This window comes from Leiobunum rupestre, chromosome 5 (genome assembly GCF_980474605.1).
Source record: "Leiobunum rupestre chromosome 5, qqLeiRupe1.1.hap1, whole genome shotgun sequence".
Classification (NCBI taxonomy): Eukaryota; Metazoa; Arthropoda; class Arachnida; order Opiliones; family Sclerosomatidae; genus Leiobunum; species Leiobunum rupestre.
Genome location: NC_143388.1, coordinates 27,734,973 through 27,807,026, shown reverse-complemented (window position 1 = coordinate 27,807,026; position 72,054 = coordinate 27,734,973). Strand labels below are relative to the sequence as shown.

The window sequence follows — 72,054 nt, the reverse complement described above, 5'->3', positions numbered from 1 at the left end:
GTTCAATAATCAAGTCGCGCGGCAAAAATAAATAAAATCATGTTTAAAATTTGGAAAGTATAAACTTTAAATATTATAAGAAATCAGTCGTAGTTTAATAAACTGTTCTTATCATTGATAATGAAATAAACTGGTTTCCAAGGATTAATTAGACTTATTTTAAATTTAACTTACTGTTTGTACAGGAAAGTATATTTTTATCGTGAATAGGGTTTTTGGTCTAATCATTCTTTTTTTGTTATACAATAGGTTTTATCTTTCCTTGTAAAATATTTTTGACCATATTACTAAAGAATTTAACATTTCCAAAAGCTAGACAGAAACTTTAGGAAAATAAAACAGAGTTAGTACAGAAACTCTATATATTGCACTAAATACGGCCGAGATTTAATAATAATAATCTGGTAGGCTAAAATCCACCATCTTATGCCCATGTCATCTAGCGACTCTTAATGCCTATAAACATGTGGCCGGGTTACAATACGTAGGAGGATGGTGGCCAGCCCTTCATGCCACGCGAGCCAACAACTCCCTGCACTTACTATTACCGTTATCCTAAACAAGTTTTTATGGAATGGGAAACTGAAGAGCTCGGGGGAAACCCCTTTAACCAGTGGGAAGAGAACCAGCAAACGCAACGCAGAAGCATGGAGGAAGAGAGAGGAGGCTTTATGAATAACCTTTTTACCCCGGGAGCTTGATTCCAACTCCCACAGGGTTGGAGAGTGGGGGCGGACAAAAAAGGGGAACAGCACCCGTGGGTTTTCGTGTCGTCTCACGCGTTCCCTATTTGGCGCCCTCTTTTAGTGTTTAGGCGTACTCGGTGTAATTTCACAACGGGCAACAATTTCAACAAAAATAGAGGGAGCCAACTAGAGAACGCGCAGCCAGTTCGTGAGAGTTGACGCGTGCTGATCCCCTTATTTGTCAGCCCCCACTCCCCTACCCTGTGGGAGTTGGCATCAAGCTCCCTGGGTAAAAAGGTTATGCATAAAGCCTCCTCTCTCTTACTCCATGGCAGAAGGTAATGTTTCGAGTTTTTCACCCAATACCATAAGCTGGGATCGAACCCAGCTCAACTTGTTGTGAGGCGAAAGTGCTAACCACTCCTCCACCCCACTGAGATTGTGTGGTAATACAAGTGGGAACCCAAGTGGGAGCCCGTTTATCAACAAGATACCAATGACCATTTGCAATATGAAAATCTATTGAAAGGTACCCATCCGCATGTGATTGCTATATAGTTTCCTAACCACTCCATTCGTCTTTAAGATAGGTTTTTTTTAGTTAATAGATTTGGATATGTTAAGGCAGAGTATATATAAAATGTGAATGGACAAAGATAACTCGTTGACCTTACTCATATATAGAAAAAACAAGTTGGCAAGCTTTCCAAAATATACCTCTCCTCGGAAGAATTTGCCCTTGGGTGTATTAATTACTGGACACGGTACCCAATGATATTTCGCCATCGAAATTGTCTTCCAAAAAAATTTTATCCCGGTACTATCCCAACCAGTAGATTATTTTTATTTTAATTAAAATATTACATATGTTATTGCATCAAACAAATTCCCATTATCAATAGAACAAAAAATCAACTTTGGAACCCAAATGTTATTATTTTACCAAAGCAACAAAACGAGAAATAGAAAATACAAAATTTTAAATTATTAGAACGCTCTAGAAACGTAAAATAAAAGGGCGAGAAACTATTTTATAGAGAAAAACCAACCCATTGTATTATAAGTCTTAAACAAACAAATTTATATGGAAAAACAATTATTAAAGTGGAAACCAAAACAATAAGTGAAAGCACTAATAAAAACTGCGTGGGCTCATGACGACAACCCAACGAAGTCGATAAAAATTAATGCAAATAAAAAATCGTAGACATGAATTATCCCCCACAATATCAACAAACAAGAAAAATAACCAATAGAAAAATACATAATAATAACCCTACTAAGTAACAAGTTAATTAAAATACTTATAGAAAAAACAAGTTGGCAAGCCAAAATATACCTCTCCTCCTTAGAATTGTCCCTAGTGGTATTAATTTCTCGAGATGACCCTTAAAGATATATCTCCGCAATTCAGAGCTATTAACTAAAAACGTTATCCCGGTTCAATCCCACCCTGTATAAAATTTTAATTTTAATTAAAATAATTGAGACGAAACAACCGAGTTTAATTTATTCAGAATAATATAAATTAAGTAGTTACAACAGCGAGTTAGACGTACTAAAACAATGCACAATTGAATTTAACCCTATTTACATAATAAGTTTATCAGTTAAATATAATACGAAGCAAATTTTAATGAAATAAATATCTACAGAGGGTATTTGTATTTTTCTCGCTTACGAAATACTTGCCGCATCTTTAACGCTCATTTTATTTCAACACTCGCCCTTGATGAAGATACCGTAGAATAGCTATATTCGACATCTGGTAGTGGACGACTCGTAGGCTTCCTGTTGACGTTGTGACACGTACTGCATGAAAAAGACCACTACCGTCCAATTTCCAATATCTCGCACTCCCAGGAAATCAATAACTGCACACAGACACACACACTGACAGACAGACACGGTGATTGTAATAGCCCAATCAAACAACAAGGTAATTCAAATACTTAGAAATCAAGAAAATGTCAACCCATATACCCACGGTAATGAAAATTGTAATAGAAAAACCAAAAACACCTTACCGTTAATAATTCCCGGCTTATAACGCACACAAAAAACCTTAGCTGAATAGTGAAGGCTAAAGAAAATGTATCACACATTTAAAGCCGATAAGAAAACGCGTAAAATAAATTACGAAGTTACGAGTAGAGTAAGGAAAACGAAAAAAGCGCGTTGTACACCACTTGAAACGGTATTCATAAATGACCCTTAACGGTTCAAAAGTACCGATAGACAAAAAATTAACTAAGTGGACCACCCACGATTTCGAACCTTTAACCCTCGTATATCTGCTGATTGCGGTAAAGCAAGATTTGACCTTTAAAATTTCATACTTAAAAAAATGTGGGGGGATAATTCATGTCTACGATTTTTTATTTGCATTGATTTTTATCGGCTTCGTTGGGTTTTCATCATGAGCCCACGCAGTTTTTATTGGTGCTTTCACTTATAGTTTCATTTTATCATAAAAGATAAGAAACCAATTGCTTAGAAAAAGGAACAATAGAAACTGCACATTTGCTCGTTTTTCGACGTTTTGGAGGCCCATTCTGACGGTCAATTACTCTGATACGGTTCAATTTAGGAAAATGTTTCTTAGGACCTTTTTCCCTCCTTGTTACACACAAAACACGCCTGTAAATATGTGCCAGTCTTCTTTGAAACACCCTGTATATTTAACTGTAAATATTAATTAAAACGCTGTAAATGGGTCATCGTTTAAGGGTTCCCTCTTTTTAGACGAACTCTAGTCTCAAGCAGAAAATAACTAGTCTAAGATTTAAAACCTTAAAATTGTTAACTCTTTTTCTTTACAAAATTTACTAAAAGTGTATAAAACTAGAGTATTTCGCAGATATTTTACGCTGCAGAGCCGATCGAAAATAGTTAGAAAAGTAGCTAAGACTAGATTTCAATGAACTTTAATTAATTAAAAAACATAACGTCGAAATTGTTTTTTTTAATATCTTTTAAATACATGTAAATCTACAAATAGTTTTCTTTCAGTATTATTTCGAATTTTTCGATGTAGTGTTTGATAAATATGACCTGAATGAAATCAGTGAGTTCGGCCGAAACCAATTCAAAATAAATTGTTTTTAATGTGTTATTTGATAGAAGACTATAGCCATGCTTAACAAATAAATAATGTCCGAGATAAAAGTGGTTCTGTCCAAATGAGTGATACCAACACAGATCAAGCGCATTTCGACACTTTTTAAACAATCGCGTAATTTGATCAGAGTGTCGCGTTGTCTCTTCCGGATAGTTGGCTCGCTGATAGCTAAAGTGATTGCTGAAATGGTATCGCACTTGCTCATTTGGGCTTTCTGAGAAACTTCCGCGATGCAGAACAACATAAGAGTGGCCACCATTGCGCTGGCCACCGACACTGAAAACTGAGAAGTATCGTACCACAAAGCGAACGAAAATACAGGCAAAGCCAAACTAATTTGAACAGAGGAGCCGCATATTAACACGTAATACATTTGTTTTTCTTTAAATATTCTAAATTGTTTTACGCAATTTAGTAAATTTAATTTTAAGAGCGCCAAATTTGGCTCGGATTCATTTAAAATGATTTCCGTCGTTCGGTTTAACATATGCGCAATATTCACCTTATTTTCATACTGTTTTATAAAAATAATAAGATTCGAATATATTATTATGGAAATTAAATGTTGGATCATCATAGCAGAAAACATCATAAATTTTTTCAATTTTAATTTCGTGTCGACGTTAAAATTAAACGTTAACTCGAAAAACGTGTCAGAAATAGACTCAAGACCTAGTACGGTATATGTAACGAAAATACAATATGCAACAAAAAAGACACCCGTTAAGATGATCATAAGAATATTCCAATTATATGACGATTTCAACGAAGATGTATTGAGTATTTCTCTAGTATTACTTCCAATCAAATTTATTCGAATGGATAATAAGGTGGAAATTAACGCTAAACTTATTTGAATGTAATAAACAATGTCGAAAATGTTGGTTTTTAATGAAAAATTGCGTTTTCTGAAGTTGTAAATAGTTTCTAGTATAATATTAATTACGCATATTGATAAAGCAAAATACTTGTAGCACAAACACAGACTGCGACACTTTTTTCCATTCATCGGTGATTTTAGTTAAGTTTCAGATCAATGCGTAAGATTTTATTGAAGAACTGTAAAATAAATTTTAATTTAAGATTAAGTATCAGCTAAGAGTAGAAAATATAAGCCATATGAACTAGTCAACGAAGTACTTCAAATTAAGTCATGCTTTAAGGTGTAGAAATTACATCAATTAAACGCCATAAGTAAAATCGAAATTAATAATAACAAAAATAATAATCAGCAAGGCACCACATTAGGCCCAAGTCATCTTGCGTCTTTTAATGCCGTTAAACAGATGGCCGGGTTTCAACGCGATAGGAGGGTGGTTGCATTTACTCTAGCATAACACCTTAATACTTGCTGAGTTCAAGTCGTTGGATATAAAAGGTGGCAGACACGGACAGTGCAATTTTAATATTAATTGAATGTTTATTATTCCCGAAGAATGGGAGTATGTAAAACGATGGCATTCGGAACGAATTGAATAATATTTTTTCTTTTCGAAATAGTTCATTTTAAACATAAACTCAATTAAACACTTTACACCGTACTCAGAAATTTACATAAAATTGTATTTTGCGTCGTGTAGTTAAATACAAAAGCATAACATGTTCTATCACATTAATTCTATTTAGAGTTGTAAGTCGAAAAATTACCGAGGCCTTTTTTCTTAAATAAAAAGGTTTTAATTAAATGTTTAGCCTGATACTGTTTGCAAATAAAAATTTCGCGGTATTTTCACCACATTTTATCGAATCCAAAAGTAAAACTAAACCTTTGGACTAGTTTAGAATAAAAACATTTATATATATATTTTTAGTAAGTTATTTCTTTTGCGGAAATTTTTCCGCATTTAATTCTTCCCGAAAATTACCAAATCTAATTCTATTAATTCCTATCCACGAAATTTTTACAATAAACGTATTGTCCAGAATCACAATATTCCATAAAAAAAATCCTTTAATTTTATTTAGGCGTCTATATTGAATCCTCTCAACATAAATAGAATTATTAAAAAAATAATTTACCCATCCGTTCCTTTACGCAATAACGAAACGTTTAACGGTACTGATCCTGTGTATAGCGAGGGTCTGCTTGCTCTCCAAATTCACTCAGTCCCGCTTTCTTCAACTACTTAATCCGTAATGGAAACAATAGTTTCTAAAAGGCAGTTTGATGCAGTCTTTGAAGTTACGAAGTTTCCGTGGACGTAAAACTTTATTGATCATAAGAACAATGTCTATGGGTGGTGCCCGATCAACAGAGACCGAAAAACGTGGTACCTATTCAGAAAATCTATAATGATCGATAATATATCAGCCATTGTCTAATTCAGTGATGCCAAAATTGGAAATCTTTACTAAATGGCGGTCCGAACTTTCAAAATGGCACTCGAGATTGAATTTTTATAATGAGAGGGTAAGAAAAGTATGAAATTGTGAAAATTTGACTAAATTTAGTTAAGGTTCCTAAATTGGGGAGGCTCCGATTCATGTTAAAATAATTATTTAGCTAAATGATTAGCTTAGTCCGTTATCTTGAACTTTTATAATAAGAAATCTAACGTAATGAAATATTAATAGAAATTAAGCTAAATACAACTTTAATTACGTACTAAAATTTTATTTAAAAACATAATAAAATTTCTTAAAAACTAGTTTCGCGTCTCTTCAGGCCATCAGGTCTAAATTCTCGAGCTAATCCTGAGCTTCCAATTTCGTCTCCGTCACGTGTTTCTTGGGGTCAGCAATGAAATTGCCCGGACCGTCGTCTCTATTTAAAGCTTGTTGTTGTTTTTACGTTTTTTTAAAATTGCTATTGATTCGCGTGCATTAAGTTTTATGTAGTTATTTACCGTTGCAATATTTTTTACATTATTAAAATTAATTAAATGATCGGGGTTGTTGTAAACGTTTTCAGCTAAAGCTGAAGAATAATGTTTTTTTTAACGTCATTTTTATGTTCGTTGATACGGTATTTGAGATTGCATTTTGTTTGTCCGATGTATAATAAGTTACATGAGCATGATATCTGATAAATGCCATATTTATTTTCTACGATAATTTTGTCTTTTAAAGAACCAATTAAGTTCTGAATTTTATTGACTGCTTTAAAGACAGGTTCGATATTTGCCTGGCTGAACACGTTTCCAATTGCCTCCGATACTTTTGGGAAAAAATGGGATAACTAACAGATTTTTTGAGTTGAACTCTCTAGCCACTTTCGTTTTGGATAATATCTTGTTACGGGTGGTGATACGATCAATACCGCGGTTGAGAATGTTGGATTTTAACCCTCTATCTGCCGCTATTGATCTTATCATACAAAGTTCTTGTTTAAGGGTTACTTCCTCTGAACACACTAACGATGCGCGGCTAACATAAGAGTGGAATACCGTTAAGTTTTGTGGCATGGTATGACAAGAGTCCCTGTGTGGTGGCATCACGACAGAAAATGGTTTTCTAAATACTCTTGAATAGTGTTGTTATTTCCTACTTCCACGGTAAATTGAATATGTGGGTCAAGTTTATGTAGGTAATCTATAAATGGCGTGATGTTGGAGATTGAGTGTCGCCAGAGGGCTAGGATATCATCTACATATCGTTTCCAAAAGTTTATCCTAAAAGGAGAATTTAAAAGGGCTATAGTTTCACAGAAGTGGTGACCGGGGACTACCCATGGCTAAACCAGTTTTTTGTGTATACTACTTTTTGTTGACGGTAAAAAACGGGTTGATTACACAAAACTCAACTAAGGAGATTAAGTCTACTATTTTAATAATTCCGGTGTTGTTATTTGAAAGTTTATAGTTTTTTTAACTTAAAGAATAATAATAATAATCAGCTAGGATAATACCCGAGGCACCACCTTAGGCCTAAGTCATCAAGCGACTTTTAAAGCCTTTAATTCAGGTGGCCAGGTTACAATGCTTTGATAGCCTAAAATAATAAGGGGCCCAAGTATGATAAATATAACTGAAAGCAAATTTTGTTCTCTATTAAGTTTAAAAGGATTGAAGATGATTAGTATATTGTAAGTGACCCGAATATAGAAATATAAGTTAATTACGGATCTCAGTGCTAGCAGCTGTATATAATTTCTAATCAGTAAGGATAGGGCTAAGATTTATGGTAAGAATCCAATTATAGGTGGTATCACCCCTAGTCTTAGTATCAATAAATATAGTAGGAGTCTTGAGTCTTGACCCCTTTTTAAGTAGTAAAGTTTTGTTAATTTGATAAAATTGCTAACACGATTGCGTTGATTAAAAAATAAACTATAAAGATTTTAGGTAAATTTTGAAAGCAACAAGAAGCCAAGCTAAGTGAAAAATGGACGAAAAAGCTAGAATATTTGTGAAGGTTTGATTAAACCCACTTAAGGTCCCAAACGTTAGTGATTGTACAATATAAAATAAAAGATCTTTCTTGGGTATTAAAGTAATTAATAGCAAAGGGGTTAATTTTTGTCATGTTAGGATTATGAATATAATTAATCAATCTACTCTCTCTAAAAGAGTAGGTACCAAAAAATGTAGGGTGGGGGGGGGGGCAGCTCCTATTTTGGCCATTAAAGCAAGAAGCGTGAGTGGTGAATAGGAATAAATGTATTTATATTTGTATTGATCTGTATGACGTTATTATTTTTTTGAGGAAAACTAGTAATTAAATTAAATTTCGTCCTTTTAAGGTAAACCAAATTTCATAAAAGATTCGACTGTGTCTCAGGAAGATGATGATATGGCTAAAATATTGATGGACATATCATCCAGCTTCCCTCATCATACCAATTAACCTTCCTTACCAGTCCACACCAAACCTCTCTTCAAGTGCAGTTCCGAAAAAAAGAGAAAAACTTGAATAAACGTGCAATCTAAGAAACTCAAGGGAAGCGAATACAACGCAGATCTTAACCATTTAAAACATTTAGAAAAAATGGCCAAGACGGCATTGGATAAAAACGACCCTTACTCCGTCGTAATTACGTCGGATTCAGAAAGTATATCTGATTAAAATTCAATCGTAATCTTATTATTTTTAGGGGTATATTGTTACATGGATGTTGACATCGAACATTGAAAAGCATTACCTTAAAGTATAAAACCCAGTTAGAAATGTATTTTAATCTCAATCTTGCCATATTTCTTTGAGAAATATTGCTAAACGAATGATTCTTCTTTTTAAACGTGTAATATAAGCTGATTGATCTGCATATTTTAAAGTGTTATTGAGGATAAGGGTATCATGAGTGGTACATGGATGCTGACATAGTACAATTGAAAAGTATAATCTTAAGTATAAAACCTCGTTACAAAATTTTTCCAGCTTCATTTCCGAATAGTCTTCATCGTGTTTTCGTGCGACGTTTTTTACGAAAGGCTTTGCGCGAAATTGTACTCTAAATCAACATATTCGCGAAGTTCCCGAAGTAAATAAACATTATTGCGAGGTATGTGGTCTTTTGTTTGCCCGCCAGGATCGCCTTTTAAGACATTTCCGTCTTCACGAGCTCCGCACCAACATAACCAGTTAAGCCACATCTATAACAAAAACAAACCTTATCCCGTCTTATCAAAAGGAGTCTACAGATCTGTCTATTAAGCAGCGTTCAGACTATGTGAAAATATTACGTTAGCATCGATCGTGTCGTTTCGGTTTTGTTGGTCGCGTCGGTTCGTTCATTTCACTTTTCAGAAAGGAACCAACCTTGCACGGAGATTAACATAAAAGGTGATTGTTCATCCAATCAGAGCTCAGTAATAACGGCGGAAAAATTGAAATAATTTTTATCCACCTCTGATTGGTTATCGTATTTCGATGGTTCTAAAGGTCCCCACTACCTAGAGTCAGCGCTGATGAGGCATAAGGTTAATTGTCTGCTATGAACTTTTTGAGCTTTAAACCGAGACGCCATCTACGCAGTCCGCAGCGAATTGAAAAAATGTAAACGACACGCGCGAAAATTTGAAGTCTCTGTTGAGAAGTCTGAACGGTGTAAGAAATCGAAAGAACCGACACGATCGATGCAAACGTCATATTTTCACATAGTCTGAACGCTGCTTAAGAGAACCTACGGATATTTTTCAAGGAAACCTTGAAGAACTACAGGTTCTGAGGAACGTCCTAGTGAGTTCTCGGTATACGCCAAAGTCATGTTCACGGACTTTGATTTATTAATTGTCAATATTAAGCTGAGATTATTGAAATATTTGATAAAACAACTAAGCAATAAGAACAGGTTAAAATGGTACGTTTTTATTAGCGCTCGATATTTACGGAAATTAAGCAATGGTGAAGAAAAGTAAGCGCTTCCTTATTTCCGAAGCAGAAATCAAACTACTTTAACCCCCGATGAAATACAAATGCAAATTGATACATGTCTAGAACAAATATCTAAGGCAATGAAAATGTTAAAAGATATCGGGTGAATGTCCACCGGATTCTCTATTTTGAAGCTGTCTAAATTAAGCATGTATATGAGTTTCATTACGACTTTAAAAAGAAAACCTACAAAGAAAATGGGCGACTCCTATTCACTGTTACCGACAGCCTAACTTACGACAATCAAACGTAGGACGTATTTGCGGATTTCAGGATAAATTCCAATCTATTCGACTTCTTAACTTCTCCAACTGATCACCCCTATACAGTGATATAAATAAGGCAGTAATCGGAAAAATTAAGAATGAAATGGACGGTATCCCAAATCATGAATTCTGCGGTCTCAGACCTAAAATGTAGTTTCATTTCGAGCAAGGGGGAGAAAAAACACTAAAAGGCATTTGTAAGCGAGTAGTAAATAAACAAAATACGACACTCTAGCTAGCACCTTGGACAATTTCTCAAACGCCAACTACCCTTTGGTTTTTAATATTTATCACAAAAATAGTATAATTTACCAAACTTTATTTAATAGATGTGCTTTGATTTGGAAAACATTAAAATGGGCAAATGAGCATCTTTCGTGATCGTTATCCCTAAAAATTAATATTGGGATATCAAGGACTAATAAATTCCTCCATTATTACCTACATATAATTTGGGGATTACGCTGGTTTTTACAAGAATTTAGTTTCGAATCGTTGATAATTTTAATCAAAGATAAGTTTCGGTTACTTGTACCAAAAAATTTAACTTTCACTTTTCGTCGCATTTATTTTCTTGGTCCAGCCGAAATAGAGAAGTGGCACGAGCACAGACTCCGCGGTAACTATTTTAACTGGAAAAGAAAGTTATATTTCTTACAATAGTTAAAATAATCAATTTTATTTCAACTTTGGGGGAATGACAAAGTTGAGACGATTTTAAAAAAATTTCCAAGAGTGAGCTCATTGCCCCTTAAATAATTATATCAAGCCGGTATATCATTGTTTTCCTAAACCACACTTCTTCCAACGAGATTGAAGCACGTGGTGACGTTATCTTCCCCACTTTCGTTCCGAAGTTGACGCTCGTGAGTCGTCTCAACATAATTATTCTTCCCCGCTGTAAATAAATTCTACCTTGGCAGTATTTCCTTTTGGGCTACAAAAATAATTCCGATAATTTTATTTTGATACGTTTATTTTATCCTAATATCTTCGCAAATTAATAATAACTGGTTTATTTAATTTGAATTGTATTGTTTATTTACATTTCGAAATGTTGAACCTCGGCCTGATTTAAATCCAGTTTCTTCGTGGTCTATTTACCGAACCGGTAAGTCTCTGCTGTGAAAGTGAAACATTAGTTTTTAATCCTCAGTTTCAGAAAAAGAAAGTTTATGGCTATGTTTAACAAACTTAACAGCTTAATAATTAAAAGATATAACTGAAATTTTATTATAACTAATATTTATCAAAAATAAACCTAATCGTACTATTAATAAGTTGGCAAGCCAAAATATACCTCTCCTCGGAAGAATTGTCCCTAGTGGTATTAATTTCTCGAGACGACCCTTAAAGATATTTCCGCACTTCAAAGTTGTTTACTAAAAACTTAATCCCGGTTCAATCCCGCCCGGTATAAAAATTTTATTTCATTTTAAATAATTGAGACGAAACGACCAAATTTAATTTATTCAGAATATCATAAGTTAAGTAGTTACAACAGTGAGTAAGACGTACTATAACAATGCACAATTGAATTAAACCCTTTTTACAGAACAAGTTTATCAGTTAAATATAATACGAAGCAAATTTTAATGAAATAAATATCTACAGAGGGTATTATAACGACCGTTCGCTTTTTGGTTTATAATTTTAACGGAATCGGGCCGATTTTAATTAAACGATAGTTTATCGAAATTTTGTTAAAAGAATTTTCCCTAAGGCCGCGCGATAAATTTACGAGAATAATTTCCCGTCGCCGTTATATCGAAAATTTATTTGATTCGGGATTGCCAGAACTGTAATGTTGTGGGCGAGTGATTAGAAAATAAAATGGCAACCAGAATTATGCAAAATTATAAATGTTTATTTTTATTCAGAATAGTCTATGGAACGTTCTAGATTTAACTTTCATCAATAACCCAACAATATATATCCCTTCTACGTAATTATACAGAACTGGTACTCAAGTGTCTAAGACTAGATTTGTCTTAGTTCATCGTGATTGAAAAATAAACCAAAACACACTTACACTTAAGTAAATATCATAAATTATACTGAGTAATTTTAACTAAATTCAAACTACCTAACTATAAACTCTGTCTTAATTAACAGCTGAGAGCTGTTCGCTACTAATTACTTCCAATCTACTTAATTACCCTCACAGGTTGAATTGATAATTTCAAGGGTATAATTAGGTTATTCCAATTAAAAAAATAATAACAATCAATTTTATCTTACAGCTGACTTGAGTTAGTTCACAATTACTTTAACACTTTCAGTCTTAAACACGCACTGTTCTTACACAAAAGTCCATTCACACACGTTTCAAACGCGAAACACAATTTATCTCTTTTCTTGACCGAAGACCAAACAAACTAATTTAAACCGCAAAGTTACCTCATAACTTTTGACCGACACCAGGACCCCGTCCTGAAGTAGTTCGTCTGACAGCCAAGAACTAAGAAAGACTAAATCTTCTATATTGACGGCAACGGCCTTATATACTGTTATTTTGTGTTTTTTTTACCCGTCGATATTTGACTAAAGTTCGAAAAATTTAAGAGATTATATTTTTTACCCGGTTTGATTGATAGTTCTCCACACGGTGGCGCTATATTATTACTTTGATATAGTTTCCGCGGGAGTTTTGAATAATTATCCTTTTTCTAAGCGATATTAAAAGGTAACAATGAACTACTTTTTGTGTTTTAACGAAATTTTGTTAAGAATTTAACAAAAATTTAAAACAAAACAAAAAACCGTACCAAAGAATAAACAAACAAAGTTCAATAAACAATATATACAGATATTGTATTAATCCATTTAGTAAAAAAACCCGCCTTATCATAATTTTTCCTTTACTTTAATATTTTCCCTAAGGAAGTCAATGGCTCGGCGGTGAACTATCCGCATTGTTTCACGATAAAATTTTACATTAAAATACTAAAATATTTAATTAAATATAAGATTAATATAATCTATAAATATTTAAATAAATATAAGATTAATATAATCTATAAATATTTAAATAAATATAAGATTAATATAATCTATAAATATTTAATTAAATATAAGATTAATATAATTTATAAATATTTAATTAAATATAAGATTAATATAATTTATAAATATTTAATTAAATATAAGATTAATTTAAGTTAGAAATATTTAAAATGATGTCGAATAAATTATAGTACCTAACGTTATAACTTTGTAAAGGACATTCGCCAAAGCTGTTTTTTAGAAAAACACGGTAAGTTAACAAGCGTTGGTGGCTGAGTGGTTAGAGTACATCTCTTGCACGAGGTAGACCCGGGTTCGATTCCCGGCCGGCGCTAAAAAATCGCAAATTGTTACTAAGACGAATACCGTGTACAACTGGTGGAAACCCTGCCATTGGACGTTGAGAGGTTGAATAATACTCGGCACTCGGTCCGTCCCAAAGTTATTAAGAAGAAGTTGGAGAGAAAACGCCCATAGAAACACATCAGACCCAACATCCACAACCTTCATAACACAACCAACATCCACAACCTTCATAACACAACCAACTCCACACCCACAACATTCACAACACAAACTCAACATTCACAACAAACTCAACACCCACAACCATCACAACACGAACTCAACATTTACAACAACATTACAATAACGAAATATCCAATCAAACTGAGTTAAAACTGTCGCGACGGAGACCGTTGACGAAAAAAGACCAACCAAACCCAACCCAACCGCAAAGCAATCCGTTAACGCTAACCGTCACACGGTGGTTTTGCCAACCCTTCGAGAAACTGCGAACGTAGTGAGCCAAGAAACTGCGTACGCAATGATTACCCTTAAATGCGTTCGCAGGCCTGACAGACAGACTGACTGACACGGTGGTTGTATAACCCCTTCTAGGGTAGAAAGTACCCTCGGGGAGGTAAAAATGAGAACAGTTGCAATGAAGATTTGAGCTCTGCGATGTGTTAAGAACGTCGGTATTTGGAAAAATGGCCAACACATCAAATCGATAAAAAAAAAGAATGCTCTACCTGAGGTTCCTAATCTTTTCGTTGCGCCGTTTAAGGCTGGAAAATAAATATTTGAAAATAGATGTTTCGTAATATTGTATTCGTGTTAAATTGATCTATCAAAACAGCGCAGCTGGGGACAGTATGGTCTCTTGATTTCGTAAAGAAAATCATCTAAAATTATATTTTCCCATGAAACAAATCTTAAAATTAAATAGAAACTGATTTTTGTAATAATGTGAATCTGTCACATTTAAGTAACTTGCGAATGGTTCCTAGTAGAGTAATCCTGCCGGTCCCAGGACTTAAACAGTTGAAGCCTCCACCCGGGGGGGGGAGCGGAGCTATGTTCCACTCGTGTGGAGCGGGGTGAAGGCTGTGTGGAGCGGGTTGGAGATTGGGTGGAGTATGATGAAATGGTTGTGGATATGGTTATGCAGTGATTAAAGCAAAGCTATGTGAAGTGTGGAGTTATAGTATAAAGATAGGTGGAAATCAATGTCAAAGCACCATACGAATACGAAGTGTTTCAACCAAGGATCAGAGGAAAAAAAACAAAAATGAGAACTATGTAAGTATACCGGTTTTTGGTTTAGCATTGGTTTTTTTTCATGTTGGAAATTATATTATACAGAATGGCTGCTGAAGTTTTATTCGCCCTATCCTCGGAGAAATTTATCGAGATTACCCCGAAACTGAGCGTACGTCTGGGTCATCAAGATAGTTCTACGGGGATCACTTTAACGGAAGCTCATTTTTGAGAGCTTTATAGACAAAGACAAGATATTTTATCGTTCTTCGAGAAAGCAGACACTCCAGAATCTTCATGGTTTTTACCGACTCCGAGACACAACGGGTTGACCTTAGAACATATTTCAACCTTAAAATTCTAGATATCCGAGAAGTTATTCCAGGATACGGAGAATTGTACGGGAAATTCCTGCCGACGAAAAAGGGGTTCGCTAACCAAGACCCTTATGGATAACTACGACAATGTAACATCGTTTCTTCGTGAAGCAAGACGTGTACACACACAATTGAGCGAGTGTATTCAGGAACAACTTCGTAATAATATACGTAAATGTTGTCACGGTTGTAACGTGGACCACCCGTCTCAAACTCAACACAACTGTTGAGAAGACTGCGACTTACGTGTAGCGATGAACTTTGAAACCGCGATAAGTAACATTGATTATGTTGAAATATATAAAGTGTTTAGTTTAAACACTTTTTTAAGTGAAGAGTTTTATAAAAGTATGTTGGCATTCATAGTTTGTGATGCTAAGAGTCTTTTGGAAATAAAAGAAAATTGATTTATTAAAATGTGTCATTTTTAAAAATTAATTTCAGCTTGCAACACCCTTTCAACGGTCTCGTCGCAGGTGCAACCCAATCGGGAAAATCGTTCTTCATAGCTAATCTTATCAAATTCAACAGTACAAGTACCACCCGGTTTCTTCAACCGGTACAAGTACCACCCGGTTTCTTCAACCGGTACAAGTACCACCCGGTTTCTTCAACCGGTACAAGTACCACCTCGTTTCTTCAACCGGTAAAAGCACCACCCGGTTTCTTCAACCGGTACAAGTACCACCCGGTTTCTTCAACCGGTACAAGTACCACCCGGTTTGTTCAAACGGTACAAGTACCACCCGGTTTTTTTAACCGGTACAAGTACCACCCGGTTTCTTCAACCGGTACAAGTACCACCCGGTTTTTTCAACCGGTACAAGTACCACCCGGTTTTTTCAACCGGTACAAGTACCACCCGGTTTTTTCAACCGGTACAAGTACCACCCGGTTTCTTCAACCGGTACAAGTACCACCCGGTTTCTTCAACCGGTACAAGTACCACCTCGTTTCTTCAACCGGTAAAAGTTCCACCTGGTTTCTGTAACCGGTACAAGTACCACCTGGTTTCTTCAACCGGTACAAGTACCACCCGGTTTCTTCAACCGGTACAAGTACCACCTCGTTTCTTCAACCGGTAAAAATTCCACCTGGTTTCTGTAACCGGTACAAGTAATACCCGGTTTCTTCAACCGGTACAAGTACCACCCGGTTTCTTCAACAGTACAAGTACCACCTGGTTTCTTCAACAGTACAAGTACCACCTGGTTTCTTCAACAGTACAAGTACCACCAGTTTTCTTCAACAGTACAAGTACCACCTAGTTTTTTCAACAGTACAAGTACCACCTGGTTTCTTCAACAGTACAAGTACCACCTAGTTTTTTCAACAGTACAAGTACCACCTGGTTTCTTCAACAGTACAAGTACCACCTGGTTTCTTCAACAGTACAAGTACCACCTGGTTTCTTCAACAGTACAAGTTATCTTTGACTCCAGGCCCTAGGCTATGATAGGGTCTCTAATTTTCTGGTCTGCAGATCTTCAAGACCAGTTCAGCCACTTTAGCGCGACACCTGCTTTATTAATTTGGTGGGTGTTCAGTATTTAAAATTTTAGAAAGTTCTAATGTCTCCAAAGACTTCGTTTTCATAACCCGATATTTAAGGAGAATGTGTCAAAGTACATACATCTTATTTCATTTCTAGCCTTTCTAATTGGAATTTAAGTCTGTTATTTGCTTTGAGCCGAAGAATATTGAATTTAGATCTAGCATTATTACCCGAATTATACGATATAATTGAAATAAATTTAGTCGAGTAATACAGAATTTGGATAATTACATATGTTTTGTTGTTCGTTTAAAATAGCATTATTTCTATTTGATTTGAAAAATATTTTTGATTAATTAATGACGGTAAAATTTGTTCAAAAAGACGATGTTTTCTTTTCTCGAAAATATGTTCAATTTCTTTCTATTACGAACCTATAATCTGTTTGGTTATTTCTAAAAAATAAAATAACAGTTACAAAATAAAATTGCTAAAGCTCTTCGTGGTTTTTCGGGTAAAATATATTTTCGAAAACATAGGCAATGGTAAACTTATTATGTTTAAAAACCCAGTTAGGTTTATATACATAAAAACTTAACCAGCTAAACAATATAAAATTTATTTGAACTAAAATGTCATCGTAGAAACGTGCGAGATATTTATTCGGAAAATTATCTGTAAATTGTCCGATTATTTATAGTTCACTGAATTTTTCGATCGAAATGATCAGAAAACCCCGAGCCCTAAATTCAGTATTGAATCATACACCATCAGTCGAGTTTCACGAAGGGTTACTGGATGTGAAAAGTTTAGATCCGGACGTCAAGAATTTTGTCATTCTAGATGATTTACTATGGGAGATATCTAACAACAAGGATATTACTAATTTGTTTATACGAGCTAGGTCTCATCATAAAAATACGTCAGTCTTCATACTCATGCAAAATTTATATTATCCGGGAAAGGAACATTAAATTTAAACGCGCATAGTGGGTTTATTTTCAAAACACCACGTGCCAAATCGGCGATATTTCATTTGGCCCGACAGATTTCCCCCACTAACAGTAAATACGTCATAGACGCTTTCCATCAAGCCATTGCTAGATACTTTGGGTATTTATGGGTAGATTTGAAACCAACTACGTCAGATGATCACAGACTACGAACCGGACTTATACCAGGAGAGGAAGCTGCGGTTTTTGTCCCAAAATGAAGATAATTCATAGTCATAAGGAGTTTTTAAAATATCTGTCTAAGTGTAATTCATGTCAAAGAACTGCCGCTATCAAGTATGCAAATAATGACGCCATTAAGGCTATTGTTGAGTGTTGTATAAATGTTCTGCGTGGCAATGGGGAACTGTCAGATGATCATAAGAAACGATTGAAGAGACACTGTCAAACTTTGCGGGAAATATCTAAACCGAATACAATCGCAAAACGGAAAAAGATTCTAATACAAAAAGGCGGTTTTCTCCCTTTACTGTTAGCGCCTCTACTATCTATTGTAAGCAGTGCAGCTGGTGCGGCTATAAGTAGAGCTATCAAAAATGGCTGGAAAGATGATTCTAGTTCCCGAGGAAGTTTATCGACGGTTGAATTCTCAACCGAAACTTGACGAAAATTTGGATAAAAAAACGGTTTTAAATAATCAGAATCTTAATCAGTCACAAAAGGTAGAGTTGTATAACCACGTTTTGCAACAAAATATCAACAAAACTAAAAATAAAAAAATCGTTGAGAAGCCGAAAAAGAAGGATTGGTATCCTGAAATTGCCATTGCGATTTCAGATTCTCATCTCAAACCCGTCATTGCATTGTACAAGTGGATTGATAATAATACCAAGATTGAATGGTCTTCTAGCGGCGAACTTATATATGAAGAACGACGAATCGGCGGTTCTAATATTATGGACATTTTACACGAATCTGTTAAAGGACATAGAACCCAACCAAAATACAATACTATTGGGATTGATGAATTTTACGCATTGCTTAAAACTGAAAATGTTCCCAAAACTCTTGTTAAAAATAAATTTCCATTTTCCATCTCCATTGGTAATGTTGTCCCTACTGATAAACTAAATGAATCGGGTAGGGTTCCCCAAACTGAGAAACCGATGACTCGGAAGGCGAATATTATTTTGATTTACCCCAAAGTCCTGAATCTATTTATGGAATTGGATAAAATTGAAATAAATAATATAAACTTATATTGCGTGTCATTTTCTTTCACTTACGTTTTCGACTTCAACATGGAAGGAAGCATCGACCCCTCTCCCACTGGGTTGCTAACCTCTTTATCTGTTTCTTATTTAAAATCACCTAAAGTTATAACGGCGTTTTTAATAATAATTATAATTTTAGTTATTGAGTTATTTGATTTCGCCTACTGGTACAAAGAAGGGAAACTGAACTGTACGATGAATGGATAGGCTTGAAGAAATATACTTTAGTGTAAAGGAAGTTATGGTGGAATACACGGTCTTTATCGGGCTACCAGAGCAAAGGGTCTTAAAGTTTCCACAAATGATGTTCAGGAATTTCTAAAACGACAGGATACGTATTCTTTAAAAAACCGATAAAACATAAATTCAGAAGAAACAAAACAATCGTTTATGGAATAGACGAACAATGGCAACTCGACCTGACAGACCTGCAAGATATTAAACGACATAATAACGGTTTCCGATACCTATTATGTTGTATAGACGTATTTAGCAAATACGCTTTCGCTGTAGCTACCAAGGATAAGAAAGGAACGTCAATACTTAAGGCTTTTAAATCAATCTTGGAATCAGGTCGAAAACCAAAGATTGTACAATCAGACCACGGGAACGAATTCCTTTGCTAGGATGTACAACGATAATTAAAACGTCGAGGTATCAAGTTTTTCGCTACGTATTCGGAGGTGAAATATAGCGTCATAGAGAGATTTCAGCGTACCTTGACCCAGTAGCGTAGCCAGGATTTTGTTTCGGGGGGGGGGGGCACACCATTGAAAAAAAAGTAAAAAAATAAAAATATTTGTACGTACGACCATACGTTTCGGGGGGGCATGTGCCCCTTGTGCCCCCCCCCTCTGGCTACGCCACTGCCTTGATGACTTAGGCCTATGGTGATGCCTTGGGTATTAGCCTAGCTGATTATTATTATTATCTCGCATGTACCGATATTTCACGGAAAAAGACACGTACAGATATATTGACGTATTACCGGATTTATTGGAATCTTACAATAACAACTATCACAAATCTATTAAATGTAAACCCGTTGAAGTGAGAAGTGAAAATTCAAAACAAGTGTGGCAAAATTTATAGGGAAAAGTGAATTTTTCTCCTCCCTTTTGAAATAGGCGACTTGGTTCGAATTAGCAAGAATAAAAAAACCTTCGAAAGGGGGTACAAAGCCAATTATCGAGGATTTGAAATCTTAACCCATTTCGGGTGTGTTCTACAAGGAGGAAATACAGAAAATAGGGAAAGACCTTGAAAACTGTTTATTTAAAATCGAAAAGGTTCTAAGGAAAAGAACAAAACCAGACGGGAGCAAAGAACTACTAGTACGTTGGAAAGGTTACGGTCCAGAGTTTGACTCTTGGGTGCAAGAAATTGTCACATTATGAATTTCTACATTACGTTACCGTCCGAGTCATCCAGGCAGTATTTTAAAAACAATACTATAAGCAAATTTAGAACGTATTTACAAGAAGTAGAAATTATGTTTAATTCAGAGAAAACGGCATGGTATTAGAAGATAAAACTTATTTTATACAAGACGTTTCGAGCCGAGGCTCTTCTTCAGTCGTTCGTTAGTTTTAATTTGATTTAAAATTTTACCACGCGCCATATTCAAGTTCTAATATCACGCGAGCAGAAGGTCAGCGTGTTAAAAAATAAACAAAAGTTTTACTGATTTTAACAATTTACGTGTGTAATAGAATCAATGTAACCGATAAATCCAAAGTATATGTAAGTCAGTGTGAATTATTAAAATATAAATATAAAATAAAATAAAATTTTAAATCACAATATTACCCCAATTAGTTACTTCTTGACATCCTTTATCTAAATTTAAATTACCTAGTTTACGAATATACAATCCTTCATAGAATTTTCTTTTGTACCAATTGGTTTCCCGTTTTAAAATTTTGTAATCATCCCATTTAATAGAGTGGTTTAACGTAGACCAAATATGTTTTGAAATTCCGTTATTCATATCGCCCTTAGCCACGCAGGATTTATGTTCACGTATCCTGTCTAAAATGGAACGTTTTGTTTCACCAATATACGTTTTTCCACATGAGCAAGGGATTTCATAAATAACGCCTCGAATGGCGGAATCTTCTATTTTAGGTTTTAAATGAGAAATTTGATTTTTTAGTATATTAGTGGTTTTTGATACTAAGTTTATTTTATAATTTTTCAAAATACGTTTAAGTTTCTCTGTGGTTTTAGGTATATAGGGTAAAACTAAAACCTCCTCTTTAGGTTTACTTTTCATATCAGAAGGCATGCTGATTAAGTTTCTGTCAAATATGGTTTCTATAAGTGTTTTTGGATAATCTGATTCAATTAACTGATTTTTAATTTTTAATTTATCCGCAATTGGGTTATCAGATATGGATTCAATATGGTATTTTAAACCTTTTACGACTGATGTTTTTACATGGTTGGGGTGGTTTGAATTAAAGTTTAAAAAGGTTTTTGAATGAGTAGGCTTTTGGAATAATGAAAAGGTTAGTTTACCATTAACATTTTTAATAAATAGGTCTAAAAAAGGAATTTCGTGGTTAACTTCTAGTTCAAGAGTGAAGTGAATAGAGTTATGTAAATTATTTAAATCATTGTGAAAAGTCGTTAATGAATCCAAGTCTCCCTTCCATACAAAAAATATATCATCCATAAAACGAAGCCAGCAAGCCAAATGATTTTTGTCCATGTCCGACCCAAAAATGGTATCCTCTAGATTTTCCACGAAGAGATTTGCTATAACCGGTGATAATGGATTCCCCATTGCTAGGCCGTCTTTTTGTTTATAAATTTGGGAATTAAAGTCAAAATAAGTACTATTTAAACATAATTCCGAAAGCTTAAGAATTGTATTGATTTTAAGAGGAGATCTTTGTAATAAATTAGGGTCATTTCTCAATTTAGATTCCAATAATTTAAGGGCTTCATTTATAGGGATACTACCATACATATCGGTTATATCAAAACTCCCTAAGACGTCATTCTGGGATAAGACAGGGCAATGGGATTTTAGTTTTTTAATACAATCTTCAGAGTTTTTTAAACAAGAAATATTGTTTCCAATTAAAGGGGAAATTATATTACATAAAATTTTTCCCGTGTTGTACGTTGGGTTTCCATATGAAGCTACTATAGTTCGTAGTGGGTTATTCGGCTTATGAATTTTGGGTTTTCCATAAATATGAGGGGTCTGAACATTGTCATTATAGAATCTAAATCTCTCCTTTTCCGTAATTTCTTTTGATTTCACCGCTTGATTTATAATAATCCTAAGTTTCCTATCAATGTCCTGAGTACAGTCATAAACAAAATTGAAAGAACAGCTCTCAAATTCTTTAAAGAAAATAAGGACATTATTGTTTTAGAAGCGGATAAGGGTAAAAAAGTAGTTGTTATGGATAGACTTGATTATGTTCACAAGATGGCTGAGTCTTTAGATAAGAACAATTACTTAAAGCTAAAAAATGACTGTACTCAGGACATTGATAGGAAACTTAGGATTATTATAAATCAAGCGGTGAAATCAAAAGAAATTACGGAAAAGGAGAGATTTAGATTCTATAATGACAATGTTCAGACCCCTCATATTTATGGAAAACCCAAAATTCATAAGCCGAATAACCCACTACGAACTATAGTAGCTTCATATGGAAACCCAACGTACAACACGGGAAAAAATTTTATGTAATATAATTTCCCCTTTAATTAGAAACAATATTTCTTGTTTTAAAAAACTCTGAAGATTGTATTAAAAAACTAAAATCCCATTGCCCTGGGATAAGACAGGGCAATGGGATTTTAGTTTTTTAATACAATCTTCAGAGTTTTTTAAAACAAGAAATATTGTTTCCAATTAAAGGGGAAATTATATTACATAAAATTTTTTCCCGTGTTGTACGTTGGGTTTCCATATGAAGCTACTATAGTTCGTAGTGGGTTATTCGGCTTATGAATTTTGGGTTTTCCATAAATATGAGGGGTCTGAACATTGTCATTATAGAATCTAAATCTCTCCTTTTCCGTAATTTCTTTTGATTTCACCGCTTGATTTATAATAATCCTAAGTTTCCTATCAATGTCCTGAGTACAGTCATTTTTTAGCTTTAAGTAATTGTTCTTATCTAAAGACTCAGCCATCTTGTGAACATAATCAAGTCTATCCATAACAACTACTTTTTTACCCTTATCCGCTTCTAAAACAATAATGTCCTTATTTTCTTTAAAGAATTTGAGAGCTGTTCTTTCAATTTTGTTTATGACTGTACTCAGGACATTGATAGGAAACTTAGGATTATTATAAATCAAGCGGTGAAATCAAAAGAAATTACGGAAAAGGAGAGATTTAGATTCTATAATGACAATGTTCAGACCCCTCATATTTATGGAAAACCCAAAATTCATAAGCCGAATAACCCACTACGAACTATAGTAGCTTCATATGGAAACCCAACGTACAACACGGGAAAAATTTTATGTAATATAATTTCCCCTTTAATTGGAAACAATATTTCTTGTTTAAAAAACTCTGAAGATTGTATTAAAAAACTAAAATCCCATTGCCCTGTCTTATCCCAGAATGACGTCTTAGGGAGTTTTGATATAACCGATATGTATGGTAGTATCCCTATAAATGAAGCCCTTAAATTATTGGAATCTAAATTGAGAAATGACCCTAATTTATTACAAAGATCTCCTCTTAAAATCAATACAATTCTTAAGCTTTCGGAATTATGTTTAAATAGTACTTATTTTGACTTTAATTCCCAAATTTATAAACAAAAAGACGGCCTAGCAATGGGGAATCCATTATCACCGGTTATAGCAAATCTCTTCGTGGAAAATCTAGAGGATACCATTTTTGGGTCGGACATGGACAAAAATCATTTGGCTTGCTGGCTTCGTTTTATGGATGATATATTTTTTGTATGGAAGGGAGACTTGGATTCATTAACGACTTTTCACAATGATTTAAATAATTTACATAACTCTATTCACTTCACTCTTGAACTAGAAGTTAACCACGAAATTCCTTTTTTAGACCTATTTATTAAAAATGTTAATGGTAAACTAACCTTTTCATTATTCCAAAAGCCTACTCATTCAAAAACCTTTTTAAACTTTAATTCAAACCACCCCAACCATGTAAAAACATCAGTCGTAAAAGGTTTAAAATACCATATTGAATCCATATCTGATAACCCAATTGCGGATAAATTAAAAATTAAAAATCAGTTAATTGAATCAGATTATCCAAAAACACTTATAGAAACCATATTTGACAGAAACTTAATCAGCATGCCTTCTGATATGAAAAGTAAACCTAAAGAGGAGGTTTTAGTTTTACCCTATATACCTAAAACCACAGAGAAACTTAAACGTATTTTGAAAAATTATAAAATAAACTTAGTATCAAAAACCACTAATATACTAAAAAATCAAATTTCTCATTTAAAACCTAAAATAGAAGATTCCGCCATTCGAGGCGTTATTTATGAAATCCCTTGCTCATGTGGAAAAACGTATATTGGTGAAACAAAACGTTCCATTTTAGACAGGATACGTGAACATAAATCCTGCGTGGCTAAGGGCGATATGAATAACGGAATTTCAAAACATATTTGGTCTACGTTAAACCACTCTATTAAATGGGATGATTACAAAATTTTAAAACGGGAAACCAATTGGTACAAAAGAAAATTCTATGAAGGATTGTATATTCGTAAACTAGGTAATTTAAATTTAGATAAAGGATGTCAAGAAGTAACTAATTGGGGTAATATTGTGATTTAAAATTTTATTTTATTTTATATTTATATTTTAATAATTCACACTGACTTACATATACTTTGGATTTATCGGTTACATTGATTCTATTACACACGTAAATTGTTAAAATCAGTAAAACTTTTGTTTATTTTTTAACACGCTGACCTTCTGCTCGCGTGATATTAGAACTTGAATATGGCGCGTGGTAAAATTTTAAATCAAATTAAAACTAACGAACGACTGAAGAAGAGCCTCGGCTCGAAACGTCTTGTATAAAATAAGTTTTATCTTCTAATACCATGCCGTTTTCTCTGAATTAAACATAATTTCTACTAATATTCACCATGGTAAATAATAAGTTTAATATATATATTTACAAGAATCTATAAGACTCGAGGGAGCTTACGAAGTTTGACTTGCCGAAATCAGTTACCCAAGGACTTGGAATAATGTTAAAGAAGAATGTATAGTTTGAATTTGGAAAACTATGTCTTTACCGGATTCTTTAGAAGAATCAAAGACTAAAATACCTAAGAAACAGAGAAAACACACCGACACAGAAAATTTCAACGACGTAATGGATTTCATTAATGTAGTAATTCCACCAGGATATTACGGAGTTGAGGATTTACTGGAAATCATGACTACTGAGGACGATGGACGAAAAATCAGTTCCAGAGTCAAGATATATTACAATAAACCAAACCGTTGTTGAACTTTATGAAATGAACCAAATTTATTTCCCCCGTGAAATTGCTCTTATATTAGGGTTCACGAGAATGCTAGACTATGATGTTACAATAGTTACCTCAATGACAGCCCCTTTCAGTTGCGATATTGACGCCGGATTACACTCGCTGTTTATTTACTCGGACATAATACAGAGTCGATCGGTTGGTGACTGTGACGTACCACTGTTACGAAATATAAGCATTCAAGGAAAAGACGGTGATACGGTGGAAAAATAATTTTCACGGCCACATTATATGCCTATAGCGAACAATAACTTCCAAACCATAGAAATTAATATAATGAGCGAAATGGGTCAACCAGTACATTTTGAACGAGGAAAGGTTCAGGTGACGCTTCATTTTAGACCACGAAGAACTTGGACTATAAAAGCGATCCGAAAATCACCCTTCGTTTCATTTACGATAAGTGAGTAGAAGGAACAACATGTCTCCACATAACATTGATCGAGTTTCCGTGAACGATTATCAAAACTATTATTTGAATCAAATTGGGCATGGATCAATTCCGGTATATTGAGGAGTAGCCGTTCAAAGAGGGTATGGACTAGGAAGTATTTTGGCTTCGGACGGAAATTTTTAAATGCCGGAGCAAACGTCACATCAAGTGGGGTTTCCCTGAAAGAAGCATTGAAAACGAGGGGGAAAGAAGCAGGGAATGAAACTTTGAAAAGAGCCGCCGAAGAAGTGACGAAACTAATGCTAGGCGCCCACTGGCTCTCCGTTTCGTATCCGTCCTGCATTCCACAGGGCATTGTCTCCGTTACGAGGCAAAGGCTTGTGGAAGGTAGTACGTAGACGATACGAAGAGCAGTGAGCGCTTGGCCTTACTGGGAACGATAAAAGGAAACGTAAAGCTTCAAGAATTATCCGTTCAGTACGATCCTAGAAGAAGAAAAGACGCTCATTACTTCACTCCGACATATTTTCGTAATAATGGCTCTGCAACATCCCAGCTCTCAAAATAGTATTAGCTCGGAACTCGATTTATTTAACGTGCCCTATACTCAGACTGGAATAATTGGAAGTCAATGGGTCGAATATAACCCAACATCGAACGTAAATGAAAATCAAACAATTATCTTTAATATCACCGGAAACTTGGAGACGTACATCGATTGGAAAAACACACTCCTACAAGTTCAAGTGAAGATTGTGAAACATGACGGAACTTCTCCTAATCCCGAAACCACTAGCGGAACAACAAAAACACCCGCGGATAAAATCGCACCCGAAAATTTGTTTTTACACAGTCTCGTTGGAGAAGTTCACGTATCATTAGGTGACAGATCAGTTACCTCATGCGCTCAACAGTATCCTTACAAGAGTATGATCCAGACACTTTTGACATTCGGAGGACCTGCAAAAGAAAGTTTCTTAACGGCTTCGCTATTCTACAAGGATCAAGCTGGTAAATTTGACGAGTATTTTGATAACGATGGATTCAAGAAACGAGCTAAATTTGCGCAAGAAGGCGTTATGGACACGATTGGGGTTGTTCACGCGGACATTTGTCCACAAAATCGTTTTATTCCTAACTTGATGGACGTTAACTTCAAATTTATCAAAAGTCCCAACGAATTTTGTATTCATTCTGATGGTACTAAATGCAAAGTGGTTTTAAACCACGCCTCGTTATTCGTCAGGAAAGTCAGGTTAACCCCAGAAATTATAATATCTCACGCCAAAACTTTGGAAATGGCCACTATGAAATTTCCCATTACAAGAACCGAGTGCAATTCTTTTTCTATATCGGCTGGTAACAAAATATGTGTAAAGGACAACTTATTTAGCGGACAATTACCGAATAAAGTGGTTATTGGATTCGTAGACCAGAATGCGTTTTTGGGAGATTACCAAATGTCTCCTTTCAACTTTAAAAATTTATCGTTAAGTCAAATCGCTTTATACGTTGATGGATCAAGTATACCCCATAAACCGCTAAACCCAAATTTCAAGGATAATTTGTATATACGATCTTATGCCAACCTCTTTCTACAAACTGGGCAATGGAATATAGACGAAGGAAATTTCATGGGAAGAGACGAATTAACCTGACACCCGATCTAAACGGAAGTTCAGCTGAAAGTTTTAACCTTATAAAGAATGGTAGTGTTCGTCTCGAATTAATTTTCGGGGAATCGCTTCCGTCGACAGTTAGTGTTATTTACTATTCCGAGTATCAGTCGTTGATCGAAATCGACAAGAACAGAGCTGTATTGTTCGATCAGAACCCGTAATGAACTCTCGACAAATCGAAAGAATCCTGAAGCGGGACTTGTACGCCAAGAACTTGTTCATGGGTGTCTTTCCTGCTGATAAATTACCCAAAAATGTGAAAACTTATCCTTCACTATCCATTGTCAACACAGACACATCGAAAGGGGGAGGAATTCATTGGTGCGTTATATACTTATCATCACCAAAAAACACTTTTTTCATAACCTCGTATGGAAATCCTCCAGACTTGTTTAAATTTAACTATTTTGTTGAGCGAAACAGTCTAACTGTGACGTATAATTCTTATAAATTGCAAGGAAATTCTAGTAAGACTTGTGGTGGCGACTGTATATATTTCGCTATTAATTTGTGTAAAGGAATTAAACTTTTTGATATATTACAAAGATTTTCTAAAAACAAAAATGTTAACGACAATATGATTGTTAAATTTATGTATACGAAATACTCAATAAATTTATTGTAAATATATATATTTTTATTGTTTCGCCTTATTATGACCATGGGCTAACGTTGTAACACCGTCGTTCAAAATATAGCGCTTGTCGTCGCACGGATTAAGACACAATTTGTTCTGACGAATAGTTGATACAATATGTTTTTTACTGACATTCTTTTCATTTCGGCAACCGTTAATTTAGTGTTTAGTAAACAGTCACGGTACTCCGCGTGTCGGACTCGTTTTTACACAACACGCTTGCAGACGCCTTTGCACGTTTTTTTATCTCCTTTTGCTGATATAAATGAATACATTTTGGGACGAAGTCCACAAAATTCTTCGATTGGTACACCATCCATCTCATCTTTAAATTTACCGAGTCTTTTTTTATTAGTTTCGTCAAACAGAGGAGGATCTTTGGGATACCCAGAAAAATCGTACATTTCCTTCTGTTGAGCAAAATCCTCGTACAAATCCGGTGTTTCGATTACATGCGTGAGACTGTCTGTAAATAGAGACAATAGTATAAGATTAGGTTAAGGACTTATCATAGTTGATTTAAGAACTTACCAGTATCGGTAAAAAGGAGTTTTGCTTTGTCAGCGTACTGCAGTTTGATAATGTCGTAATGGAATTTATACATTAAGAGTTTTGATAGATCCAAAATGGCGAATCCCGTATAAATTGGGCGGTTTAAGCCTAGTTTTCACTGGGCTAGTGAAAAGTATTTTCCGCAAAATTTTACGGAAAGCTTGCGATATTCCGCGAACAAGCGTGGAATCGAAGTTCTATTTTTCCGAGTTTATAAAACGCAACGCAATGTGCTAACCAATCAGTGAAGATCGTGCGTTGACGTCACTAGCTCACTACTCTCGGTTTGATTCAATTTGTTAGGCCTAAAAAGCGACGCGTTTAGTTTATAAACATTGTTATTGTAATTTAGTCAGTTTGTCACGTTGACTTCTAAACAAAAAAGAATGAATGGTAGTCAAGAGGAGTTATTCATAGAAGAGGTTCGCGCTTACCCTTTTTTATATGACAAAGCAAATAGATGTTTTAAAAACAATGAAATGAAAACAAATCGGTGGACTGCTATTGGATCTATTTATGGCGTCCATTTTAATTCTGTGAGTCAGTAAAGATACAATCTTCAGCGCATGCGCTATCGAAACCGCGAAATTAAAACCGCTTGAAAAAATCACCATTGAAAACCAGTTGCGGAAAAGCCTTGGAAAATCCGACAGAAATATATTTGCGTAAAACTTTTTCCAGATCATTTTGAAAAATTGAGAAGGTTAGGAACAAGTTTCGGGAGGCTTTCTTTGATAGGGATTTGCAGAGATGACATTTGACCCTTGGAAAAGGTTGAGAGTGCTTCTTGTTTATTCTTCATAGTTTCCGGAGCTAATGGATAACAGTTGTGGTCATCGGGTACTCAAGATCAACTTCAACGATAAAACCCTCTGACGAATCATTTGGACAACTTAAAATTTCCCGTTCACTATTAGGGGTAGGTTCAACCCATTTGAAGTCTTTCATGGGTAGAGGGTCACACATGACTGTTCCATATAAGTTGCCCATGTCTTTAATTAAAATTATCGTTAAAATTATCATTCACATTAAACATTAAAAACAAATTATCAAGATAAAAAATATAACTATCAGGTATGTTTCGATGTATTTGTTGTTAGCGTGTGCAAAGCGATGTATTATCATAGAAACTCCACCTCGTATTCCCTTTTCTATGAAAAGGTGCATGTGCTCATCCAGAAAAAGGTCTAAGTGAACTTTGGACATAAAAAGGGCCGCTTGCCATGCAAAACCAGGACCAGTGTAGGCGTGGGCAGGATCTAGACGATAATAAGTCATACACATCTGTCGGAAATTCTGGAAAACGTCGGTAAGTAGGAGAGTATCAGATAAAACGTAAATGTCATGATATTGCCCTTTAAGAAAAAAATTATAACAGTTAGGGCTTGTTAATGGTATATAAGTAAATATATATATATGAATATACCCAAATTATCCACGTTGAAAGTGTTCCATACGTTTTGAGCATGACTGTATTCCGCTTCACTCTCTAGACCATTGGTGGTTCTCGTGTTTTTGCTCTAGCTTTTTACATAATTCTTATTTTTATATATCCACTCTGCAAACAAATTGCCTTTTTTCCAAAGCGCAGGAGTATTTCTTACTTAAAAAATTAGTATTGTGTTTAATTAGGCATGAAAACATGGGTCTGTCTTCATCCAACTCAGTCACTTTTGGACATCTAACCCCGTTTAAGTCTATAACTTCGCGTTGGATTATACTACACAAAAATAAACACTTATCTTCCCCTTTACAAAAGACGCGGTCGTAACCTTGAACAGTCATTGCTATACAATCCTCTAGTTTTTCGTAAGGGGTGAAACCGTAGTCCCAAGCTAGTCCGTGGATATTCTTTTCCACCCAGGTGCTCTGACGTTGAATACGCCATGGAAGTTCGGACCGAGGGTACGGCGGTAGAAACAACCAAGACGCCACCCGTGGTGATGATTCGGACGTGCATGCTGCAAGTTCCTTCACTATTTTTGCGGAGGTCTCTCCCGTTATCTGACCGTCGAGAAACTCGAAGTCAACAACAATAGATTTTCTTTCCCTAATAGAAAACACCTGTAAATTTCAAGTCTTACGACCCTTAAATTACTAAAGGGATACTTCCACAGCTCCTGTTGGTTCCATTGTGATCTGTAGAGGTAAATATTTTTGAAGTTCGAATGGATATTCACTCTGGATATCCAACTATTGATACTTTATTAAGGGGCTCTCCACAAAATGATGACATTTCTCCACCCAATTGAGTAATTGTCCATTTTGTTAATATAGGTGAAAGTAGTGGTTCAAATTTAAATTTAATTCGCATAGTAAAATATTGCTTATTTCGTATATTATAATTAACCCTATCTTCGTACGTTATATATCGTATGGTTGTATTATCTGAAAATCGGACGCGTTTGATCACCCTCTTTCCACGCAGGTGGAGAAAACGCGGTGTGTCCATTAGACTTATAACACCTCTTTTAGTTACGGTAGATTTCATCATCTGTAACCCTTTTCCACACATGTAGAGAAAACGGGGTGTGTCAATCAGACTCATAAGCCATCTTCAGGTTATCCGTACTTTCACTTATTTGCAACCGTTGCGTAACCCTAAACCGTTTCATCATACTCCACACAGTCTCCACCTGAGCACCTCACTCCACACAGCCTCCACCCCACTTCACACGAGGGGAGCATAGCAACACAATTAGAGCTGTAGCATCTCAGTTAACAATAAAAAATGTGTTTGGTATATGTCTTAAAATCTTTTTTTATATAGTATCAAGAACGCATAGGTCTAAGGCGTATCCAGGATTTCATTTCGGGGGGGGTGGAATTTGAGGTCAAAATTGTAAGGAGGGGGGTGCTGATGGAGGTTAGGTGAATTTTATTTTTAACCCCCCCCCGGTCATCAACAAACCCCCCCCCCCTTTAAATACGCCCTCTGTGCATAGATGCACCATGCACAGAGAACTATGAACGATCGCATCTTCCCCTGCGCCGGCATTCTATGAATTCATAGTTCTTAGTACATCTATGAATTCTTAATAGTATATACAGAATTTTGACACAGGGCGTATATACAAAGGGGCGCAAAAATAACCCTGGCCCGACCTGACGAAAAAGCCTGCGCTCGCCTATGGCCGTATGTAAAGATAGAATTCCTCAACACGACAGAGAATTCACGTTTCCGGTTTTCACAAGTATCATAGAAGGTAGATCGATTCCGTCTGTCAAGCTTCCACATATCAATAAAGAGAAGTTCACTGGCGCCGACGAATCTAAGTGGCCAGAATTCAGTATGCAGTTCAAAACGACAATCCATGACAATCAAAGTATAACTGATGGGGACAAATTTAGCTACTTGAAAATTTACCTTATGGGAACTGCTCTGATGACCATCGCCAGGCTGCAGTTTACAAGCGAAAATTATCAGATGGCATTCGACTTGTTGCGAGAAAGATTCGGAAACCGATCATCTCAGATCCAAATTCATTCACAGAACATCAAGGATCTAGAGCCAGTAAGAACATCAACGGACGTAAAAGGGCTTAGAAGATTCTACGATTCGTTGAACATCAGTGTTAAGAGTCTGGAGTCGCTGGAAATGAATACTGAGGCATATGGAAGCTTCATTATACCGGTTATCACAGAGCGTCTACCAGAAGACATCGTTTTCCGATATTCGCGAACTGCCACACTGAGAGAAAAAACTGTAGTTGCTGCAGGACATTTTTGCATGGAGATACAGCACAACACGTTTACAGAATAGTTCAGTTAATATTACCGCGTTTTTGTAGTTTTCAAAGGGAAAATGTACAGGAATAACGTTTATTCAATAAAAACAGGTATTTACCGTAACAAGTACCGGAGAGGTTTTTAAAACCATTATCATACTTTCAATCTGTAAATATTACAGGTAAAATGTCTGTAAACTCTTCAGTTCACAATGGAAAATTTACATAAACATAGTGCATTCGCTAAGTAAGTTAGCTTATGTTAAAAGTACAGTTCGATGCAGTAAAAAGGTTTTACATTATTTAAAACTGTATGTTTTACATATATGCTAAGAGTAAAATATTCGTGTTTGAAGGGATACATTGTATGATCATTTATATTTTCGCAAACGTTATTTTTTATGACAGTATGTTTTTCGAATTAAAATATAATTCATTGCGTAAGTCTCCGCGAATTTTTACAAGATTTTGCATGGGATCGTAACGCTTACAAAATAATAATAAATAATTGAATCAGAGCGGAACGTTTATTATTATAAACGATCACTAAAGGTTGTATTTTTTTAACTTGAGATCTAAACGCGTTTTCACTCTTACTTATCGTCATCAAAATATATAGACTGGAATTTATTTTGTCAACGAAAAGGGAAGGAATTAAGGAACAGATTTCTGAGATTTCCTGATGTTCTGAAAATTACACTTTAGTAATCTTTTTACGACCGACTATCATTAACCGAAATCGATCTGCGTCATACACTTTGATAACACTAGTATGACATTTGTAGGCCTTTGTAGGGTTTTAGCTTTTTTATCCATTTTATTTTGATTTTTTTAACCTTTTCGCGTTTTTAATGTTCGGGGAAAAATTGGAGGGTGTGAGGGGATACTCCTAAGCCAATCCTAAACATGACATTATTGCCATTTTAAATTCACATCATTAGCGCCTCTGAATTTCAATCGCGGGCATTCTGGAAGTTCACTTGCCCTAAATAAGGCTTCCCTTTGCATATACACTTACAACCGAACAGCTCCTTTTTCCATTTTACAGAGTCGAGCGAACATAACTTAAAGGTAAATATTTTACTTTTCCGTATTAGTATATTTTAGAGGATAATTCAATATTTAAAATGAAAAACCTTTATTTTGCGGATAGCTACTAGTCCACTAGAGTCTCTGTAACGTCTATAATCTGTAACTGGACTGAAGGACGTTCCAAGTCAAAAAGTAATTAGGGTAAGTTGTATGACCATAAGCTATTTACTACCTTGAAAAATTTAATTTATTTTAATTAGATTTTTAAGCGAAATATAATTTTGATTTAAGTTGTATTTCATTCTGTTTAAAATTGTATAAAATCACCTTGATTGTGTTTGTCGATTTTAGGGTTGTAGATAAATTTGGATAATTTGGAACTATATGCCCGCAACCGAGCCCGCAACTCTCTTTCTTTCCTCGTCGCTGATTGGATGACAGTATTCCACGGATATCATACAATTTTTACATCGATTTTTTTAATATATTGTTTTTTTAAGGTTCGTAGCCGTTATGACTCCGGAAAACCCCAAGGATTTAGTTAATACCAAAGTTATTGGATTGATTAATAAAGTGTCCGCATTTGAGTGGACCCAGCCTAAAATTACTGGCATTAAACTTATTTTTTGTGAATTTCATTCAAGTTGTTAAGTAATTGCAACGGTAGTTTATGAAATAAAATATGAAAACATTACCATAAATGAAAGGAAATCTATATTTTTTAATTAGTGAAGTTCATGTAAAACATAAAACTCCGAACTGTATATGTTACTTATTCTTCTATACAATAAACATTATTTACTATAAAATGTACTGTACTTCGAGCTGTTTATTTTCATATTATTTACGATAATAAACACAACTACAGTACAGTACTCCCAATGTATATTTTACATTCATAAAATAAACAAAACTACCCGTAAAATCTACAGTTCTCCAAACTGTATATTGTACACATTCTTCGATACAATAAACATAACTTACTGTAAAATTTACAGTCATTTGAGCTGTATATTTTATATATACTTAATGAGAATAAACTTAACTTACTGTACAATCTACAATATTACCAATTGTATATATTACACAATCTTCAATATAATACACATAATTTACTATAAAATATACAGTAAATTGAGCTGTATATTTTACATATTCTTCACGACAATAAACCTAACTTACTGTACAATCAACACTACTCTTAACTGTATATTTAACATATTCTTCAATATAATAAATATAACTACCCGTAAAATCCACAATACTGCAGACTGTATATTTCACATACTCTTCAGTACAATAAACATAACTTACGCTCAAATATACTGGGGGCTGACCTGTAGTTTACACATTTTTAACTCGAAACTTTTCTAGAGTTTATGTAAAATGTACAGAGTTACGTACAGTAATTTTTTTATATTTTAATGTGAAAATAATATCATCTACCGTAAACTTATTATTGTAATATTTACATATTTTTCGACGTACATAGATTTCACGAAAGGCCAGGTAGAATCTACGTAAAGACATGGACACTCTTGGGTCCTTGATTTTCCTGTAAAATCGACCGAATATTTTTCTCTCAGTGCAGAAAAGAAGACACCTTGAAGATTGGAGGCCTGATGGAGTTCCTTCAAGACGAAGTGGAAAGTCGAGAACGTATGACGAAATTGAGAAACTACCATCAGACATCAGAGAGAGATGGGTCTCAACGACATGGAAATTCATCGTCCTCATCGAGAGATTACAGTCAATTCAAGAAGAAATTGGTACCGTCGACATCGAGTTTCAATACACGGTGCAATCCGCAAAAGGTCAAGAAGATAAGATATATTTGCTTTGCAAAGGTTCTCATAATTTGGAATCGTGCAAAGCCTTGACCGTCTCGTAAAGAAAAGAGATATTGAAGAACGCTTTGGACTGTTTCCAATGTTTTCGAAGAGGTCATAAAGCTCTGGTCTGTCAAACGAAGGGAATTTCTTGTACGAATTGCGGCTAGCGTCACAATCAGGTTCTTTGTGAAAAGCTATATCCAGACGTCATTGAAACTGACAACGTAAAGTCTTCAGAGTCAAATAACAACACGACAATCAATTTGATGTCCTCAGCGTGTCAAAATCGTCGAACCAACGTCATATATTTGAAGACAGCTTGGGCAAGAGCAATCTAGAGGAGTGAAGAAATCGTTGTAAGGGTTCTATTAGACTCTGGAAGTAATCGAACCTGTCATTTGGAAGACGTATCTAAGAAGCTGAGACTACCTTGTGTGGTAAAGAAAAGCTGAACATACAAACATTCGGAGCTAATGTCAGCAATGTTGAACGCCGAAGAGTTCAGTTCGAACTGGGAAATTTCAATAATTCCGAGACAATAACGATAAACGCCTTGGAGACGCCGAAGATATCGGAAAGTATTCTGAATCTTCCTGGTCAAGTAACAAATAAGGCAATAAATTATAATTAATAAAATTAAACCTAGTTGTACCCCCAAAAAATTATAATGATAATTTTGCCATTTTATTCTTATCACACCTAAAACACCTACACCCCCTAATAATTCATTTTAACCTCAATCCCCTCTAACCATCAATTGGGCCAATTTTATCCTTTAATAGTATGACACGATAAAAACTTACTCAAATTAAAAACCATATCCCCAAAACAAAATTTAGTAAAAGTCTAACCGTTTTTCTTAAAAAATTCTCAAAAAATAAATTTAACACCGCTAAGCCTAAAACTAAACAAATACATGTAAGAGTAAAAAAAATTTACCCCAAAAGATAAATAAATGCTAAAGGTATAGTCCATTATTAGCCATTGAATCATCCCCCCAAAAATCAGACCTAATAATCTTATTGCCCCAATTGGAAAATTTATCAAAATATCTTCCTTATATCTTACTAAACAATCACCCCGATAAGCTCTAAAACACAAATAATAGATTATAGTTATAAAAGCACAAAAAAATTCAAAAACATTTAAAAAACAATTTGAACTTTTCAAGTATAATTCAATAATTAAATCTATAGAGTTAAACCCACAAGAAAAAGAGATACCATCTTAAAAAACATACTAACAACAAGCGGAGAGCTCTGCATCAACCCTCCTAATATTCGGATATCCTGATAACCAAATATTCTATGAATTACAAAACCAGCACACAAAAATAATAATGCCTTAAAAATAGCATGAGTTAAAAGATGAAAATAAGCTATTTCCCAAATACCAAGAGAAAGAGTAAACACCATCAACCCTATCTGGCTCAAAGTAGACAAAGCAATTACTTTCCTAAAATCTATTTCCACACAAGCACCTACACCTCCCAAAATTAAAGTTATTAAAGATACTACTATCAAAAATCCCTTTAGTTCTAAACAAAGTATTCCTTCTGATCGAATTAAAAGAAATACCCCTGCTGCTACTAAAGTAGAAGAATGCACTAAAGCAGAGACAGGGGTAGGAGCGCGCTATAGCTGCTGGTAACCAACAAGAAAAAGGCATCTGACACTCTTAGTTATAGCACCCAAAACAATTAAAACTCCAATAACACTTAAATTACAACCCAAATCTCTAGGAAAAAGCCAAATAAAATTTCAACTGCCTCTAGAGACAAGAAAAGAAATACCCAATAAAATACCCAAATCTCCCACACGGTTCATTAGAACTGTAAACAATAAGAAATTAAGCCCAAACCATGTTTCGAGTCACTCCGCCCCAGTAAGGCTCCCCTGCCCCTTTTCCCCATGCCAGAATATTATTTTTGATTCCTATATAATTCAAACAAATTACAAATGACCTTTCAAGAAATATCTTTCGGCTTCTCGAAGTAGATAACCGACTAGTTATCCCCATTAATATTAATGTTCGGCTTTTAATTTCAGCCACTGACGTTATTCATTCATGAGCCACACCACGTATAGGTATCAAAGCAGATGCTATCCCCAGTCGAATTAATCAACTCCCTTTACTATCTCTACGAAATGGTATTTTCTATGGCCAATGCTCAGAAATTTGTCGAGTCGAACGTAGCTTTATACCCATTGTACTAGAGTGTTCCTACAAAAAATTATATCGATTGGATCAATAGAGAAGGATGGGAAGATACATAAATAGTATCATTGAGTGGCTTAAATTAATGATGAGTCGCGCTGGCGATCAGATCGTTAAAAAGATGTTGCAACCTGAAATATTTTTTAAAGAGTAGCACATTTTCATCAAATCAGCTAGTTGTCTATACACAAAAGGGGTTTAGCGTTACCGTTTATTCGGGCAACCATGCATTTTCAAAATTTGTCGTTTAATAAGTGTTTAAGTAAATTTTTTCTATAAATTTCAATGTAGTCGAAATTTTTTATCACAATGTCATAGTTCATTGCAATCTTCTAAACAGTTGTGTTGGGTCTGTACAATGCCGTAACAACATTTACGGATACCAACTCGCAATTGTTACATTAATACTGTCTTAGAAACCACATGCACCCTATATTTGCTACGTTGAGGTAGACAATAGGACCTTAGTGAGATTGTAACCAATGGCAAACCCTTTCTTGGATGGAAAGAATTATCCGTACAACTTCCCGAATCGCAGCAGAAATATCATGAACACGTTCGATAACCATATCATGCCGCATATAGGAACAGAAATAACCAATCAAATGTGGAATTTTAACGAAGCTATACGATGTTAAGGCCTCAGGAATTTTTCTCTGGGGAAAATTAGTGAACCCCAAGGCAGGAAGAAAACCAGTAGGACGGCTAAGAAATTTCATTTTTCACCTGTTTACCAAAACTGGCACAATATGAAAGTTTATTCTTACTGCTTAAGAAACCGTACTAGAATAAAATTAATTTAACACTGTTGATTGACGGTAGAGAGATAGCTACTCAGCTTCGTCCCTGCTGTAAGCCCCAAGTCAAATCGCGTCAGAAATGCGTTACTTAACGATAGTTTGCTGACAGTCCACATAAACCAAAGTGCCTAAGCTTAACCTCAAGAGTGAAGTAAGGATTTGCCCTTAAGTAAGTGTACCATCTTTGCTTCCCTCATTCTTTGAAGTAGATTCATCGTTTTTCCCCAATTTCTCTACACGTTAGAGAAGCTTTGATCTATTGGGACCTGTACCTGTCTAATTTGACCACCTCCACCTGTGGGTCGAGAAAAAAGACGCAGATATTAAAAGAAAATTGCTTTTACGAAAGAAGTTTAAAGGCAGATTTAAGCGGCTATTTGGGGCCAAACAAAGTGTAAATAAATAAATAAATTAAATTTTACGTGGAAATAAAGTTAAAATTGAAGGTTTTTTTACAGCTTTATCACGATTAACGTTTCAATTTATTAAATGGCGTACGATTGTTTCCATTAAATTATGTCTCTCAAAAATGGCTGATTCTTTTAAGCTGAATAATAGAATCGTATTTAATTGGTAAGAACATCCCAATTTTTCATATTGGATATTCGCATACTAACAATCGGGCAGGCTAATAAAAATAAATTATTTATTGACTATTCAACGAAAGAGAGCGCACGTTGACCTTTTGCAGCAGATTTTCGCAACTGTCGTATAAAATAAGTTAACAAAATGAATTATAATCATCGACCCGAAATGTAAAAATTTCCTAAAATGGGCACTTCCAAAAATTTGTCAGTTTCCTTAAAGAGCAATTCGCTAAAAAGGGCAGTTGCTATAATTGGAAGTTTGTTAATAGTTCAGTTATTTACCGAAACTAAATGTATTGACCAAAAAAAAGCTCAGAAAAATAATTGAATAATTAAATGGAATTATAACAAGTTACGTAATATTTTTCAGTGACTCCACTCCTGTGACATTTGTTACGTGTTGTACAAAGCCTATACCTCTTTAGTGCATGAACAGCTCCTAGTTGAACCAATATCCTGGATAATCGGATGACACCCTAACCCTTTTGACATTTCTGGGATATTCCAATAGGTTAACTGTTTGAATAGAGGGGTTAGTCACTCGTAGAAGGTTTGTACACCTGATTACTGATATCTCACAATATTTCAGTGATTTTTAGTGATTTCACACAATATTTCAGTGATTTTCAGTGATTTCACATAATATTTCAGTGATTTTCAGTGATTTCACACAATATTTCAGTGATTATCAATTATTTAACACAATATTTCAGTGATTATCAGTTATTTCTCACAATATTTAAGTGATTTCACACAATATTTCAGTGATTATCGATGATTTCTCACAATATTTCAGTGATTTTCACTGATTTCTCACAATATTTCAGTGATTATCGATGATTTCTCACAATATTTCAGTGATTTTCACTGATTTCTCAAAATATTTCAGTGATTTCACACAATATTTAAGTGATTTCACACAATATTTCAGTGATTATCGATGATTTCTCACAATATTTCAGTGATTTTCAGTGATTTCTCACAATATTTCAGTGATTATCGATGATTTCTCACAATATTTCAGTGATTTTCACTGATTTCTCAAAATATTTCAGTGATTTATCGTGGTTACGTACGATTTGTGCCCCTTAAGTGACTACCCCGTCGCAGCTCAAACAGGGGTTATAGTTTTGGGTGGGTATTATATTTAGGCCGTGTTCGCAGTAACTATATTGAACTCTGTCGGATAGTGAAGAGTTATTTAAGGCGTCAGCGAATTTATCTAGAGCTCGGGGAAACGGATAAATTAAAAACCAAAATTTCAATTAATCATAAAAAATTCGATTAACTGTTTAATAATTAATATTATTCGCGACTATTATACGATTTAATATGCAACAAACAAGTTTTTATTCGGATATGGATATAAAAGAAATGATGGGAAAATTTCTTATCCGAACGCCAGGCTCTAAATCTATCTATGGGGGAAATTAGTGAACCCAAGGCAGGAAGAAAACCAGTGGGACGGCTAAGAAATTTCATTTTTCACTTTCAAGCACCTGTCTACCAAAACTGGCACCATTTGAAATTTTATTATCGCTGCTAACAATATTAGTAAACCGTACTAGCATCACATTAATTTAACACTGTTGATTGGCAGTAGAGAGATAGCTACTCAGCTTTGTCCTGGCTGTAAGCCCCAAGTCAAATCGCGCCAGAAATACGTTACTTAACGATGATTTACTGACAGTCCATAAGCTTAACTTAACCTCAAGAGCGAAATAAGGATTGGCCCTTAAGTAAGGAATCATCTTGTTTCTTATCAGTACCCTCTTTGCTTTCCTCATTCTTTGAAGTAGATTCCTGGTTTTTCCCCAATTTCTCTACACGTTAATGATGGTTTGATCTATTGGTACTTGTACCTGGCTAACTTGACCACCTCAACCTGTGGATTCAGAAAAAGAGGCAGATATGAAAATAAAATTGCTTTTCCCAAAGAAGTTTAAAGGCAGATTTAAGCGGGAGTGTATTTTGGATCTATAAAGGGCCAAATATTTTGGAAATAATTTAGAAAATAATGTCTTTTTAAGTTTATTTCATAAATATAAAATCACTGTAGCCAATTTTCGTCACCTTTGGTTAACTCATAAACATATCAGATGGAAATGTATATATTTTAAAACGCTTTGTTAAATTTGTGCGTTTAGACCGCGAAAAAATATTAAAGTGTAAAGGAATATATGATAAACAACAGCATTTAACTTCGTCATGTTGGCTGTTATTTTGTTGTGGCTTATACCATAATCTAAACTATTTAAAAATTTATAATTTTCTTCAGAATATGAGTTTTGCTAATCAACATTTTTGGTATATAAGACTTAAATTGTAAAATTCATTTAAGAAGACAATAATTAAGTGTTTCCCAATTTAATAGTTTTATGCAATATCAAGCAAAATTTATTGATGATCACTCATAATCTTTCACGTTAAATAGCAGAAAGCGTTTAAAATAATAAGTCAAATCTACAGATTGCTAGTAAAACACAAAAACAATATTCTTTATTAAGACCAGTTAATTTGTAACATGTATATTTAAAATACATGGTATAAAAAGATTTGAGGCAGACACGAAAATTAAATTAGTTATTAAACGTGCTAGACGTTTAAAATTAGCTTTGAAACTTAAACACAGGTGAGCGTCCCGAATAAAATAAATAGAAAATGTCAGTTTGGACTGTGTAGCCTTATTTTATCGTCTTTCTGATGGTCCGATTCCAAATTTGAGATTAATAAAAACCAAGTTGAATTATGATGATTTCATTACTTAAACAAATAGTCGACTTTACTCGACATTAATTTAAAAAATATAAAAATGAAAAAGGGCCAAATATTATACAAAAACCAGTTCTTTAAACTGAAAAACCGGCGTTTATTCTTTAAACGGCTAAGAAGGGACAAATATTTACAATTTATATTATATGAATATTAATATACTACAACTTTTTCAATTCTTTCTATCAGTATTTATATGAAATATTTATTTATCAATAAATTTTCACTTAAATACTCTAGACCCAATTGTATAAAAAAGTGTCGAAATGCGATCCAGCCGGTTGTTTTTAAAACGAAAAAATATTAACTGAATTTGTAATCGATGATTTACTAATTAAAATTAACTGGAATTGATTTGAACTATAGAAAAGGCCGAGGATTGTAATGTTAGGAATCGAATGGTGTTTTCCGATTTCACCTACGATGAGTAGTTTGTTCTTTAGACCCAATTGTAGAAAAAAAGTGTCGAAATGCGATTTTTTTCCCAGGTTCGAAGACCAAATCGGGTCTTAAAAATCCATTATAGGCCATTGCTACACAAGATGGTGCAGGATAAACAGTCAAGCGGGGGGGGGCTTGTAGAAGGCAGAAGTCGAGATTAAGAATAAACCGTATATAATTATAATAATAGCAAAAGCTCGTCCCTAAGAGAAGCCCCTTCCGACCCTTACCCCGCTCTAGAACCAAGCCCATTATGGTTTAATTTTATAACTCTAAAGTGGTTACAACTTTTCCCAATATTTCATACCGTTCAGGGTATTGCCACAGAACATTCTTAAAGCTTCTGCTCTCCAAGTCTTTTTGTGGAGTGTTAAAGCACTTAATTTACACTTAATAACCCATTTTACTTCATAATCAGGTTGAAGTTAGACCTTCTAAATTTTATTTTCAGACCTTTATATACCCTTATTTATTTCAATTGTTTCTAATTATTCAACAAGACTCGATATATTAACCATTAATATGGCTAGATTAAGCTGGTTTTCGCCCGGGGGCAATGGCCCAATGCGCGTCCCTGGAGTCCCGGAACAAAGGTTCACGCACTGAAGTAGGATGGACTTTGTACCAAATTTCGCAGGGGTGGAGTCACAGTAAAATATTACGTAAATTGTTATAATTCTATATAATAATTTAACTATTTTGCTTTGCTGTTTTTGTTCAGTGCAGTTAGTTTCAGTTAATAACTAATAACTGAACTATTAACAAACTTCCAATTTAAGGAAATGTCCTTTTTAGCGTATTGCTCTTTAAGGAATCTGACCACTTTTGTAATTGCCCCTTTTAGGAAGTTTTTAGTTCCACATGATATACAGGGTGTCCACTAAAAAATGAACCAGGGCGAATATCTCAAAATCTGTTTGAGGTACGATTTTGAAATCTTCAAGTCGTTTACAAGATGTAGGGGGAAACCTACTCCGTAAATGTCGATGACCTTGAACCATGTCTTCAAGGTCATCCAAAACCTAACTCGAGAACCGTAAGTGTTACAAAGTTACAATTAGAAAAGTGTTCCACGTGACTTTTTAAGTACAAATAGCTTTGACTTGATCGGATTTGACCAATAGGAAGCCGAGGTGGCTAGATGAAAAACAAGAGGGTCGTTAAGTTGATAACGTGTCGAAAGCGAGGTTCGGGAGCTGATAACTCTAAAGATACTCGTGTTAGAGTACTGAAATTTGCTACACATCATCATCAGGACTGAGGGTCTTTATTTTAGAAATTTCCATGACCTTGAACCATGTCTTCAAGGTCATCCAAAAACTAACGCGAGAACCGTAAGTGTTAGAAAATTGGTTCCAATTAGAAAAGTGTTTCACGTCACATATTGTAGGTCAAATTAGCTTTGATTCGATCGAATTTAACCAATAGGAAATCGAGGAACTGTTTTTCAAAATCACAAAGGTCGTTAAAAAGAAAATTGAAAGAAAACGCACATAACTCGAAACCAATTCGTGTTACATCGAAATTTGCTAGACAAACTTATTATGGTGGGAGTTTTTCAAGTTTGTAAAATTGGATGACCTTGAAGACGTGGAACACTTTTCTAATTGGAACCAACTTTCTAGAGGTCGGGGATGGTTAACTTTTATTCAATAGATAAAGCTCTAAAACGTTTCGATCAAGTAATTTATATTTCTGTATTATCCGATTAATTTTTATATAAATTTGTAAGACTAATCGGAAAAACGACGTTTTTTCGATAAAAAGCTAAAATTTTACGAATAATACATGTTTTTTAATCATTTTCCGCAATATTAACCTGTAAATTTCTTTGTTTAAATTTGTTTTCCCGAAAAAAATCAATTTAAACAGGGATGAGTAACCGTCACAACTTTCTAACACTTACGGTTCTCGCGTTTGTTTTTTGGAGACCTTGAAGACATGGTTCAAGGTCATTGAAATTTTCAAACTAAATACCCTCAATCCTGATGAGGATGTGTAGCAAATTTCAGTACTCTAACACGAGTATCTTTAGAGTTATCAGCTCCCAAACTAGCCGAGAAGCCCGCCATACAGGCGGGCCCTCAGCTAGTTGTGTGTTACAAGGCACTCCACCCCAGTACGTACACCCAACCCCCTTTTCCCATGCGATAATTTCCATGGTACCCTTTTCCCCAAAGTAGAACCACCCCAGTAGAGCCCTACCTCCCCTTTTTCCCCATATGATAATTACCGGGGTACTCCCCATTTTTCCCCTGTTATAATTACCGTGGTACCCGCCTCCTCCTTTTTCCCATGTGATAATTACCGTGGTACCCCCTCTCCGCTTTTCCCATGTGATAATTACCGTGGTACCCTTTTCCCCGCAAAAATAACTCAACCCTGTACCCCTTTAAACCCCCTGTATCCAATGGCTGATGCATAAAGGCCACGGGACTAACGTAAGCCGAGAGAGCCACGGGACTTAAAAGTCGCTCGATGGCTTAGGCCTAAGGTGGTGCGTGTATTGCGTGTTGGGACAAACACGGCCAGCTCTCAGGGGTGGCAGATTTTGAGCATTTTTAGAAACTGACATTTGCGTCACTTTAGAAAATTTGTAATAAAAAAACTAAAAACCCAATTCGGAAATCGAAGCCGACTCGATGCGATAACGCAAATCGTAAAAAAAAATGCCACGCGACGCTCGCGCCCGGAACGCGCGCGCGAAAAGCGTCAGAAAATCAAGAAATAAATCTCGAAAATCGGTTGACGAAAATACCTATCAACCTACCAACCTACCTACCTACCTACCTACTTACCTACCTATCACCCAACCAACAGCTTTTTATTATATAGATATATCGAGTTTGTTTTCGTTAGAATGTTGTGAAGTGTTGGCGTCGTCGTCGTCGTCGTCCACATTTGCAACACCTTCCATATCTTTTTTGTATTTGTCTTACTTTTAGTGGTGTGCTAGGTTATGGTGCCCTAGAAAAATTAGGGGCTCTTGGGCGCCACTTAAACCACTTTCCCGCTGGCGTTCGTTTTTGCCTTACGCAGAGTGCGTAACTTACCTCTCGAAGCCGCGTATGGCCAGAAGAGAGAAATAAGTGTGACACTTACCTAATGAAGCCGTATATGGCCATAAGTAACAAATAAGTGTGACACTTACTTAACGGAGCCGTGTATGGCCAACGCTATTCGCGTGCGATTTAAGGTATAACTTTGAAACTTGATGTATTTATTACGATGGGCATTGCGGATATTTTACCAGACTTAATTTTAAATTTACGAAGGCTTAGCATTTTTACGCAGTCTTATCATTTTGGATCCGATTGACTTGTAAATTCCGTTTCATTTTTAATCTATAATACTGCTATACCTCTGCACTGTGTACACGTTTCAGCTTTGTCAGGTAAACAGGGGGCGCAACAGCCCCCCTTTTCCGATTTTGAGCGTTGATTTACGCAGAGTACGAAAGTTGCCAAAAATCGCCCGGTTAAAGCGTTATTTATAAATTAGTTTCTATTGGATTTGAGATACTGAACAAAAACTTAGAATACAGATAAAGAAGCTTACGTCTGACGATATGCTTAACCGTTTTGACAAACGCCAAGGCTTAGAGAAATATTAATAATCTGCGTAGTTCCTATTGGATTTGAAATATGGCCTTAAACTTTGAATATAGGTAAAGGTGGTTACGTTTGGCACTATGCTTAACCATATTAACACACGCCCAGGCTTATCGATCCTACACGAATTTTCTTCGTAGTTTGGACTGGATTTGAGATACGGGGCTCAAACTTTTAATACAGTTAAGAAGCTGAAGTCTGATCCTATGTTTAACTCTTTTAAACAGCGCCAAAGGTTAGTGAGCGTTTGCGAATTTTCTTCGTAGTTCCTATTGGATTTGAGATACAGAGCGCAAACTTGGAATACAGATACAGAAGCTTACGTAACGTCTGACGTTATGCTTAAACCTTTTGACACGCGCCAAGGCTTAGATAATAATTAACTAATTCATCCATGTGGAACTAATATTACGGCCTTGGCCGACTTGTTACATTTCGGGTCGATATTTATAATTCAATTTTTAATCTGAATTATTTACGACAGTTGAGAAAATCTTCTGCAAAAGGTCAACGTGGGCTCTATTCCGTTGTACAAAAATTATTTATTTTTATTAGCCTGCCCGATTGTTAGTATGCGAATATTGAATATTAAATTATATTATTTTATCTGTCAGAGTACAAACGATGTTCCGGCCGATTAAATACGACTCGATTCTCCTGCCTAAAAGAATCAAACATTTTTAGACACATATTTAATGGGAACAATCGTACACCATTTAATAAATTGAAGCGTTAATCGCGATTGAGCTGTTAAAAATACTTTATTTCCACGTAAAATTGGTTTAATTTCAGAGTACATTGTTTGTAATAATTGAAATTTATGGGTGCTTGAAAAAAGGAGAATAAAACCAACGGTGCTGTTGATCCGTCACTTATTCAGCGAGAAAGTTTCTCAAAAGGCCCCATGATGAAAATTTTGGTGAGTCTATTTAATTCTCTATTTGCTAAACGTTCAAAATTATCAGTTTTATAAATGTTGTTATTTCGCTTTTCAATTACAAACATTTTCGTTTTCTAGTTGACTTTGTTGGCGATTGCTCTTATTGGCGCAGGTAATGAAATTGTTTCAATTCTACAAATCGGCGTTTAGGGTTAGGTCTACTACATATTGTAGGTTACAGACTACAGGGGCGTAGGAACCAGGGGGATCAGGGGGGCCCTCCCTAGAATTTTGCTGGGAGGGGCAACTAATGTTATTGCCCCCTCCAACATTTTGGTCAGTTGAAATCTTCAAAAGGCTCAAATTCTCATTTTAAAAGTATATAAAGATTATAGAACCTCAACTGTGTTTAAATTTCAGTCTTTTCCCGCCAATTTACATAGTAGTAAACAGTACACATGCATTCGAAGAAGGTACACTCCATTAAAAATTCAAAACCATTCTAAAGACCCCTTTTCGTTTCTCTTTGCCCCCTCCAACTTCTAGAACGTTCCTACGCCCTTGACAGACTATTTAACCGGATCCCATTCGAACGGAAAAGCGAGGTCACATTTCTAGAAACTTCCTCTTTTTCCAGCCCAATGGCGGGTTTGGATTATAGCTTTTTACGCTCGATATCTATAGATAAGATTGCCCTAGAAACGGTTCGAAACCACCCCTCAATGTTAAATATTATTCCGGTGACATTTCCCTTTACATACCGAATTTATTACGATATTAAAACAAGTTCACCAAGAAGGCGATAATTTTATTTCGTACCCGTATTTCAATTAAGCAGGTAACTTAAAATCATGAATTAGTTATAAACCTAAAGCTCTTTAATTAGAACATGTCAAAGGGAACGATTTAGAATATTAACCAACCAGCGAGGCAAACTTATTCTAAATTGTAACAAACGCTTCAAAAGCAAAACAATTCCGAAATGATATTATTTGGTTTATTACAGTACATCATTACGGGAAACTTTGATTACTCGCAACAGTGTGGTAACACTTGGCCATAGTTGGGCGTGACTCACATTTATTTTGGCGCAAATTTTAAATTTATTTATTGGCATATAATAAATTCCTATTTACATTCTTAAGTTAACAAGGGTACGTTCTAAAACTTCTTTAATTATCTCTCAAATATCAGAAGTATATTTATAAACCCTAAAAAACCCTACTTTATAGTAGGAGAGTAAAATTATAGTTTGGAGAAAACCGAAAGATTTATTGAAAGTGAAATGGCTTCGATAACCTCAATGACCCAGCAGGCTCACATTTATTTATTACTTCTGGCCATACACGGCTTCGATAACCTCAATGACCCAGCAGGCTCACACTTATTTATTTCTTCTGGCCATGCATGGCTTTGATAACCTCAATGACCCAGCAGGCTCACACTTATTTATTACTTCTGGCCATACACGGCTTCCATAACCTCAATGACCCAGCAGGCTCACACTTATTTATTACTTCTGGCCATTCATGGCTTCGATAACCTCAATGACCCAGCAGGCTCACATTTATTTATTACTTCTGGCCATACACGGCTTCGATAACCTCAATGACCCAGCAGGCTCACACTTATTTATTTCTTCTGGCCATGCATGGCTTCGATAATCTCCATGACCCAGCAGGCTCACACTTATTTATTACTTCTGGCCATTCATGGCTTCGATAACCTCAATGACCCCGCAGGCTCACATTTATTTATTACTTCTGGCCATACACGGCTTCGATAACCTCAATGACCCAGCAGGCTCACACTTATTTATTTCTTCTGGCCATGCATGGCTTCGATAACCTCAATGACCCAGCAGGCTCACATTTATTTATTACTTCTGGCCATACACGGCTTCGATAACCTCAATGACCCAGCAGGCTCACACTTATTTATTTCTTCTGGCCATGCATGGCTTCGATAATCTCCATGACCCAGCAGGCTCACACTTATTTATTACTTCTGGCCATACACGGCTTCCATAACCTCAATGACCCAGCAGGCTCACACTTATTTATTACTTCTGGCCATTCATGGCTTCGATAACCTCAATGACCCAGCAGGCTCACATTTATTTATTACTTCTGGCCATACACGGCTTCGATAACCTCAATGACCCAGCAGGCTCACACTTATTTATTTTTTCTAGCCATGCATGGCTTCGATAACCTCAATGACCCAGCAGGCTCACACTTATTTATTACTTCTGGCCATACATGGCTTCCATAACCTCAATGACCCAGCAGGCTCACACTTATTTATTACTTCTGGCCATTCATGGCTTCGATAACCTCAATGACCCAGCAGGCTCACATTTATTTATTACTTCTGGCCATACACGGCTTCGATAACCTCAATGACCCAGCAGGCTCACACTTATTTATGTCTTCGTCATACATTGTACAACGCTTTTTACGCACAATCCTAAGGATTTGGGGGTGTTAGTCTCACGTGCAGCCTATTCTGCCGATGCCGCCGTGTCGCGCATATATCTCTTCAACGGTTAGGGCTGGAAAAGTATCTCGTTCGAATGTACATACATCGCCATTGATAGCCTTTCATAAAGTTTTCTAATCGGAGCCCAAGAAGTTGCGCATTTGCCCAATTTACTATTTTCGGTGGTTTCGCTTTATGTGGTAGATATTTTATTTAAAATTAAGTCCGATAACGTTAAAAAATATGTTATTAGATAGGTAAGGATTCAGCGGACCTACAACTTCGGTTTTATCAGTAAATATTAAATTTAAGTATAGGTTTCAGGTTCATTTACGGGAACCCAATTTTCGTGGTTTTATATTTTAGCCTAAACATCTACTTACAGTTCCTTAATTTAAGTCCGATTTTCATGAAAGTTATATTTTTGAATATCTGTGGTTTACATATAACCTATATGTGCAAATAAGTTCCTTAAATTTAATTCTAAGTAAGGTTTTTTGGGCAGCGTATACGGACCCCCGCAATTTCCAACATTGTAAATCCGCGTGTTTATAGAGGTCTACGCGCCCGTTTCCCTCTAGCGTTTTTCAAGGCCGTTCAGAGTGCGCCGCGCTTTCAACGTATGACCAGAAGTAAAAATTAAGCATGACACTGATCGACCTAGTTTTCGGCGTATGACCAGAAGTAATAAGTGTGACACTCAACGTAACAAATAAGTGTGATCAGAAGTAACACATAAGTATGAAACTGATCGAACTAGTTTTTGTCATATAACCAGAAGAAATAAGTGTGACACTCGACGGCTGACTAGTAGTAACAAATAAGTGTTATCAGAAGTGAAAAATAAGAGTGACACTGATCGAAGGAATCTTCGATGCTTTCAAAGTATGACTAGAAGTAACAAATAAGTGTAAATAAAAGTATGTGTGACTGTGGATATATATTGGTTGTGATACCAGCGTTGCAGATTGTTGTGAAAAGCTCAAACAAACTTAACACATAAGAAGGATTGTGTGTATTCTGAGCGTCGTACGTCTGGTTTTTCCCAAAGTAGCCCAATTTTGGCGGGTAATCGCCCATCTGGCAACACTTCCGGCGTCCCAATCTCTCTCAATATTTCTTGCCCGTGGGGGGCACGAAATAAAAATAATTAACAATCAGTACATAATCGTTCTATTAACTTGATAAAATCTTCTATAAAATGACTGATGTGAAAACCGAGATATATGCAGTTTTCTTTCGAATGACTCAGTTCGGTCGAATGGACTGCAATCTAATTATATTAAACGTGTATTTCCTGTTAAAACTAGAAATTGATAGTTTAATTCGTGCGAAATGGCGAATGGGCGTTTGGAGGATGAAACACCACTCTTTTAATCAGTGCCGTAGAGTCATATTTATGACAGAAAGTTAGCGTAGTTGATTATGTTATATTATAATATAATATTGTAGAATCAGTGAAACGATAATAAATAGAAATAATAGCATAGCGAGAGCGCTAATGTAAAGGTGATCACGTGTTTTCTTTTCCATGTTTACCTTTTCAATAGCGCAAGAATCATAAGAATTTTTGCATTTTTGGTTCCGCTAATTGTATGCTCCGTGTAAAAAAAAGGCTCATTGAAATTGTTTCTATGGAAATGTTATACATACTTATGAGCAATTATGTTACTTATGATAATACAGTTTAGTAATTTTTTATCGATTCACGAACTAAATGAACTTTCACTTTCACATAGTAAAATTATAGTATAATAGAATGCTTAATTATCACGTAATTACAAATCCCGCTAGTTATAATTGCGTTTCTTGATATGTAATCGCCAATTCGTTAATTTGAAAACATTTTCATTTTCTTTCAGTCTCATCCCGGAGGTATCCAGGTAAGAAAACGAACATGTTAATTGAACCAAAGTAAAAGAAAGGGTTTTTAAAAAGCAACAAATTTGGGGTATGGAAATTTGTTTCGAGCACGTTTAAGTAAAAGGATCTCCTGGTATTGAATTTAAAGATTTTTTAACAAGTTTTTTTGTCACAAGTTATAGAAAACGGGGCACGGGATTTGAGAATCAGGATGTTTAAAAATTAATTAAAGAGGGTGGGACATGAAAAATTTCGGGGGGGGGTGGGGATTGCCTTTAAAATATCCCCGCTTCATTCACGAGCACGAGGAAAATTATTTTCCTAATTTTAGGCCCAAAACTATGGCATAGACCTGAACAAAACCTGATAGAGCCCACGTTTTTATCGCAATCTAGCTGCTATTGCTTTCTTGTTTAACGTTTTAGAACGTATTAATTAACGACGAAATGCACCCAGGGGTAAGAAACGCATTTGGTTTATAGATCAAAATGGGGTTGCACAGACTTCACCTCAACCGGAAGGAAATCCCGAATACGATCTTGTTAAAGTTTGCCATAGCGAAAACTAATTTTGCTAATCTTGGAAAATGAAATTTCATATTAATGAAACTTAACTGGGAACTGATTTTTGTAATCGTAAAAAGCTCAGTTCACACTATACAATTAATTGGGCCACTTAAATGTATCCAATTAATTGTAAGCAAGAAAATTGTATAGTGTGAACAGAAATATTGTAACAATGGTTCCAACTATTTCTGTTCACACTATGCAATTTTCTTGATTACAATTAGTTGGATACATTTAAGTGGCCCAATTAATTGTATAATGTGAAGTGGGCTTGAATTGCCCCACTTGTGTAACTTGCGAAAGGCACCTTACATCTCCGCAACTTCTAGTTTTGTTTAGATGGTTGCAATTTAAATTGCGTTATCATCATTTGTTCTAATTTTTTTCCGTAAAACGAAATCGCATCAAACCTTTATCAAATGACTTCATAAGTGAATTATTCATCAGATATTACTAACAAATTTAATATTTTAAGTTGTTAAAAGAATTAAACTATTGGTTGAATAGCTTATTGCTGTTAAAATAATTAATAATAAATTATTGGATTATTTACCGTAAAATAATTAAACGCTATCAGATTGCGACTAATACAACGCGATTGATTGTTAATCTCGTTTTCCCGCGAATTACTTATAATTCTTAATTAAAATTGATTTTAAAATCGCTTAAATGGGCCAGTGACCAACTTCCGTGTTCCTGTAGGTGGGGTGGCGGAGTGGTTAGCACTTTCGCCTCGCAGCAAGAGGAGCCGGGTTCGATCCCAGCTTGTGGCACTGGGTGAAAACTCGGAACAACTCCTTCTGCGTTGAGTTTGCAAGTTCTCTCCCCACTGGTTTAAGGGGTTTTCCCTCGAGTTCTTCGGTTTCCCCTTCCATAAAAACTTGCTTAGGTTAACGGTAATAGTGAGTGTAGGGAGCTGTTGGCTCGATCTCGTGGCATGCAGGGCTTGCCACCACCCTCCTACGCATTATAACCCGGCCACCTGAATTAAGGCTTCAAAAGTCGCATGATGACTTAGGCCTAAGGTGGTGCCTTGGGTATTAGCCTAGCTGATTATTATTCTTAAAAAAAATTAATATTAGGATATCGAAGGCAGTGTAACTTCCTACTCGCAATTATAAGATTGTGTGGGAAATTAATTGCAAGTCGTTCATAAATAGTTTACAAAATTATTTTTAGTCACTTGCAAAAAAATTAACTTCTCTGTTTCACATTAATTTTATTTTTCTAGAAGCGGACGAAGACTTTTTTCCCCGTCTTCGACAAGATGGTAAGAAACTTCGAACGTATTTAAACCAACTCAATTCCGGTAAATAAAAATTAATGAAGACTTATGCGATTAAAATGAGGTTAGACCGAAATACCTCGGTCAGATGCAAATGAATTGGGCCCTTCCACATACATGGTCGACGACAATTAAATGTTGGTAAAATGAAGTCAATGTGGGTAAATACCTACAAACTGCGATAAAAGCGAGAATAATAAATTAAATTAGAGTTGTATAAAATTTATTTCGGAAGGAAGTTGGTGTTATTCAATTTTAGGTGATTGAATGAAGCTTATTTCAAATTTAATTGAATTCTGAAATAGAAAACGAATTACCTTAATTAATTTGCGTTTCCTCAACTTTTCAAAACTTACCGAGTCTAAGACGCATTGATATTACATTTTTGGTATTTACCTAATATTTCTCAATTTTAACCAATTTAATTCGCTCTGTACAATTTAGACGAATTGAGTGGCATTTACTGGAAATTACTATGACTTACCAACATTTACCTTAAATTTCTCATATTTACCCAAAATTAGCAAATTCAACCAATAATAGTGTAATTTACCGAAATTAATTTGAGACATGTGCTTTGATTAGGAAAACATTAAAAAGTGGCCGAAGAGCATCTTTCGCGTTAGTGAACCCCAAATATCAACATTGGAATTAGAGATCGGCGGAGCAGATAAGTTAACTGGCAAAATTTCAATTAATCATAAAAATTGCGGTTAACCGTTTATTCATGGATATTATCCATGGACAAAAACGATTTAATATGGGAAAAAGCTAAAAATAACTGATTATTTTTTGGATAATTTTTGTTGATGGATATTATCCAAACAAACGGTTAATTGTTATCCATACGCCGACCTCTAATTGGAATATAGAGGGCTTCTAAATTCCTCCATTATTACCTACATGTAATTTGGGAATTAGGCTTGTTTTCACAAGAACTTAATTTCGAATCGTTGATAATTTGTAATCAAAATAAGTTTCGACTTCTTGTACAAATAAATTAACTTTTCACTTTCCGTCGCATTCATTTTCTGGGTCCAGACGAAAGAGACGAATGGAGAGGGAACAGACCCCAAGGTAAGAACCTTCAATCAATTTTATATGGAGAAGAAAGCGGGGCCGTCTTAAAGATTTTTGGGGCCCGGGGCCCGATGAGATTTGGAAGCCCTTTAAGGCATTGAATTAAACAACAGTTATTGAAATTATATAATTATCAATATAAAGTTTGCAGTTCCAAATTGAAAGAACTTTAGCATTTATTGAATTTTTGAAAAACTAAATTATTTAAAAAGATTCCTTTCGTGATTTGAGTTCTGCAAATTCACTAATGATCGACAAAAATTCATTTTCTTCGAGGAACTCTGATTCAATGCTCATCATTGAAACTTTTTAATCTAGTCTGAAGCTTGTACGCAGCTCATTTTTATAAGCTTCAATTTCCAAAATGATCACTCTCCGCTGCAATTTGCTGTCATCATAGATAAACAAATCGTAAAAGAATTCCAATGTTAGGGAATGTGGAATTCCAATTATCGGTTTTAATTTTTGTTTTAAATATCCGACATAAGTGTTTCTTCTGAAATGAATATTTGAAGTGCTGACATTCCGAAATTAGCTCTACCTCGACCAGATTGGTATGGTAGTGCTTCAAAAGATTTTTACACTCTAGTGAAATTTCTTCCAAATTCATTTCGTGTAATTTCATAAAAAAACCCAAATGGTCATGGATTTCTTCGTATGCTTTGATTCGTCTTGTAAATCCCTTTATCAAAGTTTATTATAGTTCTGTATGTTTATACTTTGAAATTTTTACTTCCAACTAGAACTGCGTCAGTTGCGACTCTGTCGTGGCGACGAATTCTTTGCTTTACACGAGTATTGCTGTCCCTGTAATTAGACTCGGTAGCTTTGAATTTTTCACCTTTTTCTCAGTGATCAAAATTTTCTCTGAGATCTTGAATATAAGACTATATGAGATTTACTACGACAGACAATTTGATATCTTCAATCTGTACACTTTTACTGGTTTCATAAAAACGGGAAAGGATGTCGTTCCAAGGTATACACAAAATTACTTATTCCATATTTTTACTGAGTGATTGACATCAGGTATGGATTCTTTTATCTAATTTTCATCTTGAGCCAAATCGTCCGGTGCAGCTTGAATCTTTTCATATCCGTCACATATTGCCTTACTGGCATCAGCATAGGCTTACCACCGAGTGTTACTTAAACGATTAACAACTTTGTTGTTTGTTCCTAAAGATGTAACTAATTCATTCCAGCGCTGAGTAGACGTCGAAAAAATACATACAACCATTGTACGAAGTTAATATGAGAGATAACTAGGCTAATACCTAAGGCACCACCTTAGATCTAAGTCATCAAGCGACTTTTAAAGCAATCAATTCAAGTGGCCGGTTTCTTTCCGTTGGAGGTTGGTGGCAAGCCCTTCGTGCCACGCTAGCCAACATCTCCCTACAATCACTATTACCGTTGCACTCGACAGCTTTAACATCCATTAAGTTTAATGAATGTCCTGCACAGGAAAAGTAAATGACACACTCATTAACCTATTTTAGCCTTGCTTGCAGACTGGAATATCGTCCAGCCATATTTGAAGCAGTATCGAATTACTGGCCACGGCAATCTGAAACCAGTGTGAGAAATAAGGCACAATCACAGGCCAATCTCCAGTTAAAAAATTAGCTGGGCCAGTTTAAAAATTAATTGCAAGGGGTGTTAGTGGCCCTGGTGACCACTAATTAATTCAAAGTTTTTTCCCTTCAAGATTTTAGTTCATTAAAAAAATACTATATTAACCGATTCCCCGTTACGACGGACCCGTTTGAGAGTGGCTGTTGTTAAAATTATCTTTTACGTTTTATCACTTGTTTCTTAATTAACACGTACCGATTGGCTATAGTCACCAGGGCTGACCACTAATTAATTCAAAGTTTTTACCCTTCAAGATTTTAGTTCATTAAAAAAATATTATATTAATCCCTAAAATTGTTGGTCTTTGCTTCTAGCACATATTGTCAAGAATAGATAATTTGACCATAAATTATGAAAGCCTTATTTTGAAGGTTAAAATGGCCACATTTTTAATTAAACTACCTAGGCTCTACTGGCCACAGGTCCAGTTTAAAAAAAAATCCTTATTTCTCAGCCTGTCTGATACTGAAACGTCTGCTAGATACTCAGCATCGTGTCCATAAATAAGTATCAACTGTATTTAACTCCATAACCCGCCAAATGGCACACGCCCTTTTGCATAACGAACTGTAAGACTTAATTGATCAACACGACATAAATCTGGAGTAGAATCCACAGAGGTCGAATAATACTTTGCTTCGCATAGCTCAGAAATAATTACAGACTGAACTTTCATACCCATTATGTTATTTAACTCTTCGCAAATATTCGTTGAAAACATGAGGGACTTCGTCTTCCTGCATTGCCATATTTTAAAGTGCTCTTTAAGGAATGTATCAAACTGGCTCAGTGGCTCTAAGGTTCCAAAATAATTTCCATTGTGCCGTGATCCAATTGTTTGATTATTGCCACTTTGTTAGACCTTTTGATGCCAAAAATCACTACGGCAACATCTATTTCTAAAACTTCCTGCCAATAAACTTGTTCAAGGTGAATTTGTTGCAATTTCTCTTTGTCGATTGCGATATATCAATATAGATTTTCGATGTTCCACGCCATTCTCGTGTTCAGAAATACGAGTGGATGAGTTTTTCCAATCACGAAAGCAGGTCGAACTGAAAGACTAAGGCGAGTCTGTTGTATTAGAAAATAATCGGCAAACAAATCAATAAACGCTTCCTTTAGATGGCAAATACAGTAACCACTCACGGTTAACCGATTCCCCGTTAAGAAGGACCCGTTTGAGAGCGGCTGTTGTTAAAATTATCTTTTTCGTTTTATCACCTGTTTGTTAATAAACACGTACATGTACCAATTGGCTATAGTCACCGTCCTTATTTTGACAAGTTGAAGGCCCTTTGGTAATCCAGTAAGAGCGAATCTCATTACCAAAGGGTTCCCAAAGAGCAGAATCAGTTGAAAAAAATTTGGTATTGGCAAACGTGGTTGATAACGTATGTGTATTTGAAATTTCGGTTGGTATATTTTAATAACATCCAGCGAGATCTCCAGACGCACTAAATTGTGCTGTGTTAAATTCTTCTTCATTATTCTAAGAGTACTTTGGTAAGCTTCAGAACTCTCCTCTTCGTTTTTGGTAACGGTACCGGATTGCACAGTTTAAAGAAGACCCTTTTGTTAACTTCGCAATTTCCTGCCTTTCTCGAGCCCCTTTCTTTATCTGAACATATCCACTTTGGTTGGTTCGATTTCGCTTAAATTTATTAAAAGAATTTAAAGGTATTCACAATGAAAATAATGTTCAGATAATACTACTCAGTAACTCTGTTACAGAGTAGTATTATCCGAACATTATTTCCTTCGTGTTTCCCGCTTAACTACAAAATGAAGATAATTCAGACGATCGACCCACCTAGTTTCAATAAAATCGGTGATTATCAGCTCGGGTAGTCTCCCCGTAAGTACGCCATAAAATCATTTTCTTTAAAAACACCTTCTTCACGGGATATGACGTCACTTCTAACTCTGTGACGAAAAATGCGTGCATCGGGATCACGTGTTTTCTTTTCCATGTTTACCTTTTCAATGCGCCAGTATTATAAGAATTTTTGCATTTTTGGTTCCGCTAATTGTATGTTCCGATGAAAAAAGTCTCATTAAAATTGTTTCTATGGAAATGTTATACATACTAATAAAAAATTATGTTACTTATGATAAAACAGTTTAGTATTTTTTATCAATCCACGAACTTTAATGAACTTTCACTTTCACATTGTAAAATTATAGTATAATAGAATGCTTAATTATCACGTAGTTACAAATCCCGCTAGTTATAATTGCGTTTCTTGGTATGTAATCGCCAATTCGTTAATTTGAAAACATTTTTATTTTCTTTCAGTATCAGCCCGGAGGTTTCAAGGTAAGAAAACGATCATGTTAATTGAACCAAAGTAAAAAAGAGTTTTTAAAAAAATCAACAAATTTGAGGTACGGAAATTTGTTTTGAGCACGTTTAAGTAAAAGGATATTCTGGTATTGAATTTTAAGATTTTTTAACAAATCCTTATTACCTTGGTTGTCACAAGGTATAGAAAATGGGGCACGGGGGTTTGAGAATCAGGATGTTTGAAAATTAATTAAAGAGGGTGGGACATGGAAAAAGGCGGGGGGGGGGGATTGCCATTAAAATATCCCCGTTTCATTCACGAGCAAGGGGCAATTTTTTTTTCCTAATTTGAGGCCCAAAACTATGGCTTAGACATGGAGAAAAACTGAGAAATGCACCCGGGGGTAAGAAACGGATTTGGTTTATAGATCAAAATGGTGTTGCACAGACTTCACCTAAACCGGAAGGAAATCCCGAATACGCTCTTGTTCAAGTTGCCATAGCGAAAACTAATTTTGCTAATCTTGGAAAATGAAATTTCATATTAATGAAACTTAACTGGGAACTGATTTTTGTAATCGTAAAAAGCTCAGTTCACACTATACAATTAATTGGGCCACTTAAATGTATCCAATTAATTGTAAGCAAGAAAATTGTATAGTGTGAACAGAAATATTGTAACAATGGTTCCAACTATTTCTGTTCACACTATGCAATTTTCTTGATTACAATTAGTTGGATACATTTAAGTGGCCCAATTAATTGTATAGTGTGAAGTGGGCTTGAATTGCCCCACTTGTGTACCTTGCGAAAGACTCCTTACATCTCCGCAACTTCTAGTTTTGTTCAGATGGTTGCAAATTAAATTGCGTTATCATAATTTGTTCTAATTTTTTTCCGTAAAACGCAATCGCATCAAAAATGTCAACCTTTATCAAATGACTTCATTAGTAAATTATTCATCAGATATTACTAACAAATTTAATATTTTAAGTTGTTAAAAGAATTAAACTATTGGTTGAATAGCTTATTGCTGTTAAAATAATTAATAATAAATTATTGGATTATTTACCGTAAAATAAATAAACGCTATCAGATTGCGACTAATACAACGCGATTGATTGTTAATCTCTTTTTCCCGCGAATTACTTATAATTCTTAATTAAAATTGATTTAAAAATCGCTTAAATGGGCCAGTGACCAACTTCCGTGTTCCTGATTAACAAAAATTAATATTAGGATATCGAAGGCAGTGTAACTTCCTACTCGCAATTTTAAGATTATGTGGGAGTTTAATTGGAAGTCGTTTATAAATTGTTTACAAAATTATTTTTGGTAACTTGTAAAAAAATTAACTTCTCTGTTTCACATTAATTTATTTTTCTAGACGAGGACGACGACTTTTGGTCCAGTTTTGGACAAGATGGTAAGAACCTTCGAACGTATTTAAACCAACTCAATTCCGGTAAATAAAAATTAATGAAGACTTATGCGATTAAAATGAGGTTAGACCGAAATACCTCGGTCAGATGCAAAAGAATTGGGCCCTTCCACATACATGGTCGACGACAATTAAATGTTGGTAAAATGAAGTCAATGTGGGTAAATACCTACAAACTGCTATAAAAGCGAGAATATTTAGATCAAGTTAAGTTGGGTTCGTACAATTAAATTAGAGTTGTTGAAAATATATTTCGGAAGAAAGTAGTTGTGTTTAAATTTTAGTTGATTCAATGAAGCTTATTTCAAATTAAATTGAATTCTGAAAGAGAAAACGAATTACCTTTATTAATTTGCGTTTCCTCAACTTTTCAAAACTTACCGAGTCTAAGACGCATTATATTACATTTTTGGTATTTAACTAATATTTCTCAATTTTAACCAATTTAACTGTCTCTGTACAATTTAGACGAATTGAGTGGCATTTACTGGAAATTACTATGACTTACCAACATTTACCTTAAATTTCTCATATTTACCCAAAATTAGAAAATTCAACCAATAATAGTGTAATTTACCGAACTTAATTTGAGACATGTGCTTTGATTAGGAAAACATTAAAAAGTGGCGGAAGAGCATCTTTCGCGTTAGTGAACCCCAAATATCAACATTGGAATATAGAGGGTTTCTAAATTCTTCCATTATTACCTACATGTAATTTGGGAATTAGGCTTGTTTTCACAAGAACTTAATTTCGAATCGTTGATAATTTGTAATCAAAATAAGTTTCGACTTCTTGTACAAATAAATTAACTTTTCACTTTCCGTCGCATTCATTTTCTGGGTTCAGACGAAAGAGACGAATGGAGAGGGAACAGACCCCAAGGTAAGAACCTTCAATCAATTTTATATGGAGAAGAAAGCGCGGCCGTCTTAACGATTTTTGGGGCCCGGGGCCCGATGAGATTTGGAGGCCCTTTAAGGCATTGAATTAAACAACAGTTATTGAAAATATATAATTATCAATATAAAGTTTGCAGTTCCAAATTGAAACAACTTTAGCATTTATTGAATTTTTGAAAAACTAAATTATTTAAAAAGATTCCTTTCGTGATTTGAGTTCATTTTCTTCGAGGAACTCTGATTCAATGCTCATAATTGAAACTTTTTAATCTAGTCTGAAGCATGTACGCAGCTCTTTTTTTATAAGCTTCAATTTCCAAAATGATCACTCTCCGCTGCAATTTGCTGTCATCATAGATAAACAAATTCGTAAAAGAATTCCAATGTTAGGGAATGTGGAATTCCAATTACCGGTTTTAATTATTGTTTTAAATATCCGACATAAGTGTTTCTTCTGAAATGAATATTTGAAGTGCTGACATTCCGAAATTAGCTCTACTTCGACCAGATTGGTATGGTACTGCTTCAAAAGATTTTTACACTCTAGCGAAATTTCTTCCAAATTCATTTCATGTAATATCAGAAAAAAAACCAAAACGGTCTTGGATTTCTTCGTTTGCTTTGATTCGTCTTGTTAATCCCTTTATCAAAGAGTCTGTTAAAGTTCTGTACGCTTATACTTTGAAATTTTGACTTCCAACTAGAACTGCGTCAGGTCGCGACTCTGACGTTGCGACGACTTCTTCGCTTTACACGGGTTATTCTGTCCCTGTAATTAAACTCGGAAGCTTTGAAATTTTCCACTTTTTCTCAGTGGTCAAAATTTTCTCTCAGATATTGAATATAAGACTTTAAAGACCTTATGAGAATTACTACGACAGACAAGTTGATATCTTCAATCTGTACACTTTTACTGGTTTCATTAAAACGGGAAAGGATGTCGTTCCAAGGTATACACGAAATTACTTATTCCAGTTTGTCCATTTTTTTGCTGAGTGATTGAGCATCAGGTATGGATTCTTTTGTCTGATTTTCATCCTGAGCCAAATCGTCCGGTGCAGCTTGAATCTTTTCATATCCGTCACATATTGCCTTACTGGCATCAGCATAGGCTTACCACCGAGTGTTACTTAAACGATTAACAACTTTGTTGTTTGTTCCTAAAGATGTAACTAATTCATTCCAGCGCTGAGTAGACGTCGAAAAAATACATACAACCATTGTACGAAGTTAATATGAGAGATAACTAGGCTAATACCTAAGGCACCACCTTAGATCTAAGTCATCAAGCGACTTTTAAAGCAATCAATTCAAGTGGCCGGTTTCTTTGCGTTGGAGGTTGGTGGCAAGCCCTTCGTGCCACGCTAGCCAACATCCCCCTACAATCACTATTACCGTTGCACTCGACAGCTTTAACACCCATTAAGTTCAATGAATGTCCTGCACAGGGAAAGCAAATGGCACACTCAATAACCTATTTTAACCTTGCTTGCAGACTAGAATATCGTCCAGCCATATTTGAAGCATTATCGAATTACTGGCCACAGCAATCTGAAACCAGTGTGAGAAATAAGGCACAATCACAGGCCAATCGCTAGTTAAAAAATTAGCTGGGCCAGTTTAAAAATTAATTGCTCGGGGTATTAGTGGCCCTGGTGACCACTAATTAATTCAAAGTTTTTTCCCTTCAAGATTTTAGTTCATTAAAAAAATACTATATTAATCCCTAAAATTGTTTGGTCTTTGCTTCTAGCACATTGTCAAGAATAGATAATTTGACCATAAATTATTAAATTCTGATTTTGAAGGTTAAAAATGATAAGTGGCCCGTGGCCTGTTTTTTAATTAAACTACCTAGGCTCTACTGGCCACAGGTCCAGTTTAAAAAAAATTCCTTATTTCTCAGCCTGTCTGATACTGAAACGTCTGCTAGATACTCAGCACCGTGTCCATAAACAAGTATAAACTGTATTTCACTCCATAACCCGCCAAATGGCACACTCCCTTTTGCATAACGAACTGTAAGACTTAATTGATCAACATGACATAACTCTGGAGTAGAATCCACAGAGGTTGAATAATACTTTGCTTCGCATAGCTCAGAAATAATTACAGACTGAACTTTCATACCCATTATGTTATTTAACTCTTCGCAAATATTCGTTGAAAGACATGAGGGACTTCGTCTTCCTGCATTGCCATATTTTAAAGTGCTCTTTAAGGAATGTATCAAACTGGCTCAGTGGCTCTAAGTTTCCAAAATAATTTCCATTGTGCCGTGATCCAATTGTTTGATTATTGCCACTTTGTTAGACCTTTTGATGCCAAAAATCACTACGGCAACATCTATTTCTAAAACTTCCTGCCAATAAACTTGTTCAAGGTGAATTTGTTGCAATTTCTCTTTGTCGATTGCACTATATCAATATAGATTTTCGATGTTCCACGCCATTCTCGTGTTCAGAAATACGAGTGGATGAGTTTTTCCAATCACGAAAGCAGGTCGAACTGAAAGACTAAGGCGAGTCTGTTGTATTAGAAAATAATCGGCAAACAAATCAATAAACGCTTCCATTAGATGGCAAATACAGTAACCACTCACTGTTAACCGATTCCCCGTTAAGAAGGACCCGTTTGAGAGCGGCTGTTGTTAAAATTATCTTTTTCGTTTTATCACCTGTTTCGTAATAAACACGTACCAATTGGCAATAGTCACAGTCCTTATTTTGACAAGTTAAAGGCCCTTTGGTAATCCAGTAAGAGCGAATCTCATTACAAAAGGGTTCCCAAAGAGCAGAATCAGTTGAAAAAAATTTGGTATTGGCAAACGTGGTTGATAACGTATGTGTATTTGAAATTTCGGTTGGTATATTTTAATAACATCCAGCGAGATCTCCAGACGCACTAAATTGTGCTGTGTTAAATTCTTCTTCATTATTCTAAGAGTACTTTGGTAAGCTTCAGAACTCTCCTCTTCGTTTTTGGTAACGGTACCGGATTGCACAGTTTAAAGAAGACCCTTTTGTTAACTTCGCAATTTCCTGCCTTTCTCGAGCCCCTTTCTTTATCTGAACATATCCACTTTGGTTGGTTCGATTTCGCTTCAATTTATTAAAAGAATTTAAAGGTATTCACAATGAAAATAATGTTCAGATAATACTACTCAGTAACTCTGTTACAGAGTAGTATTATCCGAACATTATTTCCTTCGTGTTTCCCGCTTTACTACAAAATGAAGATAATTCAGACGATCGAAGAAGCGATTCTTAAAATATAATTTAAACAACCGCTTATCCGATGTATACCTTAGACGCGTTTTTACAAGTGGACATGTACGCCGGTGACGTTAAAAGCCACATTTTCTCTGCCACAATGTTCTCTTACGGCATGATCTTTTTCGTTACGGAATTCAAACTTTTGAGATAGCGTTGAAAAAAAATTATTTCTTCCCCTTAAAGTAATAGGGGCGTTGGGGGCCCTCTTTTGGTAGAAAGAAATATTTCTTACAATAATAAAAGTAATCTATTTATTACAACTTTGGGGGAATGACAATGTTAAGACTATTATAACCGTTGCTTCTAAAGTGAGCTAATTGCTCCTAAAATAATCAAATCGAGCCCCCGTGAGTCGTCGCAACATAATTATTTTTCCCCGCTCTAAATAAATCTGATAATTTAATTTTTGATACGTTTATTTTATCCTTATTTCGTCGCTATTATTAAGCTATGAACTTCTCGTGTAGTGAACATTGGAAATTACTAACTACTCGTTTATTTAATTTGAATTGAATTGTTTATTTATAGGCCGATCTTTTGAGGTTCGGCCCTCTTTTAATCAAGCTCCTGATTACCGAATCGGTAAGTCTCTGCTGTGAAACATTAGTTTTTAATCCCAGTTTAAGAAAACGAAAGTTTACCGAAAAAAAAACACCGCGTTTCCTGGAGAGTATTTTTTTCAGCTATGATAATCAAACTAAACAGTTTAAATTTGTTAAAGAGGTAAAATATTGTTTAAATTATTTAATTATCTTAAATTATTCTTTTAATATATTATTAATAGTAGAATAATTAAAAGATATATCTAATATTTATCAAAACGAAACCTAATCGTACTATTAAAAATGAGAACAGTTGCTATGAAGATTTGAGCTCTGCGATGTGTTAAGAACGTCGGTATTTGGAAAAATGGCCAACACATCAAATCGATAAAAATGGCCAAAACATCAAAACAAATCGATAAAAATGGCCAACACATCAAAACAAATCGATAAAAATGGCCAACACATCAAATCGATAAAAAAAAGAATGCTCTAATTGAGGTTCCTAATATTTTCGTTGCGCCGTTTAAGGCTGGAAAAGAAATATTTGAAAATAGATGTTTCGTAATATTTAATTCGTGTTAAATTCATCTATCAAATCAGCGCAGCTGGCGACAGTGTGGTCTCCTGATTCGGTAAAAATATATCATATAAAATTATCTTTTCTGAAGAAACAAAGCTAAAAATTAACTAGAAACAGATTTTGGTAATAATATAAATTTGTCACATTTGAGTAACTTGCGAATGGTTCCTTGCACCTTCGGAACTACTTGTTTTGTTAAGATGGTTGCAATTTAAAATCTCCTAACAAAAACGCTTCTTAATCATCAACCCGTTCACTTCATAAGTGAGTTATTCATTAGATATTAATAACAAATTTAAGCTGGCGTAAACAAAAACTTTACACTAGTGTATACTAAGTAATTAAAAATAATTCACGACGATTACCGTACACTATAAAATTTTAATAAAAATGGAAATCGCTTAAATGGGCCAGTGACCAACTTCCGTGTTTCTTAATACGAAAAAATATTAGACGAAAACTATTCGCTAGTTTTGGAGTAATTTTTTAAGAAATAGCGAGCAACTTCAAAGTACAGTTTGGCTGTTATTGTATGGAAGAAGTTGGTATTTGGGGTAAAAGGTGTACTCTTTTCGTCCCAAAGCGAGCGAATAGTTTTGGCCTACTATTAGGATATCGAAGCAGTGTAACTTCCTACTCGCAATTTTAAGAAGATTGTGTGTGAGAAATTAATTGCAAGTCGTTCATAAATTGTTTAAAAAAATAATTTTTGGTTACTTGTAAAAAAATTAACTCTCTTTCGCATTAACTTTATTTTTGCAGACGAGGACGAAGAAGCATTGCGCCAGTACCAACAAAACGGTAAGGACCTTCGAAATATTTTCAATCAACTCCATTCGGGTAAATTAAAATAAATTAAGACAGAAATATCTCGGCGATATGCAAATGAATTGGGTCAACGTCAATACAATGTTGGTACAAAGTGCAGTGAAAGCGAGTTCTGTTAGATCTAGTTAAGTTGGGTAAATACAATTAAATCTGAGTTGTTGAAAATAAATTTCGGAAGAAAGTAGGTGTTATTAAATTTTAGTTGATTGATGGAAAATTAAATATAATTTAATTGATTACTCAAAAATTAAACGAAGAACTTAATTTGCCTTTACTCAACTTTACATATCTTACTGAGTCTTAGACTCATTTATATAATTTTTGTAATTTACCCAATCTTACTCAATTTTAACCAAATATTGGCTTTGTGCTATTTAATGAATTTACCCAATGATTTTTGATTTAGCCCATTTTGAGTGGCATTTACTGGAACTTACTTTAAGTTCCCGATATTTACCTTAATTTTCTTGTTTTTTTTCGCAAAATAAGGCGAATTCACTCAATAATAGTGTATTTTACCGAGCTTATTTTGAGATATGCGCTTTGATTTGGAAAACATTAAAGAGGGCAAATTAATATTGAGATATAGAGATAACGTCTTTTCTTACAAGCTAATTGGCGAGTGTGCTCGTAGAAACATGAATTGTCATCAAAATTTTGTTTCGGTTAGTTGTACCCACAAAACTAACTTTTCACTTTCCGTCATTTTCCGGAAACAGACGAACCTTATCGCGTTGGCCAAGCTAAAGATTTAAAAAATTTACTTTAACTAAAAACTTACATCAAAGAGATTTTTCGGGTGGAAATAACAATGTTATCAATTTTTTTTTAAAGCGCACCCTCGTCCTTACTGGTTTTGACGTGAGTGTTTTTTCACTAATTAAATTGTTAGGTAAATTAAAGAATTTAAGCCATTCTATCGAAATAATATTTAAACTATACTTTTAATGTGTTATTATTTTTGGAAATTAAATTGCCGAAAGATGATTATGAAACTTACTTATATTTAAATTAAATTAAATTAAATTATTATAATTATATTTTATTTAATTGTTTATTTTATTTATTATTATATTTTATTTAATTGTTTATTTTATTTATTATTCTATTTTATTTAATTGTTTATTTTATTTATTATTCTATTTTATTTAATTGTTTATTTTATTTATTATTCTATTTTATTTAATTGTTTATTTTATTTATTATTCTATTTTATTTGATTGTTTATTTTATTTATTATTTTTGTTTTTATTGTTTATTTTATTTATTATTTTTGTTTTTTTATTGTTTATTTTATTTATTATTATATTTTATTTAATTGTTTATTTTATTTATTATTCTATTTTATTTAATTGTTTATTTTATTTATTATTCTATTTTATTTAATTGTTTATTTTATTTATTATTCTATTTTATTTAATTGTTTATTTTATTTATTATTCTATTTTATTTAATTGTTTATTTTATTTATTATTCTATTTTATTTAATTGTTTATTTTATTTATTATTCTATTTTATTTTATTGTTTATTTTATTTATTATTCTATTTTATTTTATTGTTTATTTTATTTATTATTCTATTTTATTTTATTGTTTATTTTATTTATTATTCTATTTTATTTTATTGTTTATTTTTTTTTTTTTTAAAGCCTACTCAAAAAATAGAGTAAGCATTTATTGTATCAAACAAGAATTACAGAATCTGTAAAATTTTACAGCAACAAATTTACAACAACATTATGATCCTGTAAAGAAAAAATTCCCGTTTTCAACAATTCGGAGAATACATATTTATCGTTTTTCTAAAAAATTCCAACTCGATTAAACACAAGAAAAAAAGCTTCTTATTGAAATAGGAATGTAACATTTCTAAAGAATTTTCAATTTTTATATTCATTCTCGAGTGGAAAGTAAAATATATTGCCAATTTTGCGATATTATATAATTTTAAAATAACCTTAAAATGATCGATTTTTTCTCCGGAATAAAACCAATATAGTTTATCTCTAGTTTAAAATTTGGGTAAAAATTTCTTATTAAAGTTTGTATATTTTCTAAAAATTCATTCGTTATTACGCAATCTAAGAAAATGTGTTTTATATCACCGCGTAATTTTTCGCTCAGTGGACAAATTGGGCTTAATCCGAAAATTTTTTCAGCTAAGATCGGAGTTGTAATACTATTGGTAGAGATCTTCCATAATATATTGTTTTCTTTTGGGGAAAAGCTGGCGTACCAGACAACCTTTAAGTTATAATTTGTATTTAAATTATTTTCGTAAATTTTAATAACTCTTTTCTTTAGATTTTCGGATTGCGGGATTAAATATTTTTTAAATTGTTCTTTATTTTATTTATTATTCTATTTTATTTAATTGTTTATTTTATTTATTATTCTATTTTATTTAATTGTTTATTTTATTTATTATTCTATTTTATTTTATTGTTTATTTTATTTATTATTCTATTTTATTTAATTGTTTATTTTATTTATTATTCTATTTTATTTTATTGTTTATTTTATTTATTATTCTATTTTATTTAATTGTTTATTTTATTTATTATTCTATTTTATTTAATCGTTTATTTTATTTATTTGCCTTTAATTTTTTTAACTAAAATGAGGCATTAAATAAAAATTAATTATTTTATTAAATCTAATGCATTAAATTTTATTAAAATAAATAATGAAATCTACCTAAAATAAATAATGAAATCTACCTAAAATAAATAATTAAATCTACCTAAAATAAATAATTAAATCTACCTAAAATAAATAATTAAATCTACCTAAAATAAATAATTAAATCTACCTAAAATAAATAATTAAATTTACCTAAAATAAATAATTAAATCTACCTAAAATAAATAATGAAATCTACCTAAAATAAATAATTAAATCTACCTAAAATAAATAATTAAATCTACCTAAAATAAATAATTAAATCTACCTAAAATAAATAATTAAATCTACCTAAAATAAATAATTAAATCTACCTAAAATAAATAATTAAATCTACCTAAAATAAATAATTAAATCTACCTAAAATAAATAATTAAATATACCTAAAATAAATAATTAAATCTACCTAAAATAAATAATTAAATCTACCTAAAATAAATAATTAAATCTACCTAAAATAAATAATGAAATCTACCTAAAATAAATAATTAAATCTACCTAAAATAAATAATGAAATCTACCTAAAATAAATAATTAAATCTACCTAAAATAAATAATTAAATCTACCTAAAATAAATAATTAAATCTACCTAAAATAAATAATTAAATCTACCTAAAATAAATAATTAAATCTACCTAAAATAAATAATTAAATCTACCTAAAATAAATAATTAAATCTACCTAAAATAAATAATTAAATCTACCTAAAATAAATAATTAAATCTACCTAAAATAAATAATTAAATCTACCTAAAATAAATAATTAAATCTACCTAAAATAAATAATTAAATCTACCTAAAATAAATAATTAAATCTACCTAAAATAAATAATTAAATTTACCTAAAATAAATAATTAAATCTACCTAAAATAAATAATTAAATCTACCTAAAATAAATAATTAAATCTACCTAAAATAAATAATTAAATCTACCTAAAATAAATAATTAAATCTACCTAAAATAAATAATTAAATCTACCTAAAATAAATAATTAAATCTACCTAAAATAAATAATTAAATCTACCTAAAATAAATAATTAAATCTACCTAAAATAAATAATTAAATCTACCTAAAATAAATAATTAAATCTACCTAAAATAAATAATGAAATCTACCTAAAATAAATAATTAAATCTACCTAAAATAAATAATTAAATCTACCTAAAATAAATAATTAAATCTACCTAAAATAAATAATTAAATCTACCTAAAATAAATAATTAAATCTACCTAAAATAAATAATTAAATCTACCTAAAATAAATAATTAAATCTACCTAAAATAAATAATTAAATCTACCTAAAATAAATAATTAAATCTACCTAAAATAAATAATTAAATCTACCTAAAATAAATAATTAAATCTACCTAAAATAAATAATTAAATCTACCTAAAATAAATAATTAAATCTACCTAAAATAAATAATTAAATCTACCTAAAATAAATAATTAAATCTACCTAAAATAAATAATTAAATCTACCTAAAATAAATAATTAAATCTACCTAAAATAAATAATTAAATCTACCTAAAATAAATAATTAAATCTACCTAAAATAAATAATGAAATCTACCTAAAATAAATAATTAAATCTACCTAAAATAAATAATTAAATCTACCTAAAATAAATAATTAAATCTACCTAAAATAAATAATTAAATCTACCTAAAATAAATAATTAAATCTACCTAAAATAAATAATTAAATCTACCTAAAATAAATAATTAAATCTACCTAAAATAAATAATTAAATCTACCTAAAATAAATAATTAAATCTACCTAAAATAAATAATTAAATCTACCTAAAATAAATAATTAAATCTACCTAAAATAAATAATTAAATCTACCTAAAATAAATAATTAAATCTACCTAAAATAAATAATTAAATCTACCTAAAATAAATAATTAAATCTACCTAAAATAAATAATTAAATCTACCTAAAATAAATAATGAAATCTACCTAAAATAAATAATTAAATCTACCTAAAATAAATAATTAAATCTACCTAAAATAAATAATTAAATCTACCTAAAATAAATAATTAAATCTACCTAAAATAAATAATTAAATCTACCTAAAATAAATAATTAAATCTACTTAAAATAAATAATTAAATCTACCTAAAATAAATAATTAAATCTACCTAAAATAAATAATTAAATCTACCTAAAATAAATAATTAAATCTACCTAAAATAAATAATTAAATCTACCTAAAATAAATAATTAAATCTACCTAAAATAAATAATTAAATCTACCTAAAATAAATAATTAAATCTACCTAAAATAAATAATTAAATCTACCTAAAATAAATAATTAAATCTACCTAAAATAAATAATTAAATCTACCTAAAATAAATAATTAAATCTACCTAAAATAAATAATTAAATCTACCTAAAATAAATAATTAAATCTACCTAAAATGAATAATTAAATCTACCTAAAATAAATAATTAAATCTACCTAAAATAAATAATTAAATCTACCTAAAATAAATAATTAAATCTACCTAAAATAAATAATTAAATCTACCTAAAATAAATAATTAAATCTACCTAAAATAAATAATTAAATTATATTTTATTTTGATTTAATTTTATTAAATGATGCATTAGATTTAATTTAATTTAATTATATTATTTCATTCGGTTTTGTTTTATTTTGTTTTGTTTTGATTTATTTTATTTGATGATGAATTATGGAAATTGTTTCCTTAACGTCGCGAGTTCATGTCTTTAGGTTTTAGATACAAGCGTATGTTTCAATTTCAAGGATATTAGCATATAATAATGTATCTTCTTAATTATATATTTTTTGTGAAGTGTCTTGGTTTGTCTGTCAGTCTGTCTCCCTTTGCCTCAGAGTGTCCGATTCCTCTAAATGCACAAAGAAAGATGTTCTGGTGTCCGTGGTTTTGTTATCCTCTAAAATTTTCATTAATTTTCTTGTTTTTCGTTAATATAGAATATAAAATAACTTAAACACTGAATTAAGTAACCACAGAGATCTATGTTTGTAGTAACGTTTTCAAAATGTATCCTTATTTTGAAACTTAATCTTATTAAAGAAAAAGTATTAACACAGCATTATTTGCTTTTTAATATTTTTTTTTTGTTTCAGGATAGAAGCTAAGCAAAACGAAGATTACTATGTATAATCGCAATCTTCAATGAAATAAATGCATTGTTAAAATATTGAGTTTTTTATATTTGGAAATGAAGTGGATAAGATTGAGGCTAACCGAATCTCGTTTTTCCAGGGGTCCAGGGCGCTTTTTTAGTATTGTTCTGTGGTTTAATAGAAAAAGGAGCTTAGTTTAAATAGATGATATAACTAAAGAAAAATTGTATTTAATTATTATTTAAATAGTTTATTTTAATAGAAATAACTGTTGCTTCGAAAGTTGGCTTTTTAGCTAATTAGAGTTAATGATTTCTCAATAACCTAATTTTTAGAAATAATACCAAATTAATGTTCGCGTATTAAACCATTATTATTTTGTTTTTAGGCTCGGATTTTGTACAACTTTTAAGAATAGGACCAAATCTTTTCAAAAACAATCTCATTTATTCAATTTAATGAAATATCCTATTTATCTGACTACGCCTGGTCTTATTACATAATTAAAAACACATTTATGGACACAGATCATGAAATAAACATTTCTTTCAAACAAAAAATTTCAATCAATACCGAACAAACGAACTTAATTATATCAAATGAATTATGTTCTCCATTGTATTTCAAATAATGGGATATTAATTTTTGAAACTTGATATTATAAATTTCACTTATTATTATTTTTCAGTTTACATAATATGAAATTTCTATTTGAAAGAAAATACTTCA

The 72,054-nt window shown here is 33.6% G+C and overlaps 3 protein-coding genes across 3 annotated transcripts; all 3 read left to right on the top strand.

The window, feature by feature from the left end:
* Positions 1-26,507: 26,507 nt before the first annotated feature.
* On the top strand, positions 26,508-27,629 carry LOC149944036 (uncharacterized protein F54H12.2-like). Its single transcript, XM_090176272.1, has one exon. The coding sequence runs from the start codon at positions 26,508-26,510 to the stop codon at positions 27,627-27,629; it is 1,122 nt and encodes a 373-aa protein (XP_090032398.1).
* A 4,340-nt stretch (positions 27,630-31,969) lies between these two features.
* LOC149944035 (uncharacterized) lies at positions 31,970-32,602 on the top strand. The gene has a single exon (XM_090176271.1). It carries the CDS (start codon positions 31,970-31,972, stop codon positions 32,600-32,602), a length of 633 nt encoding a protein of 210 aa, XP_090032397.1.
* A 14,086-nt stretch (positions 32,603-46,688) lies between these two features.
* LOC149944034 (uncharacterized) lies at positions 46,689-71,399 on the top strand. Its single transcript, XM_090175957.1, has 12 exons — positions 46,689-46,778; positions 46,878-46,911; positions 51,083-51,103; positions 52,881-52,919; positions 53,976-54,011; positions 57,952-57,972; positions 59,327-59,365; positions 60,230-60,265; positions 64,086-64,139; positions 65,445-65,483; positions 66,345-66,371; positions 71,326-71,399. Exons 1-11 carry the CDS (start codon positions 46,764-46,766, stop codon positions 66,368-66,370), a joined length of 360 nt encoding a protein of 119 aa, XP_090032083.1. The 5' UTR covers positions 46,689-46,763; the 3' UTR covers position 66,371; positions 71,326-71,399.
* The last annotated feature ends 655 nt before the right edge of the window (positions 71,400-72,054 follow it).

What these genes read in the sequence shown, in the direction of transcription:
- LOC149944036 (XM_090176272.1), top strand. Translation starts at nt 26,508, where the DNA reads ATGGCTCTGCAACATCCCAGCTCTCAAAATAGTATTAGCTCGGAACTC.
- LOC149944035 (XM_090176271.1), top strand. Translation starts at nt 31,970, where the DNA reads ATGGCCGTATGTAAAGATAGAATTCCTCAACACGACAGAGAATTCACG.
- LOC149944034 (XM_090175957.1), top strand. An exon ending in GAGAGGGAACAGACCCCAAG is followed by an intron (nt 54,012 to 57,951) that starts GTAAGAACCTTC and finishes ATTTTCTTTCAG; the next exon opens with TATCAGCCCGGAGGTTTCAA. An exon ending in GCGCCAGTACCAACAAAACG is followed by an intron (nt 65,484 to 66,344) that starts GTAAGGACCTTC and finishes TTTTTTTTAAAG; the next exon opens with CGCACCCTCGTCCTTACTGG.